This window comes from Dendropsophus ebraccatus, chromosome 12 (genome assembly GCF_027789765.1).
Source record: "Dendropsophus ebraccatus isolate aDenEbr1 chromosome 12, aDenEbr1.pat, whole genome shotgun sequence".
In the NCBI taxonomy this organism is placed as follows: Eukaryota; Metazoa; Chordata; class Amphibia; order Anura; family Hylidae; genus Dendropsophus; species Dendropsophus ebraccatus.
The window spans coordinates 54523983-54596071 of NC_091465.1; positions in this window are offsets into that span (position 1 = coordinate 54523983).

The window sequence follows — 72089 nt, forward strand, 5'->3', positions numbered from 1 at the left end:
TTCCTTTGATATGTAACTGTATTGTTATAGATAAAATTTGAAAAATCTAATAAAAATATTTGGAAAAAAAAAATAACATGAACCTGATTATAATTGTGGTCACGTGTTCACAATTGGCATCTGTGTATTTCAGGACACTTTTGTTGTCGTCATGAACATATGATTATTGATATTACTATACTTCACACTATTTTGCACTATATACATCTTTTTTACACTCACACTTTTGCTTATACATTGCAATACATATTCTGGGTATGTTCAGACTATGTAACTGTGCGGCTGTATAATTTTTTTGTCCGTACATGTCCGGGTGCTCTTGCGTCCGTGTTTGAAAAGCACTTACGGTCTCATCGTAAGAGCACGTCCGTAGTGTTATGAGGCTTCCTGGCTTGGTTCGACCCGGCCGGAAGCATGTAATTTATTCATGAATCTGTCCGAGACAGCACCAATCACAGCCGTGCCCGGGCATCACCTGCCCGTGGATCCGGCCCCCAGATCGCCCGTGATTGGCCGGTAACCACCAGCCGGCCATTCATGGGCTATCTTTACTACTACGCCCATCATCTCCTTCTCTGCTTGCCGGAATCGGCGAGCTGAGAAGGAGATGATGGGAGCAGCGTGCAGTGAGCCCGGCGCCCGGTGCGTACCTGGTGGGTGCCTCCTCCCCCGTGCTGCCTCCTCCTCCTCCGCCGCCGCCACCGCCGCCGCCGATCTCCGTCTGCAATGCAGGGAGATCAGCTAGCAGTTCCCTGCTGCTAGCTGATCTCGCTGTGTTGTGTCTCCTCCTCCCCCAGGCCCCCTTTCCACCCTGACACCCTCCCTCCCTGCTGACACCCTCCCTCCCTCCCTGCTGACACCCTCCCTCCCTCCCTCCCTGCTGACACCCTCCCTCCCTCCCTCCCTGCTGACATCCTCCCTCCCTGCTGACACCCTCCCTCCCTCCCTCCCTGCTGACACCCTCCCTCCCTCCCTCCCTGCTGACACCCTCCCTCCCTCCCTGCTGACACCCTCCCTCCCCTGCTGACACCCTCCCTCCCTGCTTACACCCTCCCTCCCTCCCTCCCTGCTGACACCCTCCCTCCCACCCTGCTGACACCCTCCCTCCCTGCTGACACCCTCCCTCCCTCCCACCCTGCTGACACCCTCCCTCCCTCCCACCCTGCTGACACCCTCCCTCCCTCCCACCCTGCTGACACCCTCCCTCCCTCCTACCCTGCTGACACCCTTCCACCCTCCCTCCCTGCTGACACCCTCCCACCCTGCTGACACCCTTCCACCCTCCCTCCCTGCTGACACCCTCCCTCCCTGCTGACTACCTCCCACCTTCCCTCCCTGCTGCCACCCTCCCTGCTGATGGCACCCACCCTGCTGCCACCCACCGTCTCCTTATTGCCACACACCGTCCCTGCTGCCACCCACCCTCTCCTGATTGCCACCCACCCTCTCCTGATTGCCACCCTCCCTCTCCTGACTGACACCCACCCTCCCTGCTGCCACCGCCTGTCCTGCCACCCTCTCCACTGCCACCCTCTCCACTGCCACCCTCTCTTCTCTTACCCTCTCCCCTCCATCCTGCCGCCACTCTCCTACTACCCAACCGCTCTGCTGTCAACCACCCTCTCCCCTCTCCGCTGCCACCTTCTCTTCTCTTACCCTCTCTCGTCTCCTCTTACCCTCTCCTGCCACCCTTTCCTTTTTCCTGCCACCCTCACCCCTGGATCGGTGGTGAATAGTGTCCCCTGCCTCTGCCCTCTTCTGTTTCTTTTTTTTTTTTTAGAGTAAATTTTCTTTTCTTTTTCCCTCGGTGTACCCCAAAAGAAAAAAAAAGTTAATAACTCACACAAATAAAATGTAAAAACAGTGCATAAAACACGCACACTAACACTTTCACGTGTAAAAGCATAACACTTACACACCCCTCTAAGGGTACCTTCACACACACACACGATCCGCAGCGGAGTGCATCCCTATGAGAATACATACACGCAGTGGGATTGACATCCCGCTGCGTGTATGTAAATTAACCCCCCGGCGGCCGGAGCATATATCACCTCCTCCTCCTCGGCAGGACTTCTGGCTCAGCCAATCAGTGGCAGACACCGGGATCCCCAAAACAAGCCAGAGCGGGGAGGAGGTGATGTATGCTCCGGCCGTCGGGGGGTTAACTTACATACACACAGTGGGATGTCAATCCCGCTGCATGTATGTATTCTCATAGGGATGCACTGACACTGGATCCCAGCTTCCAAAATCCAAATTGCGCTCCTTCCATTTGGAGGCTTTCCATGCGCTGGCTTTGCACTTTGTGTCCACATGTGGGGTATTCCTATAATCGGGTGAAATTGCTCTACATTATTAGTGATTTATTTTTTCTTTTAACCCCTTGTGAACATGGAAAAATTCAAAGTTATGCCAACATTTTAGTGTAAAAAATTAAATTTTTCATTTTCACGGCACATTGTGCTTGTCACCAGTGGGGTCCATATGCACACTATACCCCTTGTTAGATTCCTTAAGGGGTGTAGTTTCCATAATGGGGTCACTTTTGGGGGGTTTACAATGTTTTGGCAGCACGGGGGCTCTGCGAACCAGACAGGGCCTTAGTCCTCCATTCTGGTCAAATCCAGCTTTCAAAATCCAAATTGCGCTCCTTCCCTTTGGAGGCTTTCCATGCGCCGCCTTTGCACTTTGTGTCCACATGTGGGGTATTCCTGTAATCGGGGGAAAATTGCTGTACATGATAAGTGGTTTATTTTTTCTTTTAACCCCTTGTGAACATGAAAAATTTCAAGTTACACCAACGTTTTAGTGTAAAAAATAAAATTTTTCATTTTCACGGCACATTGTTCCACATCTGTGTCTGTCACCAGTGGGGTCCATATGCCCACTATACCCCTTGTTACATTCCTTGAGGGGTGTAGTTTCCATAATGGGGTTACTTGTGGGGTGTTTCCACTGTTATGACAGTACGATGGCTCTGTAAACCCAACATGGCCTCTGTCCTCCATTCTGGCCAAATGGTGCTCCTTCCTTTTGGAGGCCTGTCCTGCGCCCGCATGATATATTATGTCCCCATGTGGGGTATTTTTGTACTCGGGGGAAATTTCTCTACAAGTTGTATGGTTTTTTTTTCCTTTTAACCCCTTGTGAACCTGAAAAATTTAAGGCTAGACCAAGTTTTAGTGTAAAAAATGGCCAAATGTAAGGAGGCTTCAAAATTCACTAGGCGCTCCCTTATATCTGAGGCTTGTGGTTGCGTCAAATAGCGCATTAGGGCCACATATCGTATATTTTTATAAACTGCAGAAGCGAGGCAATAAAGATTGGGGTGCATTTCTCTGGAAATAGGTTTTCTATTATGAGACATATTGGATCACAATATAATTTCTACAAAGAAAATTGAAATTTTCAATTTTCTCACACTCTTAGCTTTTATTTCTGTGACTCACCTAAAGGGTTAAAAAAACTTTCTGGAATTGATTTTGAACAGTTTGGGGGGTGCAGTTTCTGAAATGGGGTGCTTTGTGGGGCTTCATAATATGCAGCCCCCTCAAATACACTTCAAACATGAACTGGTCCCTTGAAAAATCAGATTTTGAAATTCTTATGAAAATTTGAAAAAATGCGGCTAAACTTTGAAGCTTTCTATTGTCTTAAACAATTGAACGAAAGTTTAATAAATGCCGCCAACATAAAGTAGACATATTGCTAATTCTATTTCATATATAATTTATGTGGCATAACCATTTTCTGTATAAGCACAACATTTCAAAGTTAGAAAAATGCAATTTTTCTAAATTTTTCACGTTATTTTGGGGTTTTTCATAAAGATAGGGTGTAAGTATCGACTCAATTTTTCCAGAAATATAAAGTATAACATGTCACGAAAAAACTATCTCAGAATCAGCCGCATAGGTAAAAGCATCCCGAAGTTATTAATGGATAAAGTGATACAGGTCATATTCCTGAAATTTGCTCCGGTCCTTAAGGTCATTTTGGGCTCTGTCCTTAAGGGGTTAGAATCAGTAAACATTGCTTTAATGTATTGTTTCTGCAAGCTCCCTTAAGTACTGTTGACAAAAGGTCCTTAAATGCAACAGTTGAATAGCTTTCAGACTAATTTACATGTGTTAAAAAATAAAAACAATCTTTTTATGTTATCAGAGGCGCCAAAACGAACTGCAGCGCCGTCATGTTGGGCGGCGCTATTGGGTGCACCCTATAAACCTGAGGAGGGAGACCCGTGGCCACATCGGTTGCCTCTATGACAATCTGACGATCTGATTTTGTTTAATATTTTAATCGATTTGTTTTTAATTTACTTTACTATAAAAAAAATTTGGACCAAATGTCCATTATGTGCATTATGTCCATTAGGTTATTTTTAGCCTTACAAGCTTTTTTCAACATTTCTGCATTTGTTTCCCTCTCACACCTTCCTATGATCTGTGTTTGTGTGTAATTTTTCTGAGAAATATATTTCTACATTTGTTGCAGACATCCGGAGAAATTCCAGGCGTTCGTCAGGCTGCCTATCGAGGCATTTGATAATTTACTTTCACTTTTGAGCCCACATCTCCAGAGACAGGACACCCACCTGCGGAAATCCATCCCTCCTGGGGCCCGTCTGCTCATAACGTTGAGGTGAAGAGCCTTTGTTTTATGTATGAGTATTTTTTCATGTATTCATTTTAATTAAATTTTTCAGGAAAAAATGTATCTTGAAATATTTTATTAATTTGAATATTTCTCTTTTTTATTCCAGATTCTTGGCGACAGGGGAGAGTTATGCATCGTTGCACCTCCAATTCCGGATTGGTAAGTCTACCATCTCTGGAATTGTGAGGTGCACGTGCGGCGTGATCTGGGAGCATTTGCAGCCCATTGTGATGACCAGTCCGACCCGGGAGATTTGGTTGCAGTCAGCAGCAGGCTTTCAGTCTGTTGCCAATTTCCCCAACTGTATAGGGGCGGTTGATGGTAAGCACATACGTGTGAAGCAACCACCGCGATCAGGATCACAGTATTTTGTAACTACAATGACGGACAAGGCACTACCCCACACAATGTGATGTAATAAATAAATAGGTACACTGTAAACTAGTTAGGGTGCTCAAACCGAATAGGCATGAATTACCTAGATTCAAACCTTACAAACAAAAAGCATGCCAAATAGTATCGGTGGCACATCCAAAGTCAAATATCAACTAAATGAATGCATTATAGTATGACAAGAATAAATTTTATTGGTACAAAACAACAAATGGGACATACAAATTAAAAACACTTAAAAATGTACAACAAATCGAACATTGTGCCATGTATAATAAACAGGCACAAGGACAAGCTGATAATTACAAGTAAACAAGATCCCCACTGATGTTGGTAATGTATAGTGCAATAGACACAAGTACAAGAAGAAGATGCAGAGTAAATAGAAAGGGGCCAAAGCCCATCAAGAGTATATCACCAGACCAGAGGATCTGTATCAGCGTCCACAGAACCCCACGCGTTCCGTCCCCGCTTGGGACTTTCTCAAGGATCACAGTATTTCAATTATAAGAAATACTTTTCTGTGGTCCTGATCGCGGTTGTTGATTCCACGTATCATTTCCTTGCCATCGACGTCGGCTCCTATGGCAGTACTGGGGACTCCCGGGCGCTACTGAGATCAGAGTTTGGGAGGCGAATACTGTTAGATCACGTGACTCTACCTCCTCCCACTCCTCTTCCGGGTACCACGCATCCCGCTCCATTCGTCATGACTAGTCAGTGGAGAGTCTTTACCACTGCCCTGCAGTTGAACTTGGGCACGGTTGCCATGGTCATTAAAGCTGCCTGTGTTCTCCACAACTACCTTCGGGACTATGCCTCCCCAGATGTGGACGTGGAGACACTGGCAGCTTTTAGTGACCGTGTCAACTTTGGCCAAGGGAGACAACCCAACCGCGGGATAGTGGTCAGGAACATCTTTGCTGACTACTTCATGACTCCTGAAGGCGCCGTGCCCCTTTCACAGCCTCTGTTATGAGCCACGGCCACAGGACTGATGGATTTCTGCATCTGTGTCACCTGTCTCTGGGATGTGTCAGCTCTTTTATTTTGTGTTATTTTTGTTTTTGTATATATTTTATTTAATATATATATTTTATTTTTACTATAACGAAAAAACGTTTATAAATTATTTTCAACTAAACAATGTGTCTGGCCTTTCAATGTATGTCAACCATGTAGTGCCTGCCCACATTGTTGTTGTGTGCTAAAATACACATAAGCTCACTAGATCTACTAATGTGCAGTAATTAGCGAGCAAGGGCAGATCCTGCTAATGTTCCAATTGGATAGTCCTTTGAAACTAGTGTGCAGAAACAGTGATGTGACCCAAACATGTGTTTTTCCTATGGAGTGACCAGCAGGGTGCGCACTATATGTAGAACTTTATAGTCTTGGTGGATATGTAACAGGATCTGATTTGTTCTAGGGACACAGGCCATCTCACTTTTTACCAATCACCATTAACACACCACACACATCCCTCCAGCCATCACCCAGGTGCGGCAGGTGGATGGAGGGATGGATGTGGTCTACTTATGTAGCTGGTTAGGTGTACGTTTATCAATTCTCAACTTTTCTAGGTAATTAGCAGATGCTGGATGTCCTGCAAGAGGCTATTTCTAATAATCTCTGACACATTGCTCTCTGTTGAAATTTGTGTGGCATGATCATAAAGATTAATTTAGTCAACTAATATTGGCCATCCCAACCCTCTCCTGCTCTGGCCACTTCCTGCCTTGGCCACAGATGTCAGCAGAGAGCAGTGTCAGACTTAAAAAACACATAATAGCTAAATTCACAACATCTTATTATGCAAACAAAGTAGCAAATTAATTCTTAATAGTATTTTTTGGGTTCCTTACTGGCACTCAGTAAATACTACTTTGCTTTGAATGGTTCACCACAGAAAACAACATAACAAAAATACCACAATTACGCAAACAACCATATATCTCTAAATGGATTTATTAAATGTAAAACAAAAATAAACATCACATGATAGTGGTTCTGGGGGGATGGAGCAGAGGGTGTGTGACCACTACTTTTTAAGATCTTGACAAGAGGTTGAATAGTGTGCAGAGGCAGTAGTCTGGGCATTATGTGAAGGCCACAGCCAGGCTGACTGTAGGCTGCCAACACAACCATAAAAGGGACATCCCCATCCCCCCAAGCTCTTTCTGCCATCCGTTGCTAATGGGATGCCAGACCTTGTAAAGAGTCTGGGGTTGATGTGGGCCGGGTGCGCAGAAGTTTGATGAAAAGATGAATTCTAGTAATTCTACGTTGGCACAAGGGCCCTACAGTCTAGCAGACAAGGGGTGGTGTTGGTGGAGGTGAGGAGAGGGAGTGCGGGCCGCCCACAAATGTTGTTTGACGGTCAAGCCAGATGTTGGACTCCCTCGCCAGGCTCCACAGGGCCCTCTTGCCATCTTGGTGGTGGAGTTATGGGCAGTGCCTCTGGCAGATGAGGTCTTTCATTCTCTTCATCCGATGAGGCTTCTGCTGGTTGTAGAACTAGTTCTGCTCTGATGAGAAAATAACACTGGTCACAATCTGTGATTACAAATAGGTTTTCAACATTGTTGGAAGTTGCAAGAACCAATATGCATCCAATGGAGTATGTTAGTCTGGCTGGTTTGGGAATATTTTCTGCAATATGTCCAATGTGTCACACTTGAACTTTGCTCTCAAGCTACAGTATTGGATCTACATTCACACACTGGTCCCCAAAAATGCTGGTCTTCACAAACCGACCGTAGTGGAACATTGTTAGGTCCTATGGACAGATTAGGTCCAATATTTCACCATTATTACTACAGTCCATGCTATTGGCCAAAATGCTACTTACAGTTATGTCTTCTCTCATGGAATGATCAAAATCAGTTCCAAAGCCGGTTATGCCAGGCTGCATTTGTTAATTATCTTGTGTTCAGCAGGGGGCGCATGATCTTAGCAAAGTATATATTAGTAAAGTGTTACATAAATATAGTGCTCCCCCTGCAGGACCCTCAATGTATATAATCTGTCAATGTAACACATGTCTATGTTTGCACACATAAGATACTGACCTACTACTCTCATCATCTGATCCTAGCATAAACACATTCAATTAAGACACACACTTACTGTTGCCGTCTACTGGAATTAAAAAAGAAACGCAGCATTGGTGCAAAACGCAAAGAGCCAAGTTCTTCTTGTGAGGCCCCACGCCTCATCAGCTGCCGTCACTCCCTGATGAATCTGTTACTCACACTGGACCACCTGGTCTCCACATGTTTGGCTGAAAGCAAAAAACGTACAGACATTAGTAATATATGAGCGTCAGGTGACCATAACAGTACAGTTTCTTGTTTGACATAGTGGGTAAATAACTTACCAATGATCAACTTCTGTAATCTACTATGCTTGTCTCAACCTGGGTACACAATCCGGGCAACCTCCCTCCATGCGGCACTCCGCCTTAGCCGGCTTGTATACCCAGGCGCAGGGCCGTCCCATAGCAATGGCCGAGCATGGACCTTAATAAAAAAAAAGATAACAGTAAGCTCTTGGAAACAATGCTCGATGAAGGTAATAGCTAGTCGAGGAATTTTCCTTGCTACACGCCATGTTGATGACTAAATAGTACGTCACTTATGTGGGTGGGTTCTCGAGCTTCCCATGCAGCTAACTCACTCCCTCCCTCCTCCCTCCCTCCTCCCTCCATGATGTCTGCTGCCGGCACATATCATATACACAGTACACTACTACTCCCATCATGTGTTGATAGTATAAGGCTAAAATAGATCTGCTTTGTACTAGGGAATGGCACCCCACAATCCGGCGCGGGGCGCTGGTATCGGATAGCGACACAGGGGGGACACGCCTCCTCTCTGTAGGATCAGCACGTCAGCACTGGGCGTAGCAGGGGGGGGGGCAATTGTGTGTCCTGTGATAGGCTAATGGCTATGTGAGACGATGTTACGCTGGTCAGCTTTGCCATTTTTCCGCCCTTGTCACGTCGGAAGCAGCTGCACTACAAGTGCCATAATGGCCGTCCACGGCGCTTAGAACGTGGCTGCTGCGTATTGTGTGTGCTTCCGACGTTACAACGGCTGAGAAAGTAGAAAGCAGAGCAGCACTAAAAGCATAAGAGAACTTGTTATGATGACACTATCAGCACATGATGGCAGGATTTGTACTGTGTATCTGCTATGTGCCGCTAGCAACCATGATGGAGGGAGTGGGGAGGGAGTTAGGTGCACGGCCAGCTCGCTAACACACCACATAAGTCACGCCCTTGTTTCCCAGCAACATGTGCTCTTACAAGGACAATTCCTCGACTAGGCATTACTTAGAAATAGCGCGGAAAACATTATGTGCGTGACATAGTGAAAAATTGCTAATACATTGCCTTATTTTTAAGACAGACACATAGCCAAAGACAAATCCATTCATTGATCGATTTCAAGCGCCCCCTGATGGCAAACCCATAGGAATTACACACAATCGTAGTTACATTAACTACTATGAGCGATGTCTGGTGCCACAAATTCACACTGGACAATCGGTCTGATTAAAAATCATGAAAATACTATATTGTCGTCAGAAACTGAGATAAGTAATAATTTTTTTTTCTTTCTATATTAAACAGCCTGTAATAACATATCTTCTATTTAGACATTAAATCAACCGGGATCAAATCGAATGATTATAGCTAACATGCATGTAAATGTTATTGACACAACAACTCTAAGAAATACATCAAGTCACAGGCACACACATCGCTTCTCATCCTCCAAAGGAGACAATAAATATGTGCAGATTGAAGAGCTTACCTATCTACAACGGACTCACAACACGTGATAAACTACTTACTTCTAATATTAGCTTGATGATGTCTATTAGAGACCTATCAATAACCATCTCTGGGTCCATCTATCAGCCTTTACTGTAAAACAACCTAATTCACTCAACTCGTTTTTTACTCTGCAGATGTGCAAATCAAGAAAAATCCTAAATAACCTTGGCTTCTACCCATAGGAACCCAAAATGATACATATTTTATCTACATCCAGTCACACAACGGCCTAGCTGAAGCCTGGGCACAAAGGCCTCTTACATTCATCCCTGAACTTTCTGCAATGTTTGAAAGGAAACACAAATCATAAAAAAAGATAAGCAGAACGTGACTAATGTTTCAGAAACAGCATTTCTATAATGTAGCACCTTATAAAAGCCAAATGTTTTAGGCTATGAGGTTATAAATTCGAAGTGCCGATCCTGCTCTCATCATACAAGTGCAACTATATAAAGTGTAGGGTGGCACACAGCAAACTGCACTACGATGCGGGTAAGCACTAGCCCACTCCTATAAGAAATGGGCCCCCAACACACAGCATTCCATTCCCTTCCAGGCTGAAAGGCACCTGCAAAGGTCCAGGACACATGTCCACTCTCAGACAAGCCTGAGAGCAGACCAGTACCAATAATACCTCATACCCAACCCTCAGGCCAGGCACTCACTGGTCATCAATTACTATACAACAAAGCTGTTATATCCAACAGGAGACAATCGGTGTGCAGGGATGAAATTACCACAGAACAATATGTTGTTATTCCTAAAATCATTCCTTAGACCTCTTTATTTGCACCATGTTGTAGCTGGTTGCAGCTTAGGCCCCACTATTTCACTGATCCTTTCTATATTGAAGCAACAGAACCTGTAAATCAGGCCAGCCACTATGACCATATGTGAGCGAGCACAATGATTTACATATGCAAATACCAAGGCCTTTGCGCCAAAGAGCAATGTTGGTTGGAAATCTAAGCTTGCTTTCTGCTTTGTTACTGCAAGGGTCACCAAATTTGGGATTAGCATATGAAATTAATGCTTTGTATTCACTAATAAAAAGCTTATAAATCTGATGACACGGATAATAGTGATGTCGCATTAATGCTAAAGATAAAGCTAAACAAACTGCAGAACCAGCTAAGGTTTTTAAAGGACATGTGAAAACATGAGACATTACAGAGAAATATCCATGTAATAGTATTCCTAAACATTGTCAGACTTGTCAAGCAATCTGATCTCACAACAGTAAAATACAAAAATTTTTTTTACAGAGGGGGAAGTGCGCAGGAAGCTCCAGCTTACTGCACACAGATCATTGGATTCTGCTGCAGTCCCACAAAGCCCAATCTCGTGGTACAGTCTTGGAGCAGACAATTTATCATATATTCCTCCACTACACACCACAAAAAAAGCCTTGGTCACGGATTAGCTTTGTGGCAGAAGATGCTTGGAAAAGCCTGACACTATTGGCATCAAAATGTGACATAAACATCGTGAATACACATCCATCAATCAACTGCACTATGCGTCAAGCCAAACAATCATCAGCATAACAATCCAATAACAAATGTGACGTCTCTTACCACATGTGAACATATCCTTCATGTATAATTGTAAAGGCTTTAGGCATGTCCATATTGGCAATGGCCACTTTAGTGCATAGCCAACATGGAGTCTGATCGATTTTAGTTATGCGTTGGGGAAATGCACTACATTCCACAACCCAATAGAGAGACAATAACGCTGATGTGTGTTGAAGAATGTAAATTATTCCAAAATCATAGACAATGTATCAGTGTTTTTTCTGACAAAAAGATACAAGCGATTTTCTTCAGGATTATGAATGTAGTAATGATGTGCTGAAAAATAGAAGTGAGATAGATAAATAGTTACAATAAATATATCATGTTCTCCATCAAATCTCAGCTGCTAGGGATTACAGTACAGAATACACAAAAATTATGGCCCTTTTACAAATAAACATTAGGTGACAGATTATCTGTCAAAGATCTAAATCCAAAGCCAGGAATGGATTAGAAAAGAGGAGACATCTCAGGCTTTCATTTATGACCTGATCTCTGTTTTTAGAGTCCATTTCTGGCCTTGGCAGAAAAACTTTGTCAGATAATGTTTCAGTGCAAAAGGTCCCTTACACACCAGAAACAGGCGCCATGGAGATATTAGAAGGCAAGATTTATGATTGTACATCTTTCTAACTTTGTTTGTAAAATGAGGATCTTAGCAAACTGTTTGATGAAACAGAGTGTACCATGTCACCACGGTAAGGTGTCCTCAGGGACATGGACCCTACTCTAACCTAACAGAAAATTACCTCTCTGGGCCTGAAGAAGCCGACCACTTGGCTTCAAAAAAATAAAGTAAATTATGGATAACATAAAAAATATGATGTATTGCCTCATACATCAAATACTAGAAATCATAAACGGGGTAGCTGACGTGAAGCCCGAGAGCGCCGTCCACGCCGTGGCTGGCGCCTAAGAACGGCCCTAGTACCCTCAGATGGAGGTGGAATGGCACCAGGTGGCTCTGGGGAAACTGCTGGGGGACAGGTGGGGACACAGGTGGGGGCACAGGTGGGGGCACAGTGGTCTGAGGGAAAAGGTTTATCTCCTTCGGAATACGAGGCCTCGGTAAGTGTAAACCATACACAGTCTGTATGAGGTGGCCCACGTAGGAAGGGTCGGGGAGAGTCTCTGGGCCAAGCTGCTCGTGGCACGTCATGACGAAGTCCATGATGATCCTCGCACTCCGTGCCACAATATTAGGGAGATCCCGTAAACGGGTTCCCAGATAGTGGCAGAAGAAGTAATTCTGGTCATCATCCCCATCAAAACGCCTCACAAACTGGATGACAGAATGATCAACCTCAGTCAATGCTGATTGAGGATCTTCTAGGTCCCGGTGCCGCCTGGTGGTGGTGGTGGACCGCGTTAGTGGCTGATGTGGCCTAGCTGCCAGGGGCACACCACTGGGAGCTGCACCCGATGTGGACGGTGCTGCAGCCTCCTCCTCTTTGGGCATGGAAGTAGAGCCAGAAGGTCCTGGCATCTGCCCTCAGAAAGAGTCGGGCTGCCTGGCTCCTGTGATGGCGGTGGCGTGGCACTCTCCTCCTCCTGCTGGGGTGCTTCAATTGCAGCACCACCAGCATCCTCTCCTCCAGCTGGCTCGGAAAAATTGCCACTGGTTCTGTGGAGAGACAGAAAGGTTAGAGAATCGACACATTCACAAAGTCACATTTGTAAGTAATTTTTGTGTTTCATAAATTTGCTAACATACAGTATGGTTAAATTTGCTATTTGTTAACAGGAATACATTATGTAGTGCTATCAGCATCCTAGGGCAGGACATACAACTGTTTATTCCTAGTCTTTCAGATTAGTGTTTTAGAAGATAAACTAAGCCACAGATTCGTGGAATATTTGCCCTTTTCTCACTGTGCCAACAATGCTCTCATCTTCATGGCATGTGGTGGCCATGGAAGCATTCTTGTGACCACACAATAACAAATGTATTCTCATGTCGCCCATCATGAAGAGGGGCTTCAGTCAGTCATGTCAGCAGATACACAAGCGTCCAGTAACAGGGTTCTGTACTTGTCATTGATCCCCGCAGGGCACACTGACAGTGACAGAGCAGGAGGCCGCACAGCATTGAGTATTCAGGAAGTGACTAGTGTGGGGCGATCAACAGCTCTCTGACTGGTTTGGACAGTAGGAGACATAAGATTGAACATTATCCGCTGGATGGAAAAGGGCATTTCATTCACCATGCTTACTGGCTCTGCCACCTACAGCACACGCTGAACAACTGAGGGAGTGACCGTGATCTGAGAAATTCACAATAATTGGATATTTTGGTGTAGCTCCATGACAGAAAGTCATATATTTTACATTCATTAGAGGATGGTGAAGCATAAGTGAGAGTGGTGTGTAAGCATTTGGTTGACTGTGAGCAAAGGGGCCAATTGGGATTGATCAGGATAGATTAACCCTCTCTGTACAGTCACATACACCATCATGAAGGCTAAAAAACATTACACAACTAGGGCCTTAGAAAGAATGGCAATTGTGTATGTTTAGAAAAAATAGACATTTCTGATATAGTATTGTCATTCATAGAAAATCAAAACATTAAGCAGAATGTGATGGGGAGTGCATGATATCAGCTGCCACAGAGTATGGAGCAGGCTCAGCTCAAGATCCCAAGCCAGACTTTGGAGAGAATAGGGACATCAAATATTTTCTATCATCAATGAGATATTGGAGACTATATGATACTATATACATTAGCAAATAAGACAAAGATCCTTACAGCCGTTGACTCCGGCTAGGGAGAAAATCAAACAGGAGCGCATAGCGCATAGAGGTCGGCTCCCCACCCCTCTCCTCCGTGCGCACCGCCCGTTGGTACTGGTCCCTCACACTTGACCAGCAGGTCTCCACTGCTCGGACTGACAAAAGAGAATAAAAAAGGACAAGGTTAAACAAAAAATATATATTCACAAAAATTCTAAGGCTTATTCTGAATATCGTGCATTCTTCGAAAGATTTTCATTCATACATGATGTGACAATAAGACATACCCATCCGCATCTGCTCCGAGTCCGTCACCTCTCCCCACTGTGGGACTACCAGAGCCGCTATAGTGTCCCACGTCTGTCGACGCAGAACGCGGTCGTGGTAGCCACGCACAGTCAAATCCCACAAATGGGGACGTGACCGTACCTGAAATAAAAATATATCAACACATAAATCAATACACATCTCCATCTGAATTCACCTCTCTGTGTGTCTAGATCTATTTGAAGAATAACAACACGAAAAACATGTTTTCCATAAGGAAAATACATAGAGTCGTGTTGGGATTCCAACAGACCACCTGTGTAATCTAATGCACACAGCCTAACCACTGAGCCAAGACGCACAACACAAAGGAATGCTGGAACTCTTGGAAGAGACTTATGGTGCGTTTACACAGACAGATTTATCTGACAGATCTTAAAAGCCAAAGACAGGAATGAACTATAAACATGGAACAGGTCATAAAGGAAAACTGAAATCTCTCCTCTTTTCAAACCCATTCCTGGCTTTGGTATCAAAAATCTGTCAGATAAATCTTTCTGTCTAAACGCACCATGGGGCTATGTTCAGACTATGTAAGTGTGCGGCTGTATAATTTTTTTGTCCGTACATGTCCGGGTGCTCTTGCGTCCGTGTTTGAAAAGCACTTACGGTCTCATCGTAAGAGCACGTCCGTAGTGTTATGAGGCTTCCTGGCTTGGTTCGACCCGGCCGAAAGCATGTAATTTATTCATGAATCTGCCCCCGGGCCAAATAAGCACACCCACATCCCTATAAAATCTACACCCACTCGCGAAGTGCGCCCATATGCTTTTTGGTGTGCAAAAAAAGTGAGACTTAAAAGCATGTCTGGAAGTAATGCTCCCCAGCGTCCTGCCCGAAGAATGAGGCTTCTCCGCAAGCACCAGCCCCTGGTGCTTGGTGTCTTGTGGAACCTACGCCATTATTATCTGTGATTGTGTGTAAGTTTTTTTTTTTTTTATGTCAAGCTTTATACAAATGTTTTTTAAATAGCGTTACTAAATGTTTAGGATTAGAATCAGTAAACATTGCTTTAATGTATTGTTTCTGCAAGCTCCCTTAAGTACTGTTGACAAAAGGTCCTTAAATGCAACAGTCGAATACCTTTCAGACTAATTAACATGTGTAAAAAAAAAAATATCTTTTTATCTTATCAGAGGCGAAAAAACGAACTGCAGCGCCGTCAGGTTGGGCGGCGCTATTGGGTGCACCCCATAAGCCTGCGGAGGGAGACCCGTGGCCACATCGGTTGCCTGTATGAGGATCTGCGCCGGTAGGTTTTTTTAAAAAATGTTGTTTAACCCCTTGCCTCCGCAGTCTGTTTTGGCCTTAATGACCAGGTTAATTTTTCAAAATCTGACCTGTCTCACTTTATGCGCTTATAGCTCAGTGATGCTTTAACGTATGCTAGCGATTCTGAGATAGTCACATATGGCACTTTATATTAGTGGCAAAATTTGGTCATTACTTTGTGTGTTTTTTGTGAAAAACATCAAAATATCATGAAAAATTAGAAAATTTTGCATTTTATGAACTTATGAAATTCTCTGCTTCTAAAAAAGGAAGTCATAGCACATAAATTAGTTACTAAATCACATTACCAATATGTCCTCTTTATTCTGTCATAATTTGGGAAACATATTTTACTTTTTTAGGCTGTTATGGGGCTTAGAAATTTATTAGCAAATTATCACATTTTGTGAAAGTTTCCAAAACTGATTTTTTTTTAGGGACCAGTTCTATTTTTAAGTTGATTTAGGAGGCTTGTATACTGGAAACCCCCATAAGTGACCGCATTTTGGAAACTAGACACCTTAAAGAATTAATCTAGGGGTATAATGAGCATTTTAACCCTACAGGGGCTGGAGGAAAGTATTCACAATTAGGCCTTAAAAAAATCGAAAATTTTAATTTTCCAATAATATATATGTTTAGATTAAAGTTTCTCCTTTCCAAAAGGAACATGAGAGAATATGCACCCCAAAATTTGTAACGCAGGTTCTCTTGAGTACAACGGTACCCCATATGTGGGCGTAAACCACTGTATGGGCACACAGCCGGGCTCAGAAGGGAAGGAGCGCCAATTAGCTTTTTTAAAAAGTTTGAGTGCCAGGTGCGTTTGCAGTGCCCCTGTAGTGTCAGCAGAATAGAATCCCCCCAAAAGTCACTCCATTTTCGAAAGTACACCCCTCAAAGAATTCATCTTGGGGTAGGATGAGCATTTTGACCCCACAGGTATTAGAGGAAAGTATTCAAAATTAGACAGTAAAAATGAAAAACTCGAATTTTTCCAATAATATGTTCGTTTAGTTTAAAATTTCTCAATTTCACAAGGAACATGAGAGAATCCGCACCCCAAAATTTGTAATGCAGGTTCTCCTGAGTACAACGGTACCCCATATGGGGGCATAAACCACTGTATGGGCACACAGGAGGGCTCAGAAGGAAGGGAGCGCCAATTAGTATTTTCAGTTCAGATTTTGCTGAAGAAGTTTCTGAGCGCCAGGTGCGTTTGAAGAGCCCCTGTAGTGTCCGCAGAAGAGAACCCCCCTAAAAGTCACCCCATTTTGGAAAGTGCACCCCTCAAAGAATTCATCTTGGGTTGTGGTGACCATTTTGACCCCACAGGTATTAGAGGAAAGTATTCAACATAAGACAGTAAAATTGAAAAACTTGAATTTTTCCAATAATATGTTTGTTTAGTTTGAAATTTCTCAATTTCACGAGGAACAGGAGAGAAGCTGCATGCCCAAATCTGTAACGCAGGTTCCCCTGAGTAGAACGGTACCCCATATGTGGGCATAAACCACTGTATGGGCACCCAGCCGGGCTCAGAAGGGAAGGAGCGCCAATTAGCATTTTCAGTGCAGATTTTTCCGAAGAAGTTTCTGAGCGCCAGGTGCGTTTGCAGTGCCCCTGTAGTGTCAGCAGAAGAGAACCCCCCCAAAAGTCACCCCATTTAGGAAAGTACACCCCTCAAAGAATTCATCTTGGGGTGCAGGGAGCGGTTTGACCCCACAGGCATTAGAGGAAAGTATTCAAAATAAGACAGTAAAAATGAAAAACTCGAATTTTTCCAATATATGTTCGTTTAGTTTAAAATTTCTCAATTTCACAAGGAATGGGAGAAAAAATGTACCCCAAAATCTGTAACGCAGGTTCTCCTGAGTACATCGGTACCCCATATGTGGGCATAAACCACTGTATGGGCACACAGCAGGGCTCAGAAGGAAGGGAGCGCCAATGGCTAGTAAAGAGCTAGTAATGGTTATTAGAATAGTGCAGTTACTAAAATACAATAAAAAAAATGAGATTACAGGTAATGTGGGGTGGTTACGGATAATCTGGGGTGGTTATGGGCAACCTGCGGTGGTTACAGGCAACCTGCGGTGGTTACGGGCAACGTGGGGTGGTAACGGGCAACGTGGGGTGGTAACGGGCAACGTGGGGTGGTTACAGGCAACGTGGGGTGGTTACGGATAAACTGAAGTGCTTATAGGTAATCTGGGATGGGAACCTGTAACGTGCGGTGGTCGGGGGCAACGTGCGGTGGTCGGGGGCAACGTGCGGTGGTTGGGGGCAACGTGCGGTGGTCAGAGGCAACGTGCGGTGGTCAGAGGCAACGTGCTGTGGTTAGAGGCAATCTGGGGGGAATTACATGTGATTAGGGGCAACATGGGGTGGTTACAGACAATCTGCGGTGGTTACGGGCAACATGGGGTGGTTACAGACAATCTGGGGTGGTTACGGATAAACGGAAGTGCTTATAGGTAATCAGGGGTGGGTACATGTAATTTTGGGTGGTTACGGCAATCTGGAGGGGGTCACTGGCAATGTGTGTGAGTTAGAGGCAACGTGCAGTGGTTAGAGGCAACGTGCGGTGGTTAGAGGCAATCTGGTGGGAATTACATGTGATTAGGGGCAACCTGGGGGGGTTACAGACAATCTGCGGTGGTTACGGGCAACATGGGGTGGTTACAGACAATCTGCGGTGGTTATGGGCAAAATGGGGTGGTTACAGACAATCTGGGGTGGTTATGGATAAACTGAAGTGCTTATAGGTAATCAGGGGTGGGTACATGTAATTTTGGGTGGTTACGGCAATCTGGTGTGGTTACGGGCAATCTGGAGGGGGTCACTGGCAACGTGTGTGAGTTAGAGGCAACGTGCAGTGGTTACGTGCAATATGGGGGGGTTACGGGCAATCGGGGCTGATTACGGACCATCTGGAGGGGCTCACTGGCAATTTGGGGTGGTTACAGGCAACGTGCGGTGGTTAAGGGCAACGTGCGGTTGTTATGGGCAATGTGTGGTGGTTATAGGCAATGTGTGGTGGTTATAGGCAACGTGCGGTGGTTATGGGCAACGTGCGGTGGTTAGTGGCAACGTGCGGTGGTTAGTGGCAACGTGCGGTGGTTATGGGCAGTGTGCGGTGGTTATGGGCAACGTGTGGTGGTTAGTGGCAACGTGCGGTGGTTATGGGCAATGTGCGGTGATTACGTGCAATCTGGGGCAGATACGGGCAATCTGGGGCGGATATGGGCAACCTGCGGTGGTTACGGGTACTTTGGGGGGGCTAGGGGTAATCTGGGAGTAAAGTGCAATTACTACTATAATAAAAAGTATGTGTTTTATTTTTTTGTATGTTTTTCACTTTTTGTACTTTATACATTAATTTTCACTGTATTACTATGATTACTGTAATATTTTCTATCACAGTAATCATAGTTCAGTGACAGAGACCAAATTGGTCTCTGTCACTTTAAATTTTCTGAGATAACTGATTCTGGAGCGCATGCGCACTTCAGAATCAGCCTGGACGTCGAGGAGGACGGAGCTCCGTGGATCAGGTAACGTATGTGGGGAAGGGGGGTGACTGGGGGACGGGGGTGACTGGGGGGGGTGGGGGGCGACTTGGGGGGGGCACGGTGACACTTTTTATCCCCTGTCACCAATGATTTATGGTGACAGGGGATAAAAAGTGCTGATCAGCACTGGGAACAGGCGATCGGCGGTATATAGTATATACCGCCGATCGCCTGCTCCGGGACCACACGGGGGGGTCCCCGATCACTGCCCCATGCTCTCCGCTACCTCCGGTGGCGGAGAGCATGGGGCTTTGATCAGTAATTAATTTCCATCCCTGCGAACAAACATCGTTTGTTCGCAGGGATGGGGGCGGCCATCTTGGATCTGATGGCCGTCCGGGTAGGGTGATCGGGGGGCTGATCTGGGGTCTGAGGGGGACATTTTTCATCTCCCCCCATGGATTCACGGTGGGGGGAGATGAAAGCTATCGGCGGCGCCTGTAATGCCTGGTACCGGCGGATCGCCGCTAAAACGGTAGTAGCGGCGATCCGCCGGTATCGGGGGACGAGGGGAGGGGGCCAGGGGACACAGATTGAGTGGCGGTGGGGGGAGGCAGCGTTCTGCAGCCTCCCCCCGCCGCCCGATCGGCAGGGGACACTGAATCTCCCCATAGACGCTGCGGTCGCATTGATCGCGGCGTTTATGGGGTTAACTGCCCGGGGGGAGCGCGGCTCCCCTCCGGGCAGTGGCAGCAGGAGGAGGCTGTGTGACACAGCCTCCTCCTGCTGCCCGATCTCACCTAGGGACAGAGGGGGGAGGCAGGGAAAGCATGACGTCCAGGGACGTCATGATGCATTCTGCCACTGCTTTTCATGACGTCCCTGGACGTCATATTGGGGGAAGGGGTTAATATTTTAATAGAATATTTTTTTTTTTACTTTACTCTTAAAAATTTTTTTTAACAAAAGTCCATAATGTGCATTATGTCCATTAGGTTATTTTTAGCCTTACAAGCTTGTATCAAAATTTCAGCATTTGTTTCCCTCTCACACCTTAGTATGATCTGTGTTTGTGTGTAATATTTCTGAGAAATATATTTCTACATTTGTTGCAGACATCCTGATATATTTCAGGCCTTCGTCCGGCTGCCTATGGAGGCCTTTGATAATTTACTTTCAGTTTTGAGCCCACATCTCCAGAGACAGGACACCCACCTGCGGAAATCCATCCCTCCTGTGTCCCGTCTGCTCATAACGTTAAGGTGAAGAGCCTTTTTTTTATGTCTGAGTATTTTTTCATGTATTAATTTTAAGTTAATTTTTCTGGAAAAAAATCTATATAGAAATCTTTTATTAATTTCAATATTTTTCTTTTTTATTCCAGATTCTTGGCGACAGGGGAGAGTTATGCATCGTTGCACCTCCAATTCCGGGTTGGTAAGTCGACCATCTCTGGAATTGTGAGGTGCACGTGCGGCGTGATCTGGGAGCATTTGCAGCCCATCGTGATGCCCAGTCCGACCCGGGAGATTTGGTTGCAGTCAGCAGCAGGCTTTCAGTCTGTGGCCAATTTCCCCAACTGTATAGGGGCGGTTGATGGTAAGCACATACGTGTGAAGCAACCACCGCGATCAGGATCACAGTATTTCAATTCTAAGAAATTATTTTCTGTGGTCCTGATCGCGGTTGTTGATTCCACGTATCGTTTCCTTGCCATCGACGTGGGCTCCTATGGCAGTACTGGGGACTCCCGGGCGCTACTGAGATCAGAGTTTGGCAGGCGAGTCCATTTCTGGCTTTGGCAGAAAAACTTTGTCAGATAATGTTTCAGTGCAAAAGGTCCCTTACACACCAGAAACAGGCGCCATGGAGATATTAGAAGGCAAGATTTATGATTGTACATCTTTCTAACTTTGTTTGTAAAATGAGGATCTTAGCAAACTGTTTGATGAAACAGAGTGTACCATGTCACCACGGTAAAGTGTCCTCAGGGACATGGACCCTACTCTAACCTAACAGAAAATTACCTCTCTGGGCCTGAAGAAGCCGACCACTTGGCTTCAAAAAAATAAAGTAAATTATGGATAACATAAAAAATATGAGGTATTGCCTCATACATCAAATACTAGAAATCATAAACGGGGTAGGTGACGTGAAGCCCGAGAGCGCCGTCCACGCCGTGGCTGGTGCCTAAGAACGGCCCTAGTACCCTCAGATGGAGGTGGAATGGCACCAGGTGGCTCTGGGGAAACTGCTGGGGGACAGGTGGGGACACAGGTGGGGGCACAGGTGGGGGCACAGTGGTCTGAGGGAAAAGGTTTATCTCCTTTGGGATACGTGGCCTCGGTAAGTGTAAACCATACACAGTCTGTATGAGGTGGCCCACGTAGGAAGGGTCGGGGAGAGTCTCCGGGTCAAGCTGCTCGTGGCACGTCATGACGAAGTCCATGACGATCCTCGCACTCCGTGCCACAATATTAGGGAGATCCCGTAAATGGGTTCCCAGATAGTGGCAGAAGAAGTAATTCTGGTCATCATCCCCATCAAAACGCCTCACAAACTGGATGACAGAATGATCAACCTCAGTCAATGCTGATTGAGGATCTTCTAGGTCCCGGTGCCGCCTGGTGGTGGTGGTGGACCGCGTCAGTGGCTGACGTGGCCTAGCTGCCAGGGGCACACCACTGGGAGCTGCACCCGATGTGGACGGTGCTGCAGCCTCCTCCTCTTCGGGCATGGAAGTAGAGCCAGAAGGTCCTGGCATCTGCCCTCAGAAAGAGTCGGGCTGCCTGGCTCCTGTGATGGCGGTGGCGTGGCACTCTCCTCCTCCTGCTGGGGTGCTTCAATTGCAGCACCACCAGCATCCTCTCCTCCAGCTGGCTCGGAAAAATTGCCACTGGTTCTGTGGAGAGACAGAAAGGTTAGAGAATCGACACATTCACAAAGTCACATTTGTAAGTAATTTTTGTGTTTCATAAATTTGCTAACATACAGTATGGTTAAATTTGCTATTTGTTAACAGGAATACATTATGTAGTGCTATTAGCATCCTAGGGCAGGACATACAACTGTTTATTCCTAGTCTTTCAGATTAGTGTTTTAGAAGATAAACTAAGCCACAGATTCGTGGAATATTTGCCCCTTTCTCACTGTACCAACAATGCTCTCATCTTCATGGCATGTGGTGGCCATGGAAGCATTCTTGTGACCACACAATAACAAATGTATTCTCATGTCGCCCATCATGAAGAGGGGCTTCAGTCAGTCATGTCAGCAGATACACAAGCGTCCAGTAACAGGGTTCTGTACTTGTTATTGATCCCCGCAGAGCACACTGACAGTGACAGAGCAGGAGGCCGCACAGCATTGAGTATTCAGGAAGTGACTAGTGTGGGGCGATCAACAGCTCTCTGACTGGTTTGGACAGTAGGAGACATAAGATTGAACATTATCCGCTGGATGGAAAAGGGCATTTCATTCACCATGCTTACTGGCTCTGCCACCTACAGCACACGCTGAACAACTGAGGGAGTGACCGTGATCTGAGAAATTCACAATAATTGGATATTTTGGTGTAGCTCCATGACAGAAAGTCATATATTTTACATTCATTAGAGGATGGTGAAGCATGAGTGAGAGTGGTGTGTAAGCATTTGGTTGACTGTGAGCAAAGGGGCCAATTGGGATTGATCAGGATAGATTAACCCTCTCTGTACAGTCACATACACCATCATGAAGGCTAAAAAACATTACACAACTAGGGCCTTAGAAAGAATGGCAATTGTGTATGTTTAGAAAAAATAGACATTTCTGATATAGTATTGTCATTCATAGAAAATCAAAACATTAAGCAGAATGTGATGGGGAATGCATGATATCAGCTGCCACAGAGTATGGAGCAGGCTCAGCTCAAGATCCCAAGCCAGACTTTGGAGAGAATAGGTATAGGAGAAAACCACGGCACTCGATATTGCAAGAATAAGTGAAAAGTTTATTTTTTAGCAAAATGATATACGGTATTTTACTCCGACCATACATAGAAAATATGAGAGCTGAGACCAGGTGCAATGTTTCGGTCCGCTATGGACCTTCCTCAAGCAATAGGGTCTCTAAAAAAAAGGACAGATGCGCGGTAAATCAGTACAGTAAGTATATAATAATACTGTGGGGTAAAGATACAGTAATCATGGTGTAAGACATATAATAGAAACAAAAAATTACATATCCACTAAGTAAACTAAAAGACTATATACATAAATACATATATACATATATACATATGCAGACGAGGGGAGGCTAGAGACTATGCACGGGACAGCTAGGTATAGGATTAATAGGCTGACTCCACATGATGGTTATATGGTGCCATCTAGTGGCCAAATCTAGGACATGCAGTCTATAGAGAGAAGTAGAGGCATATGAGTATGAAAGGGGAAAGAAAGCCACGGAGGAGAGGGAGAGGGGGAGGGAAGTACCGGGGGGGTAGTGGGGTGGAGAAAGGGAAAGAGAGGAGGCATCAGGGAGAGAGCAGGGTACTCTGGGGGAGAAAGGAGCAAGAACATGAGGTCATGTTGGGAGAAGTGATGACTGGAGTGCAGGGGCATCGTTCTTACCTGAATGCTGCATGTAGGGAGAGAGGTCGGTGGAGTGTGTGAGGGAGGCCCCGCCGGGCAGGCTATATGGAGGCAGGCCGGATCACGTGACCGCGTTAGGGCGTGTCACGTGACGTGTGCGTCATGAGCGGGGCAGAACCAGTGCGGTCACGTGACGCGGAAAAGTCCAGTCAGATGACGCGCCGTCATACAGCGTAATGGCAAGGGTTGGAGAGAAGTATCGTCATCCGGCCGAAGAGGCCGGTCACATGACTCACAGGATCGCGTCATGACGCGCATGCGCGTTAGCGTCCTGAGATCTAGTGTGGGCAAAGAGCAAGGGCAAACTGATGGGGATACTGTAGGGATGTGGGGACATATCCTATGCCCATTACAGGCAGTGAAGGGAAATGTCTACAGGAGAAGGGATGCAGATAGGATGAAAAAGAGATAAACAATGAAGAGATTAAAGCAACTAGGTGGAAAAGGGGATAAGGGGAGGGAAAAGGAGGAAGGGAAAGAGCAAAAAGGAGGGAGGGGGTGGAGGCTGAGAATAGGCATACTGGGATGGGACGGGAGGGTGAAAGATGGGGAGAGGACTTCCGGCTGAGCTCCCGGGACCGCGCAGCACCTGACCCTCGCATAACCGCCACAGCGGTGACCGACCAGCGGGGAAGGCACAGCGAGGACCGGAGGTACCGGAGGTCTGCTTCATGGACCGTTACGTCCTCCGCAGCACCACAAAACAGCCCCTAGCCGACGGCACAGTAGATCCGGGCTCCGCAGCGGCTCCCAAGATGGCGCCGGAGGACGGCGCGCAGCTCTCTCAGGACACACAGAGGGAGCTGGAGCTCACTGACTCAGAGGTACTGGGGAACGGAGGAGAAGCGCAGCCTGCATGTGCAGGGGCAGTAGCCCCAACAGCCCCAATAGACTTTAAACACATGGCTGCAGAAGTCACTAAGCTTATTGTGCCAAACTTTCAAAGACTCCTAGAGGAAGCCCTCAGGACCTCTCTAACACAGGTCCACAAGGACATCTCTGATCATGCTAACAGACTGTCTGCTGTAGAACACAGGGTGGCGGCATTAGAGGATGAAAATGATTTTCTGCGATCTAAAATGCGCCAAATGGCGGGAGAGTGTGATCTCTTTGCTGACAAGCTGGATGACCTGGAAAATCGATCCAGAAGGAATAACTTGCGAATAGTGGGGGTCAAGGAGAGTGTGCTACCAGTTGATTTGCAACCTTTCTGTGAGAGAGACATCCCCAAAGCATTGGGACTGCCGCATGCATGTCGGATGGAGAGGGTACACCGTTTGGGCCCTAGCCCTGTGATCAGAGGAGAACAATCAAATAATCTTAGCCCACGCCCGAGGCAGGTGATCCTCAGATTCCTGGACTTTAACGATAAAACGGCCATCTTGAGGGCGTATAGAAAGAGAGCGCAACCCCTGGAAGTGAGGGGAATGAAATTACTGCTCTTTGAGGATTTCTCGGCCGAAGTCACTAAACGGAGAAGAGCTTTCAGTGCAGTTTGCTCGGCCCTGTACAAAGCCAAGAAAAAATTTCAACTACAATATCCAGCCCTCTTATGGGTCTTCCACACAGACGGCTCTGTATTTACATATACCTCTCCCCGCAAAGCTGAGGATGCCCTACGTTCACTACGCACACCATCCCCAGAGACATCAGCTACGCCCAGACGCTCCAGAACGTCTCCACAGCGGAGCCAAAGACAACAGTCACAGAGAGATGACCATGAGATTCCCCAATCACAATGGCGCAGGGATGCCTCACCGCTACAGCAGCGCAGCAGGAAACGCCGCCCGAGGCAGGGAGAGAGAAGGTCACGCTCGCTGACACTGGACTGAGCCCTCTTCATCTGCTCTTCTAGCAGCTTTGTCCCAGTTGGGACGTCGAGATTTATCTCTGAAAGGTTTTTCCTTGAGGGGAACCCCAGGGGAACCCCCTCCCCCCCCTCCCCCCCCCCCTTTTTTTTTTTTCTTTTTTTCCAGATTCGGGATGGGTGGGGGACAGAATTGAATGTACCATGTTACTGTTGACTTTAGGGAATCCCCCCACAGTTTCTGCCTTCCTGAGGTTTTATTGCATGCTCAATGTTTCCTTCCTCCACTAGGTGGAGCACACCGTTGCTCAGGTCTTATAATTAGAGGTGCACCCGAGGAGCCATCCATATGGCTGAAAAAAGGGAAGTCTATATTTCTGATATGGGGGTTTGGACTCTAGATCTTGCCAACCTCTATGAAAATGGGAGTTTTTGTTTCTATGTTCGTATTGCTGTTTTATGTTTTTATGGGTTATGCCGTTCATTGGTAACTGCTAACGTGTCTTGTTGTTCTCTCTTAGACGTCTGCCTCCAATTAGTATCTCTGGTCTCGCTGCCCTGGGGTTGGGGATCCGAGTGCCCAGCCTCTCTACCCCTTGTGAGTCTGCATTATTTCCCTACAGGGTGTCAAGGTAGAGTGTCACACCACCCACTACATATTCTCTACTTCTCAACTGAGCCACTATGGCGACCATAATCACATGGAATGTCAAGGGGTTGAAGTCCCCGCACAAGCGCGTTCAAGTCCTCCGTTTCCTAAAGCGTTTCCGCCCAGATATTGTCCTGTTGCAGGAAACTCACCTGGCGGCTGAGGACTTAGTGAGAATGCAGCGCATGTGGGTGGGTACGGTGCTTGGATCACCCGCTGTAGAGGGAAAAGCAGGGGTGGTTACTTTAATTAACAAATCCTTCCAGTTCTCCCTGACCTCGCATGCTCATGACACAGAGGGTCGTCTCTCCCATATTCTCTTGGACCACCAAGGGGAGGCCTTTAGCATCTATAACATCTATGCGCCCAATGGGGAAAATCGGTCCTTCTTTACTGCAGTAGCCTCTAGGTTAGGGAACGACCCGTCTCCTTGGAAGTTAATGGGGGGGGACTTCAACACCGTAGCTAACCCGGTAGAAGATAGGAGAGGGGAGTATCATAGCCTACCACCACCCAGGGCCAGGGACAGGATCTTGCCTGGGTTTCTGGAACAGGTGGGATTGGAAGATGTGTGGCGTCTAACACACCCGGCAGAGAGGGACTTTACCCATTTCTCCCACTCCCACCAATCGTGGTCCAGGATAGACTATGTTCTTACGAGCCCTATGGTCAGCAGGAGAATACACCTGATAGAGCATAGGGACCTAGTCATCTCAGACCATGCCCGGTTCTAGTCAAATTGTTCCCTACTAGCCCGCAGGGAAATGAATACATATGGAGGTTTCCATCGTTCTTAACACGTGATGAGTCCTTTAGGGAGCTTTTACAGGCCTGGTGGGTGGAATACGATTACTATAATAATGAACACAAGGCGGACCCGCAGTTGTTTTGGGAAGCTGGTAAAACTGTTATGAGGGGGAAAATACTGGCCCATGTGACCAGCTTAAAAAAACGCACCTCCCAATATTTTAAAGCCTCTAGTGAGGCTCTAAGGTCAGCCTACACGACCTTTGTGCACTGCTCTTCAGAGGAAAATGGGGCCAAGTGGCGAAAAGCAAGGGGAGATTTCGAGTTATGGCTAGATAGAAGGGATAGATTATACAGCTCCCACCAAGGAGCAGACTTTTTCCGCTTTGGGAATAAGGCTGGGAAGTTGCTAGCTAGATTGGCGCGAGGCAAACGTCCCCCCTCTCATGTACTGGCCTTAAAAGACCAACACGGCGCCATACACACTGACCCACGAATCATCAACAAATTGCTCAGTGACTATTACGGGGACTTGTATGCTCCCCTGCCCTCGGATCCGGGCCCCTTGTCTGATTTCTTGCGAGATCTCCGCTTGCCTTCCCTGTCAGGGGAGCAACAGGAGATGCTTAATGCAGAGATCACGGAAGAGGAGGTACGCTCGGTAATCAAAGCCACCCACAACGGCAAGGCGCCTGGACCGGACGGTTTCAGTGGGGAATTCTATAAGTCCCTTATTGACCAAATTGCCCCCACCCTGGTCAGTCATTTCGATGGCATGTTTGATACAGGGAACATTCCGGCGGGCGCTAAGCTCGCTTATATTAAAGTCCTGCCTAAAGCGGGCAAGGACCCCCTGCATCCGGGATCCTACCGTCCTATTTCCCTGATCAATCAGGACATTGAGATGCTGACCAAGATTCTAGCAGACAGACTCTCGACATATTTGCCAGACATCATAAAAGATAACCAGGTGGGTTTTGTTAAGAACAGAGCAGCAGTCACCAACATACGAAGGGTTCTGGCGGTCTTGGACAGGGTCCGGCACCGCCCACAGCCAGGAGAGGCCCCAGCTCTACTAACTCTGGACGCCGAAAAAGCTTTCGACAGCGTGAGATGGGACTGGCTGTGGGCGGTGCTAGATAAATTTGGGATCTTGGGCAGATGGCAGATTTTCCTACGGAGCCTGTATAGAGACCGTGTTGCAAGAGTCCACACACCGGGGCTGCTATCTGATCCCATCCGGTTGTTCAGAGGCACCTGTCAAGGGTGCCCACTTTCACCCCTCCTTTTCGATCTGGTGATCGAGCCCCTGGCCAGACACCTAGATGAATCAACATTATACGAAGGCATAAAGGTGGGAGAGCAAGAAATGCGCTTAACGCTTTTTGCGGACGATGTTTTGTTATTTGTAAACAATCCCCAGTGTGGGGTCCCTAAGATCTTATCCTTTCTGGAAGATTATGGCAAACTCACGGGCTATAAGATTAACTCGGGAAAGAGTGAAATAATACCGGTGGGTTTGGCAGCCCCTAACTGGCCGAGATCTATGGCTCCCCTGGAGGTTAAAGTGACCACTAACCATGTCACATACCTGGGCATAAAAGTGGGTAGAACACCTGACACCCTTTACTCTCTAAATTACCCTCCCCTTATAGACAAAATTGTGACAGAACTAAGGAGGTGGGCGCAATTGCCTCTGGCATTTTTGGGCAGATGTCACCTAGTCAAAATGGTTAGTTTCTCCAGACTGCTCTATCCACTGCAAACGTTACCCCTACTGTTAAAGCATGCGGATGTCAACAAATTACGGCAGGCATTCTCAAAATTCATCTGGGTGGGTAAACGCCCTAGGATAGCTTTGTCCAAGCTATCCTTATGTAAACAGGAGGGGGGATTAAACTTCCCTAACATCAGGGGGTACAATGTAGTCTGTCTATTTAGGCATGTCATAGATTGGATCCACGGGTCATCCTTCCACTCGAACATAGCTTTGGAAAGTGCCTTTGCCCACCCCTGGGACCTCACCGCCCTACTGCATTCTTCCTTGGCCCGCCTGCCGTCCTTTGTTAAAAGCTCCGTCCTGCTGCGGGACACCATCATGGCCTGGAGGGAGACGCGCAAGCTTTTTCATTTACCCTTTTTACTGTCAAAGCGCATGCCTCTGTTTGGCAATCCAGACACGCCATGGGGGTGTCACCCTCCCTGGGAATCACTATGGGTTAGCAGGGGTCTGACTACGGTGGAACCTCTCATGAACGCGGGGACAAAAAAAGTGGCTCTCGCCACAAGATATTATGAGTACCTTTTCTCTTCCCCCCTCACATTTTCTGTTTACTCAGCAGGTTTATTCTTTTTGCTCCACCAGGCTACGAAACCTGGATTCTGAGGCACCATCCCATACATTGGATGGCATCTATTTCAGACCTGTATAATGCCCTAAGGAATGTATTCCTGAAAATAGACCCTACCTCCATCTTCCCTACTTGGATTCGATGGACAGGTGATCCTCAGATACAGGAATGCATCCTTAAGGGATGGACAAGGGTGCGTGCTTGCATCATCAACGAGAGGTGGAGGGAAACTTACTTCAAATTAGCCCATTGTGCCCTTTATGGGTTTAACATTCGCCCCTCTCCAAATTTCCCTGACAGAATTGTAGCCTGTCCAAAGTGCAAAGAGCCTCTCACTAATTTGTGGCACGGGGTATGGGAGTGCCAGTATTCCAAGGCTTATTGGAGGTCGGTGGCCTCGTATATTCATGCTCACTGGAGGCTCCAGATCCCAGAGACCCCTCAAGCTTTTCTCTTTCATCAGTTGAGGCCACCTGAGGAAGAGTCCCCTGTGAACACTATCCCCGAAATAGTACATGTTGTATTGCATGTGGCACTTAGGTGTTTGTTTCACGAGTGGCTGGCGGAGAAGGTTCCAGAGGTACCCATGATAGTGTCGCAGCTCAAGCTGCTTTTTGGTGTGGATCGGATTTATGCCGAAAAACACAAGCAGTCGGGCACTAAAAAATTCTTTAAGAGATGGCAATCCTTCCTGGAATCTCACTATCAGCCGCAGGAGCTAAGAGAAATAGTTTTCCCATTCAGATGTACCGACTGGTATTGCAAAAGCGATTTGGCTGGTACCTTGGGTTCTCTCCGCCTTCCCCCGCCGGCCACTGGGAGACATCGTAGTGATACCGGGGATTGAGGTGCCGTGTGGGAATCATCTTCCCGACTGGGGATCGACATACGGGTAGTGGGTTTGCATCGGAGGGCGGGGGAGGGAGGGGGTAGCTGGTATATATGTCCCGCTAAGGGAATTCCGTAAGAATGGAGGCAGATGTCTAAGAACTTATGTCTAAGAACTTATGGCACATTGCTGTTGTTTGTTTGGTTTGTTTATTGATTCGGTTTGTTGTTTTTCACCTTATGTACCTTTTTATGTTTTTTTTTTTTTTTTTTCTATTGTACTTCATTAGGTCCAATGTGTGGACCGCAGTTTAGACTTTTTGTCACATTAACTCTGTAAGTCATTATCTGATGGAGAAAAACGAAATCAAAAAACTCTTTCAATAAATATATATTTAAAAAAAAAAAAAAAAGATGGGGAGAGGATAAGAAAACGGATGAGGAAAACAGCATGACATGCATGATGCAGATTACCATAGTTACCATGGTGGCTCCAAGGTGTAGCTTAGCCCTGAGGGGAAAAATCATAGAATGAGAAAGTTGCATGGAATAGACAAAAAACGCACATGTATAAGGCATATGTGGGGCTAATACCGTCTGGGGAGCAAACGTAATGTAAGATCTGGAGACATACACTTCTGTCACTGGGCTGAGTAACAATGGAGTTCTGCATCAATGAAGCTGTGATGTACCTCGAGGGTAGTTATGTGTTATAAGTCCTGTCGTACGCTCTGTTGAGGCCTTGAGGTTCTATTGTTTGTAATGTGTGGATCCAGTAAGATTCCCTTCTCTTTAGGAGTTCCACCCTATTACCCCCTCTCCTAAGTTGTTTGATTTGTTCTAATACCTGAAACCGGAGTTGTGCAATGGTGTGGCCCATGTTATGGAAGTGGGCTGGGATGGGGAGCAGTAGGTTCTTACACCTGATAGTGGATTTGTGTTTGGAGATCCGGTCTCGGATACGTTGGGTGGTCTCACCGACGTACCTGAGACCGCATGGACATTTAATGAGGTATACCACGAAGTTGGAGTCTCATGTGTGATATTCGGTAATAGGGAAGCTTTTGCCTGATTGTGGATGGGTGAAGTATTCTCCTTTAGTGATGGAGGAGCATTGTCCACATCTGAGACAAGGGAAGGTACCCTTCTTAGGGGGACCTAAGAAGCGTTGACGTGTTCTGGCGAGGCTCCCTATGTCTGCTCGGACCAGGTGATCCCTCAAATGTTTTTCCCGCTTGTAGCATGTCATGGGTGGTGTCTGAAACTCCGCCACCTCAGGGAAGGAACGTCTGAGAATAGGCCAGTGTTTTTGTATGATGTTGGTAATACTCTTACTGCTAGGGTGGTATTTGTGTACAAATGGTATGCGTGGGGGAGAGGCTGTACGGGCTCTTGCGGTGCTGGGTGGAGGTGTCAGAACTCTTTCTGGATAGCCCCGATGTTTAAATTTGTTGGTCATTTCTAGTAGGCGTGCCTGGCGTGTAGTGGGGTCACTTACTATGCGGTTAACCCGGCTAAACTGAGAAATGGGAAGAGATTTCTTGACATTGGGTGGGTGATTGCTGGAAAAATAGAGCAAGTTGTTTCTGTCGGTGGGTTTGCGGTATAGGTCAATACTGAGGGTACCCAGATTATCTTTATGGATTGTGGTGTCTAAAAAGTGCATACTGGATGGGTCGTAGTGGATGGTGAATTGTAGTTCGGGTAGAATGGAATTGATGTATGCATGAAATGCAAGTAAGGAGTCTGTGTTGCCCCGCCATATGCAAAAGATGTCATCGATGTAACGGTACCAAATGTGGGCATGTTCGGTGAACAGAGAGGAATTGTAGATATGATCGTTTTTGAATCGGTCCATGAAGATGTTTGCATATGGCGGGGCAACATTAGACCCCATGGCCGTGCCTTGGATCTGTAGGTATAATTGGTCGCCAAAGAGAAAAAAGTTGTTGTATAAGACAGTGTGTAAGAGGTCCAGGCAGTACTCTTGCTGAGTAGGTGTGAAGTTGTGTTCCTGCAGGCACTGCGCCACGGCTGTGATGCCTTTTTCGTGTTGGATGGAGGTGTATAGACTAGTCACATCCCATGTTACCAAGATGCCATCGGCTGGAATGGGAGAAATGCTTCTAATGTTAGATAGAAACTGTGAAGTATCGAGGAGAAAAGAGCGGGTCTCTCTGACTAGGGGGGTCAGGATTTTCTCCAGTGTGATGGAGAGTGGGGCCAAAATAGAATCTGTGGATGCCACAATGGGTCTGCCAGGTGGGTGATCTAGACGTTTGTGTATTTTGGGCAGGATATAAAAGACCGGGGTAATGGGGTGTGAGTTGGTCAGGTATTCACATGTCTTAGAGTCTATAATGCCAAGTGAGGAGTACTTGTCACATAGAGCACTGATGTGGTTCCTAAGTGTGGGGGTGGGATCCCTATCTAAAGGTTGGTATGTCTGGTAGTCTTGTAGCTGCCGGTTGATCTCGGCGATATAATCCGATTTGTCCATGATCACCAAGGCTCCGCCCTTGTCAGCGGGCTTGATGATCAAGTCCTTTTTACCTTCCAAATGACGTAGGGCTTCGCGCTCAGACCCATCTGATTGGTGGTGCTGAGAAAGTTCTTAATATCTCTTTCGACGAGTTCCACAAACGTTTCAACCGGGTGTTCTGATCGTGGGGGATGATATCTGCTTTTGTTGCGAAGACCGAGGTTGCTAATAGAGAAGATGGGGACGGGATCTCTCGTGTCTCGAGACGAAGCAGGGTGTGTAGCAAAATGTGCCTTAAGCCTGATTTGGCGAAAGAACCTATATAGGTCCTCTTCCAAGGCAAAAGTGTCCAAAATTCTTGTGGGAATGAACGAGAGTCCTTTTCCCAGAAGAGACATCTCTGACGGGGCAAGGTTGTGTGATGATATATTGATAACTAAGCTGGACTGACCTGTGTCTGTGTCCCCGGTTGCGTTGTTTCGGTGCTTGGACCTCCTGCCCCGCCTCGTCCGTATCCTCTTCCTCTTTGCCGGCTTTGGTGGAAGGTCTTGCCTCTCCCTAAAAAACGACCCCTCTGATCGCATGGGCGTCCTTCACTGGAGCTTGTAGTGGGTTCTCTTGATCGTTGGTCGTTAGGGTGGTAGAGTTGGTCCTGCCACTTGTACACACGGTCAAACAGATAATCTTCTGTATCTCTGATGAACTTGTTGCGTTTCACGCTCTCAGTACTGGTGCGGAACTCGTCTATGGACTTGTTTGTCTTATCCCGGAGAGTCTCCCACTCAGTGGATGGAAGCTGATCGGTGAGTTGAGATTCAATTGATTCAATTCCCTTAGTGGTTTCGTCTATTTTGTTCTGTAGAGTTTGGATCGTCAGAAGGATTATGTCATAGGAACATTTGTTCAGGATGTTCTCGAATTTCTGGCAGTACTCCTTGTCCTCCTTAAAGAGAGTGGGGCGTAGTTTACTGCATAAGCCCCTCGGGATTCTCTCCACCTTATAATACTCTGTAAGGGTGGCAATGTGTAATTCAAAGGCTGTCAGCTTTCTGCGTTCCCGTTCGTAGTCTCTTGTTCTGAGAACGGTCGTGGGGATCTGTAGGAAGTCCCTGGTCGCTCGAACAGTGGAGATGATGTGTGCAGCCTCGTCTGCATTGAAGGACAGGGTCTGGGACGTCACGAAGGTCTTTTGAGGGTGCTCGCTCCAGTAGTAGATTCAGCTAAATAGGGTCAGTGCTGCACACATCTGCCTTAAAATGTGGAAGCCGGTGCTCAGTGGTAACTGGGTTCTTCACCCATAAATCATGTATAGGAGAAAACCACGGCACTCGATATTGCAAGAATAAGTGAAAAGTTTATTTTTTAGCAAAATGATATACGGTATTTTACTCCGACCATACATAGAAAATATGAGAGCTGAGACCAGGTGCAACGTTTCGGTCCGCTATGGACCTTCCTCAGGCAATAGGGTCTCTAAAAAAAGGACAGATGCGCGGTAAATCAGTACAGTAAGTATATAATAATACTGTGGGGTAAAGATACAGTAATCATGGTGTAAGACATATAATAGAAACAAAAAATTACATATCCACTAAGTAAACTAAAAGACTATATACATAAATACATATATACATATATACATATGCAGACGAGGGGAGGCTAGAGACTATGCACGGGACAGCTAGGTATAGGATTAATAGGCTGACTCCACATGATGGTTATATGGTGCCATCTAGTGGCCAAATCTAGGACATGCAGTCTATAGAGAGAAGTAGAGGCATATGAGTATGAAAGGGGAAAGAAAGCCACGGAGGAGAGGGAGAGGGGGAGGGAAGTACCGGGGGGTAGTGGGGTGGAGAAAGGGAAAGAGATGAGGCATCAGGGAGAGAGCAGGGTACTCTGGGGGAGAAAGGAGCAAGAACATGAGGTCATGTTGGGAGAAGTGATGACTGGAGTGCAGGGGCATCGTTCTTACCTGAATGCTGCATGTAGGGAGAGAGGTCGGTGGAGTGTGTGAGGGAAGCCCCGCCGGGCAGGCTATATGGAGGCAGGCCGGATCACGTGACCGCGTTAGGGCGTGTCACGTGACGTGTGCGTCATGAGCGGGGCGGAACCAGTGCGGTCACGTGACGCGGAAAAGTCCGGTCACATGACGCGCCGTCATACAGCGTCATGGCAAGGGGTGGAGAGAAGTATCGTCATCCGGCCGAAGAGGCCGGTCACATGACTCACAGGATCGCGTCATGACGCGCATGCGCGTTAGCGTCCTGAGATCTAGTGTGGGCAAAGAGCAAGGGCAAACTGATGGGGATACTGTAGGGATGTGGGGACATATCCTATGCCCATTACAGGCAGTGAAGGGAAATGTCTACAGGAGAAGGGATGCAGATAGGATGAAAAAGAGATAAACAATGAAGAGATTAACCCCTTAAGGACCGCGCCTGAAATGGCCTTAAGGACCGGAGCAAATTTTATGAATTTGACCAGTGTCACTTTATTCATTAATAACTTCGGGATGCTTTTACCTATCCGGCTGATTCTGAGATTGTTTTCTCGTGACATATTGTACTTCACATTTCTTGTAAATTGGAGTCGATATTTATAACGAATCTTTATGAAAAAAAACAAAATAGCGTGAAAAATTGTGAAAAAATGCATTTTTCCAACTTTAAAACTTTTCTGCTTATACAGAAAGTGGTTATACCACATAAATTATATATTAAATAGCATTAGCAACATGTCTACTTTATGTTGGCGGCATTTATTAAACTATATTTCATTTTTTTTAGACAATAGGAAGCTTAAAACATTAGCAGCAAATTTCCAAATTTTCTGTAAAATTTCAAAATCAGATATTTTTAGGGAACTGTTCAGGTTTAAAGTGTATTTGAGGGGACTGTGTGTTAGAAAGCCCCACGAAGCACCCCATTTCAGAAACTGCACCCCCTAAACTCTGCAAAAGCACATCCAGAAAGTTTTTTAACCCTTTAGGGGAGTCACAGAAATAAAAGCTAAGTGTGTAAGAAATTTGAAAATTTTAATTTTCTGTGCAGAGATTTTATTGTAATCCAATATTTTTCATAATTATAAACCTATTACCAGAGAAATGCACCCCAATATTGATTGCCCCGTTTCTGCAGTTTATAGAAATACCCCATATGTGGCCCTATTGCGCTATTTGACGCAACCACAAGCCTCAGATATAAGGGAGCGCCTAGTGAATTTCAATGGCTCCGTTATTTTTGGTCATTTTTGACTGTACCACTTCAGGTTGGCAGAGGCTCTGGGGTGCCAAAACCTAAAAAACACCCCTAAAGGGACACCATTTAGAAAACTACACCCCTCAAGGAATGTAACAAGGGGTGCGGTGAGCATCTGGACCCCACAGGTGCTTCACAGATTTTCCAAACAATATGGCTTGAAAAAAGACTAAAGTATTTTTTACACTAAAATGTTGTTCTAGCCTTCAATTTTTCATTTTCACAAAGGGATAAAAGGAAAAAAAAAACACAAAACATGTAGCGCAGTTTCTCCCGAGTACGGAAATACCCCACATGTGGACATAAAGTGCCAAGCGGGCGCAGGACGAACCTCCAAAGGGAAGGAGCGCCAATTGGCTTTTGGAAGCTGGATTTCACTGGAATGGATTTCAAGGGCCATGTCGCATTTACAGAGCCCTCGTGCTGCCAAGACACTGGAAACCCCCCACAAGTGACCCCATTCTGGAAACTACACCCCTCAAGGAATCTAACAAGGGGTGCAGTGAGCATATGGACCCCACTGGTGACGGGCACAAATGTGGAAAAATGTGACGTGAAAGTGAAAATTTTCATTTTTTCACTTTCATGGCACAAATGTGCCCGTCATCCAGGGGTCCATATCTTCACTGCACCCCTTGTTAGATTCCTTGAGGGGTGTAGTTTCCAGAATGGGGTCACTTGTGGGGGGTTTACAGTGTTTTGGCAGCACAAGGGCTCTGTAAATGCGACATGGCGTTCATCATCCATTCTAGCCAAATCCAACCTCTAAAATCCAAATGGCGCTCCTTTCCTTCAGAGGCTTGCCCTGCGCCCACATGGCGCTTTATGTCCACATGTGGGGTATTTACGGACTCGGGGGAAATTGCTCTACACATTTTGTGTTTTTTTTTTCTCTTTTAACCCCTTGTGAAAATGATAAATTCAAGGCTAGACCAACATTATAGTGTAAAAATGTAATATTTCATTTTCACGCCACATTGTTCCACATTTGTGCCCGTCACCAGTGGGGTCCATATGCTGACTACACCCCTTGTTACATTCCTTGAGGGGTGTAGTTTCCATAATAGGGTCACTTGTGGGGGGTTTAACTGTCTTGGCAACACAGGGGCCTTTTGAATGCAACATGGCCCCTCGAAATCCATTCCATCCAAATCCAGCCTTCAAAAACCAAATGGCGCACCTTCCCTTTGGAGGCTTACCCTGCACCCGCATGGCGCTTTATGTCCACATGTGGGGTATTTCCGTACTCAGGGGAAATTGCTCTACACATTGTGTTTTTTTTTTATCTTTTAACCCCTTGTGAAAATGAAAAAATCAAGACAAGATCAATGATTTAGAGTAAAAATTAAAAAAAAATTACACTAAATGTTGGTCTAGCCTTGATTTTTTTCCATTTGCACAAGGGGTTAAAAAAGAAAATGAACACAAAACGTGTAGGGTAGTTTCCCCTGAGTACGAAAATACCCCACATGTGGACATAATTTGCCATATGGGCACAGGGCAAGTCACCAAAAGGACAGAGCGCCATTTAGAGGCTGGAATGGGGGATGGAGGCCATGTCGCAATTACAAAGCTCCTGTGCTGCCAGAACAGTAGAAACCCCCCACAAGTGACCCAATTCTGGAAACTACACCCCATAAGGAATCTAACAAGGGGTGCAGTGAGCATATGGACCCCACTAGTGATGGGCACATGTGTAGAACATGTGCCGTGAAAATAAAAAATACCATTTTTTTCATTTTCACGTCCCAAATGTGGCCGTCACCAGGGGGCCATATACCCGCTGCCCCACTTGTTAGATTCCTTATGGGGTGTAGTTTCCAGAATGGGGTCACTTGTGTGGGGTTTCTACTGTCCTGGCCGCACAGAGGCTTTGTAATTGCATCATGGCATCCTCTAATGGGAATGGCGGCCATACCTACTTAGCTGTGGAAAAGGGACAATTCTAATTTATTTGGGGGTATTAGGCCAATTATTAGTTTATAAGGTTGAAAATGACAGGTGTCCATCAAATTCAACCTGTGTTGATCCAGAGGAAGGCAAAAACCCCTCGTGAGGCAGACGACAGTAGCCTCATCACAGGGGGAAAATTCCTTCCCGAATCCATAATGGCGATCAGAATAATCCCTGGATCAACGTGACCCCTGAAATAGGAATAAGGGACAGAATTTAGATAATGTAGAACCCCAGTGATGTGTGGTGCGCCTTGGAGCGATCCAGTATGCAGAGGCCGGGGGGATCAGGACAGATGTCACACTGGAAAATGTTGTCCTTCCTGATCCCCCTGTTACCCCACACTCTGCACTTCTTCTGGGGTCTCCCTTTCTCCAGTGTGGGGGACGTCACCTGGAAAATGTTGTCCTGGTGCGATACGGGGTCCTTCATATCCAGAAGCGCTGGGTCCGCTCCATGGCTGCTAAATATTAGGGCTTTATTACTACTTCTGATATGTTCGGATCGTGCCGCAAGCTACAGTAGCTCAGGCAGCGAGGGACCAGAAGAGGGGGTGCTGGTATAAAAGTTATCCCCGTACAGGTGGTAACCTTTATCCAGCAGTGGGAAGATCAGTTCCTGGACGATCTCCCCACTAACTCCGAGGATGGGGGGGGGGAGTGGGCATCTGGGGGCTGGATTCGAGTGTCCCTTCCTTCATACACTCTAAGGGTACGTGCACACTGCGGAATGGCGAAGGATAACCCTTTGTGCATTCCGCAGTTGGCACCCGCCGGCGGACTGATGCAGGCGCACGTCTCCGTCCGTGTCGTAGACTCCATTCTATGCACGGGCGGATTCCGCTCTCCGTCCAACGTGTTGATGGAATGACGGATGATGGAATCCGCTCATGCATAGGATAGAGTCTATGACACGGGCGGAGACGCGCCCCTGCATCAGTCCGCCGGTGGGTGCCAGCTGCGGAATGCACGAAGGGTTATCCTTCGCCATTCCGCAGTGTGCACGTACCCTAAATCTGTAAGTGTACCCTGAGGTACTCTCACAGAGTTTGTAGAATTTCACACCATACCGTCATCTCTTATTGGGACGGTACTGGCAGAAAAGACGTGTCTGGGGGGCAGCGTACGCTACGCTACTCCCAGACACGTCACTGGATGATGAGGAGGATGAGGATGAATGGAGGAACAAAGGACCCCCCATTCATCCTCACTGGCTGTTTCGGTGTCGGAGGCAATAATAACGTATGCGTCCGATACCGAAAACACCCTGGGGGCCATCTTTATATGGGGATTGGTATATAGGGTATGTAGTGGTGTAGTGTAAAACTTTATTCAATGTAGTGTGGTGTAATGTAGTGTTTTTTTACGTGTTTTTTACAGTAAGTATACAAAAAAAACCTACGCCAAAAATGGTGTTGCTGATAAATGCCGCACTTATGTTCGGCACTTATCAGCAGACCGTGGCAGTAGAATATAGAAAAAAAACACCCTACGCCAAAAAGGAGGAGTTGCTGATTAGCAGCGCACTTTCGTGCGATGCTGATCAACACTCAGCAGCGATAGGGTGCGGAAAATAGAAAAAAAAAATTGGGAAAAATTTTTTTTTTTTTTACTACATTCTGAACATCCCTGTAGTGGCTGATACGTGTATTACACTTATCAGCCGCTAGGGGGCAGCAGAGCGCAAGATCCGAAAATAGACGACGCTGGAGCCGGAAAAATACTTGTGGGGACTTTGATCGCCGTGAACGGCCGGCCGGCTGGCCGGCCGTTCACGGCGATCGGGACGGTGGTACCGTGACCACCATTACTTTTTACAGTAATGGCGGTCGGTGCCGTCCTCGGACAGCACCGACCGCCATTTTTTTCCGGGTCATCGGGCCACCGATGGCCCGGAAAGGTTCCGATCGCCGCTATGGGCTTATCAGCCAATAGCGGCGATCGTCGGCATGGGGGGGGTTAACAACCCTCCATGCCGACAGGGAGAGATGGCCTGCTATGTATTATAGCAGGCTATCTCCCCCTATCGGGACCCGGCCGGCCGCGGCGCCCGTTTAAAGGGCGGACGTACCGGTACGTCATGGGTCCTTAAGTGACAGTGATCCATGACGTGCCGGTACGTGATGGGTCCTTAAGAGGTTAAAGCAACTAGGTGGTGTAGGGATCTTCCCGGGGGATGGTGTGTGTGGACACAGTTCACATCAGGCTTTGAGTTATAAAAGGTCAACTTGGCGTTTATTAGCGGCATAAACAATCCATTAAACGTAAATAGAGCAATACCATGCTTGAAAACAGAACAAACAAAAAAAGGTCTTGCCCGTCTGGGCACTTACTAACACAGGTCACCTATCTGACACTTCCAGAGGCGGTATCGCAGGGTGTGAATAGACCCCAGCAGTGTTAGTACTCCTTGCTCCCAGGAAACACAGCATGCAGGCTGTTCACCCTGGCTGAGAGCAATCCCCTGTAGCTCTGTGGAGCTTTTGACTTGTTGCAGGCTAATCAGGGCACACCTGACTGCAACAACCGAACTGGATCGGGGGGAAGGGAATGGCAGGTCCCACTACCAACCTACCCACCATTCCAGTAAATCCGGCCCGGAAAATGTAAAGAACAACTCAGCAGCATAATACTGCTGAGTAAGAGATCTTTCCCGGATTTACCACCTCACCATGTGCCGAAGCCTGGGTGAGATGTACCTCCCCTCGAACACCTTTCCTGTGACATGTCCACATATCCCCCCCCTCTTTTTCAGACCGGAGGGCTGAGCATTTTGTCCCCACAGACAGTGTACCCTTGATAGGGCGTCAGCATTTGCCTGTAACTTTCCTGGCCTGTGTTCCACGGTAAAATTAAAGTTTTGGAGGGACAGAAACCATCTAGTCACCCTCGCATTTTTCTCCTTGTTGAGCTTCATCCATGTTAGGGGGGCATGGTCTGTCACTAACTTGAATTTTCTGCCTAGCAAGTAGTACCTCAGGGATTCTAGGGCCCATTTCACTGCCAGACATTCTCGCTCAACAATGGCGTAGTTTTTTTCGGCCGGGGATAGTTTTCTGCTTAAGTACATCACCGGGTGCTCCTCGCCATTCACGACCTGTGAGAGAACGGCGCCTAACCCTGTATTAGAGGCATCTGTCTGGACAAGAAACTCTTGCCTAAAGTCAGGGGTAACTAGTACAGGTTGTTGACACAAAGCAGATTTAAGGCTTTGAAAAGCCTTCTCGGCCTCTGGAGTCCATGTCACCATTGCTGACTTACCTCCCTTTGTCAGGTCAGTTAGCGGGGCTGCAACTGTGGCAAAGTTTGGCACAAACCTACGGTAATAGCCCGTAATACCCAGGAAAGCTCTGACCTGTTTCTTTGTGAGGGGTTTAGGCCAATTCTGTATTGCCTCGATTTTATTTAGTTGTGGTTTCACTAACCCCCTCCCAATAATGTAGCCCAAGTATTTGGCCTCCTCTAAGGCTAGTGCACACTTCTCTGCATTGATGGTTAACCCCGCATCGCTTATGGCTTCTAACACCGCCTGGACCTTACAGAGGTGACTTTCCCAATCAGGGCTAAAAATGACCACATCATCGAGGTAGGCAGCGGAGTAATCTCGATGTGGCCGCAGAATCAAGTCCATCAACCTCTGAAAAGTGGCAGGGGCTCCATGTAACCCGAATGGCATCACTACATATTGGAAGAGCCCATCAGGGGTGGAGAATGCAGTCTTCTCTTTAGCCTCTGGAGTGAGGGGGATCTGCCAGTAGCCTTTTGTGAGATCGAGGGTGGTTATGTACCTGGCATTACCCATTCTTTCAATCAACTCATCTACCCTGGGCATGGGGTAGGCATCGAACTTGGAGATCTCATTTAACTTTCTAAAGTCATTACAGAACCTCCAAGTTCCATTGGGCTTTGGGATTAACACAATCGGGCTGGACCATTCGCTCTGGGACACCTCAATGACTCCTAGGTCAAGCATACGTTGTACCTCGGCTGACACCGCCTCCCTCCGTGCTTCTGGTATTCTATAGGGCTTAAGGTTTACCCTGCTTCTAGGCTCAGTTTCAATGTGATGGTGAATGAGATGCGTACGCCCTGGTAGGTCAGAAAACTTGTCTTTATTTTTCTGCAAAAATTCTTTAGTCTCCTGCTTCTGTGACACTGATAGAGTATCACCAATCTTGACCGGAGGGATTGGTTGTGACAAATGATTAACAGAGTTTGTCGCCACCAAGGATTCCCTGTCTTTCCAGGGCTTGATCAAGTTTATGTGATAAACTTGGAAAGGCTTCCTTCTACCTGGTTGGTGTATTTTGTAGTTGACCTCACTGATCTTCTCTACAATTTCATAGGGACCTTGCCACTTGGCTAAGAATTTACTTTCTACAGTGGGAACAAGAATGAGTACCCGGTCACCTGGGCTAAATGTCCTGATTCTCGCAGAACGATTGTAAATTCTGCTTTGGCTCTCTTGCGCCCTCTGGAGGTGTTCCCTTACTAGGGGCATTACAGAGGCTATACGGTCCTGCATTTGTGCTACATGCTCAATAACACTCTTATATGGGGTGGACTCGCTTTCCCAGGTCTCTTTTGCAATATCCAACAAACCCCTAGGGTGACGACCATAGACCAACTCGAAGGGAGAGAACCCTGTGGATGCTTGGGGCACTTCCCTAATAGCAAACATCAGGTAAGGAAGTAAGTGATCCCAATCCCGACCATCTTTTTCCACCACTTTCTTTAACATATGTTTTAGGGTTTTATTAAACCTCTCCACTAATCCATCTGTTTGGGGATGATATACAGAGGTACGTATGTGTGAGATTTTAAACAGTTTGCATACATCCTTCATCACCTTTGACATAAACGGGGTACCTTGGTCGGTCAAGATCTCCTTGGGGATCCCCACCCTGGAAAACATATAAAACAATTCACGCGCAATTGTTTTAGATGCAGTGTTTCTTAAGGGGACAGCCTCAGGATAGCGGGTTGCGTAGTCTAAGACCACCAAAATGTACTGGTGTCCCCTTGCCGACTTTACAATGGGACCCACCAAGTCCATTGCGATCCGGTCAAAAGGTACCTCTATGATGGGGAGCGAAACCAACGGGCTGCGGAAATGCGACACTGGGGTGCTAAGCTGACATGTGGGGCACGACTCACAGTATTTTTTTATGTCAGCATAAATCGCAGGCCAATAAAACCTCTGGAGGACTCTCTCCTGCGTTTTATCTGTCCCCAAGTGGCCCCCAAGGACATGATTATGGGCCATGTCGAGTACCTGACGCCGGTACGACTTAGGCACCAGAAGCTGTTCCACCACCTCATCATTAATTTTAGTGACTCTATAGTAGAGATCGTTAGTCACAGAAAAATGTGGAAACTTTTTCTCAGCTTCTGGTTCCTGAGGTACCCCATTCATAACAGTGACCTGCTCTCTCGCATTTTTGAGAGTGGGGTCCTGCAACTGTGCAGTCCCAAAATTATCTCTAGACACCTCTAAGTCTGGAACATTCTGGTCAGTGGGAGGAGCCTCTTCCTCACCAGCCAGGACCTGCAAAGGGAAAGCATCATTTTCATCCTGTACATTCTTATCATTTACCGTGGGTAATGCAATAGACTTAGGGGTATCCTCACTCCTTTCAGGGGATTGTTGTTTTCCCCATAAAGCCCAGAACAATGGAAAATCACGCCCCAATATCACATTATGCATAAGGTTTTTAACCACACCCACTTCATATTGTACAGTGCCTAGTTCAGTCCCGACATTAGCCAGTACTATAGGGTAAACCTTTGTATCACCATGTATGCACACCACGCTCATATGTCTTTTTGGCACATAGTCCTCAGTCACCAGACTGGCATGCACCAAGGTGACAAGGCTTCCTGAGTCCAGCAACGCCTTAACAGGGAAGTCATTGACCGTAATGTTGCAGACTTGTGGTTCAGTCTCTAGTCCCGTGACTGCAACAAAAGACGGCTCTGCAAATAGCGACTGACGCCGGCTAGCGTCACACTCCATGGGCTCAGTGGTAAGAGGGCAATGGGCAGACATATGTCCCGTCTCATGGCATCTCCAGCACTGGATAGGGCCTGGTCTCCTTGGCAGGGAGTCCTTTTTAGGGCCACTTAGCCACCTGGGACCACCACCAGTCTTTTGCCCTTGAGACACCTCCTGAGCGCTCTTCCCTCTATCAGCACCCCTCCACACTCCCCCAATAGATGGAAGTCTCTTACCAGCTGACGGCACAGATCTGGCACTCCGGGGAGGTGATGGTGCTGCAGGAACATCACGGAGGTAGTCCTCGGTCGCCTGAAACCTCTCGACAAGGTTGACAAGTTCGTCGGCACTCCTAGGGTCACCTTGTCCCACCCAGCGTTGCAGATCAGCAGGGAGTGCTCGTAGGTAGCGATCCATCACGACCCTCTCTAGGATCTGGGCAGGAGTAGAGGTGTCTGGCTCCAACCACTTTCGTGCCAAATGGATCAGGTCGTACATCTGGGACCTCGCTGACTTGTCCAGACTGTAGCTCCAGTTGCGGACCCTCCGGGCACGGACAGCAGCAGTAACTCCTAGTCGGGCGAGTATCTCTGCTCTTAGCCGAGGATAGTCCTTGACCTCTTGCTCACTGAGGTCATAGTAGGCCTTTTGAGGTTCGCCTGTTAAATAGGGCGCAATCACTTCTGCCCACTCAGTGGAGGGTAACTTCTCTCGCTCAGCCACCCGCTCAAAGACCGTTAAGTAGGCCTCAGTATCATCATCAGCAGTCATCTTTTGCAGCGCTCGCTGCACGGCTCTTCTCACAGACACAGTCTCTGGAGCGGCTGCTGCCACCAGCTGGGGATTAGCACCTGCAGACGCCTCTTGCTTCGCTATCAGGTGCTCAATAAGTCTCTGTTGCTGAGCCATCGCTTGCTGATGTGCAGCCATTGCCTGTTCATGGCGAAGGTTAGCGGCCGCCTGGTCCTGCTTAGCGGCTGCCTGAGCCTGTTGTTGTGCGACCAACGCCTGTTGTTGTTGCAAACTCACTTGCATTAACTGCTTCATCATCTCCTCCATGTTGCTTGTCTGTTTTTGGAGTGAAGCAGCAGCCTTCACCCAGGACATACGCAGCTGTAGCCAAGTTGATGCACACCGTTGCCCCTAGCAACAGTTTTGCCCGCATCCTCCACCAATTGTAGGGATCTTCCCGGGGGATGGTGTGTGTGGACACAGTTCACATCAGGCTTTGAGTTATAAAAGGTCAACTTGGCGTTTATTAGCGGCATAAACAATCCATTAAACGTAAATAGAGCAATACCATGCTTGAAAACAGAACAAACAAAAAAAGGTCTTGCCCGTCTGGGCACTTACTAACACAGGTCACCTATCTGACACTTCCAGAGGCGGTATCGCAGGGTGTGAATAGACCCCAGCAGTGTTAGTACTCCTTGCTCCCAGGAAACACAGCATGCAGGCTGTTCACCCTGGCTGAGAGCAATCCCCTGTAGCTCTGTGGAGCTTTTGACTTGTTGCAGGCTAATCAGGGCACACCTGACTGCAACAACCGAACTGGATCGGGGGGAAGGGAATGGCAGGTCCCACTACCAACCTACCCACCATTCCAGTAAATCCGGCCCGGAAAATGTAAAGAACAACTCAGCAGCATAATACTGCTGAGTAAGAGATCTTTCCCGGATTTACCACCTCACCATGTGCCGAAGCCTGGGTGAGATGTACCTCCCCTCGAACACCTTTCCTGTGACATGTCCACAGTGGAAAAGGGGATAAGGGGAGGGAAAAGGAGGAAGGGAAAGAGCAAAAAGGAGGGAGGGGGTGGAGGCTGAGAATAGGCATACTGGGATGGGACGGGAGGGTGAAAGATGGGGAGAGGATAAGAAAATGGATGAGGAAAACAGCATGACATGCATGATGCAGATTACCATAGTTACCATGGTGGCTCCAAGGTGTAGCTTAGCCCTGAGGGGAAAAATCATAGAATGAGAAAGTCGCATGGAATAGACAAAAAACGCACATGTACAAGGCATATGTGGGGCTAATACCGTCTGGGGAGCAAACGTAATGTAAGATCTGGAGACATACACTTCTGTCACTGGGCTGAGTAACAATGGAGTTCTTCATCAATGAAGCTGTGATGTACCTCGAGGGTAGTTATGTGTTATAAGTCCTGTCGTACGCTCTGTTGAGGCCTTGAGGTTCTATTGTTTGTAATGTGTGGATCCAGTAAGATTCCCTTCTCTTTAGGAGTTCCACCCTATTACCCCCTCTCCTAGGTTGTTTGATTTGTTCTAATACCTGAAACCGGAGTTGTGCAATGGTGTGGCCCATGTTATGGAAGTGGGCTGGGATGGGGAGCAGTAGGTTCTTACACCTGATAGTGGATTTGTGTTTGGAGATTCGGTCTCGGATACGTTGGGTGGTCTCACCGACGTACCCGAGACCGCATGGACATTTAATGAGGTATACCACGAAGTTGGAGTCGCATGTGTGATATTTGGTAATAGGGAAGCGTTTGCCTGATTGTGGATGGGTGAAGTATTCTCCTTTAGTGATGGAGGAGCATTGTCCACATCTGAGACAAGGGAAGGTACCCTTCTTAGGGGGACCTAAGAAGCGTTGACGTGTTCTGGCGAGGCTCCCTATGTCTGCTCGGACCAGGTGATCCCTCAAATTTTTTTCCCGCTTGTCATGGGTGGTGTCTGAAACTCCGCCACCTCAGGGAAGGAACGTCTGAGAATAGGCCAGTGTTTTTGTATGATGTTGGTAATACTCTTACTGCTAGGGTGGTATTTGTGTACAAATGGTATGCGTGGGGGAGGGGCTGTACGGGCTCTTGCGGTGCTGGGTGGAGGTGTCAGAACTCTTTCTGGATAGCCCCGATGTTTAAATTTGTTGGTCATTTCTTTTTTTTTATCAATTCTTTATTTTCCAGTTTCGTTTTACAGTTAACAGGGTATAACATTCAGATACAAAGTAAGATAAAGCACGTTGCACATCAATGGTCTATTTGCATCACAGTGAGGATGTCAGGGGAGAGATCACGACATCTATAGGTATCGGGAGGAGTTACAGCAGTCGCATAAGGCAATGGGTGGTAAATTCAAGACTTCAGTAAGACTGTGCTTCCCCAATTTCGTTACAACGTGTTTATCTATAAACTAAGGTAATATAGGTACCATATTTTGTGAGAAGGCATATAAATCACATATAACATATAACATGTAGGACTGGGATACACAGGGACCAGACAAGACCCAGTAGGGAGGGGGGGGGGGGAGGGGAGGGTCCTAGAGAGAAATATGCATGTGAGAAAACGGTATGTGATATCATAGTCTTTTTAAATATTGCATCAAATGTCATATCCAATGTAAGTGTCTCTATATAACAGTTGACTATCCAGGTCTAGTGCGATATTCGCTGGGGGATAAGTCCACGGCTGCTGCTCCATTTACGATCCGGGTGTCTTAGGGTGGAGGCAGTTTCGAGTCTCTGTAGGAGATCCAAGGTTTCCATGTGGATTGAAAGTCTTTTTGTGTGCAAGAGATGATGCAGGTTAATTCTTCCAATCTACTTATTTGGTTCACTTTTTCATGCCATTGTTTTATCGTGGGTACTGTCTGACTCAGCCAGTGGAGTGGTATTAATAGTTTTGCTGCAGAGATTAAATGTGCAAATAAGGAGTAGTTGGACATATTAATGTGTTTAGGAGACCCATTCGGGCGTAATCCCAAAGCTATGGTTTCTAAAGTGAGTGTTATATTTGATGCGCAGATCGTGTTTATTTCATTTGCTATTCCTGCCCAATATGTAGCAATTTGTGGGCATGACCACCATATATGAGCTATTGACCCCACTTCTTTTTGGCACCTCCAACAGGCGTTAGAGTCAGACAGTCCCATACGATATAGGTGTTCAGGTGTCTTATACCAGCGAGTTAACAATTTAAAGTGATTTTCCTTTATCTTTATACATCTAGAGAAACCATGTGCATTACACAAAATCTGTTTCTTTTCTTTATCTGAGAATTTCCTTTTTAAATCACTTTCCCATGACATAAGGTAAATAGGATATCCGCTGATTTTGTTTCGTAACAGTTGATTAGTATAGGCAGCCAATTTGTGTTTTGTTTTGGGTCTGGTGACGAAGAGCCGCTCAAGCCATGTTAGTTCTCTCCATTTGCTAGTTTTGCGTATGAACTTGTCACATGTTTGTTGGATCGAATGTAAATGTAAAAAGTGTAGTGTGTTGTTAGGTGTCAAGGTCTGTATAGTGGAGGCTTCTGGTGTTTGCATGTTTGGAAATAGGTCTATTAGGGGTATTTTATTTAGGGAGGACCAGATTGGGTTCACGTACTGTGTGTGGGGGTCAAGGGCATATGGGAGGACAGAGCTTGGTGCTATGTATGCCACAGAATCGGGTGTTTTTAAGTCTTTATAGTGTCCAAGGACTGTTCTCAACATGCCCTTTAGGAGTGGGTTTTTAGTGTTGGTTATGTCTAGCTTAGTTACGTGCCACAACGTATTGATACCTTTAGTCCCTAATTGTTTTAATTCTAGTTCCTGTCCTGCTAGCAAACTTGTCCCGGACGTTACCTCGACCCATCTCTGAAGTTGTATCGCTTTATAATAAAGTGTTATGTCGGGGAGGCCAAGTCCACCGTCCCGTTTCTTCTGGATAAGAAGATTGTATGAGAGTCTAGGTCGTCTCTGAGCCCAAAGGAAGCTAGAGAATAGTTTTTTCCAATTCATGAGATATGGTCCAGGTAAGTCCATCGGGAGCATTTGCATCATATATAGGATAGACGGTACTATATACGTTTGAAGTAGGTTTTTCCTGCCCATCCACGAGAGGAATGGGATTTTATATGTGGATAGTTGTGTTTTTAGTTTGTTATAGAGGGTTAGGTAGTTAAGTTCGAATAACCGTTTTAAATTTTTGGGTAAGTTAATTCCTAAGTATTTTATGTGACTTCCCTGCCAGTGGAAAGGGGATGTAGCCTGGAGAAGGGTCGCTAGTGAAGTCGGGACAGAAACGTTCAGTATTTCGGATTTGCTATAATTCACCTTGAAATTGGAAAGGGAGCCGAAGTGGTCTAAGATCTGTTGTACGCGGGGGAGTGCTTGTGCTGGGTTTGTGATCATGAGAAGCAGATCATCCGCAAATGCCGCCGCGAGGTGTGTGTGCCCTTCTACGGTTAGCCCATGGATCTCACTATCCTGCCTCAACGCCTGCAGAAGTGTTTCCATGACCAGTATGTATAGTGTGGGGGAGAGAGGGCAGCCTTGTCTGGTGCCATTAGTAATACAGAAGGGTGGCGAAAGGACTCCATTGACCCGCACCTTTGCACTAGGCGCTGTATAGAGTGATAGAACAGCCTGTACAAATTGGGTTGGAAAGCCAAACTTGAGAAGAGTGCGGGACATGAAATCCCACGCCACCCTATCAAAAGCTTTTTCAGCATCTGTTCCCAGCAGTAGTAGGGGGATGTTGTTAGATTTTGCATAATGCATGGCTTGGATGACTCTAATGGCGTTGTGTTTGCCCTCTCTCCCCTTCACAAACCCCGTTTGGTCTGTGTGTATTATGTCTGGAAGGAGAGTTCCCATTCTTTTAGCTAGGAGTTTTGCCCAGATTTTCAGATCTAAGTTTAGTAGTGATATTGGTCTGTAACTTGAACAGAGTAGGGGGTTTTTCCCTTCTTTAGGGAGTATAGTGATATGGGCTTCTAGGGATTGAGGCGGGAGGTGAGATCCATTTAGCAGAGAGTTACATAATTTCGTGAGGTGTGGTATGAGGATGGTGTGAAATTTCTTATAATATACTAGTGAGAACCCGTCTGGGCCTGGGCTTTTCCCGGGAGGGAATGAGAGTAAGACCTCTCTCACCTCCTCTTCAGTGAAGGGAGAGGTGAGGGCCTGCCTATTTTCTTCTGTCAGATTGGGTAGGTGTAATTTTTGTAGGAATTCATCTATGCGTTGTTCTCTGTTGTCTGTTTGTGTGGGGATCAAATTATAAAGGGACTCATAAAATGTACTAAATGTTGAGGCTATTTCTTTTGTGGTGTTCACTGTAGTGTCTGATAGGTTGTTAATTTTATGGATATACGCTTTCTCTTTTCTCTTTTTGATCATTGCTGACATCAGCTTCCCTCCTTTGTCCCCATGTGCATATAGGCGCTGCTTAAAAAACAACGACTTAGCCGCTGTCTGTCTATTTAGAACATCCTTGAGACCTTCCCTCGCAGCAGACAACTGATCCCATGTCTCCTGTAGACCGTCCCTTTTATGTTTATGTTCCAGGGACGTTATCAGTTGTAAGTGTGTGGAGATATCTTTTCTGGCATCAGCCTTAGTTTTAGAGCCTAGTGCGATTAGGAGGCCCCTAATGTATGCTTTGTGTGTCTCCCAGGTTGTTGCTATGGCAACATCTGGGGTTGAGTTAATCTGGAAAAATTCAGAAAGCTTTTCAGACAGAGCGTCAACGTTCACTTGTTTGCTGAGCAGCGACTCGTTTAACCTCCAAGTCCAGTCCCTTTTAGGGAGACAGTCCAAGGATAGAGAGATATGGATTGGGGAGTGGTCTGAAACTGTAGTAGGTGCAATATTTGCTGAGGTAAGAGAGGGCAAGAGGCTATCGTGTATAAATAAGTAGTCGAGTCTTTGATATGATTTGTGCGGGACTGAGTAAAATGTATAGTCTCTTGTCGTGGGATGTAGTAGTCGCCATGCGTCAACCAATTGCAGGAGCTCCAATTTGTTGTGCAGTCTACGAAGCGCTTTATCTGAGGTACATGAGCGCTTGGTAGAGGCGTCCATTATTGGGTGCAATGCAATGTTGAGGTCTGTGCCTAGTATGATTGGGCCTTCAGCGAAGGCAGCCAGTTCTTCCAGTGTTTGTAGAAGCCAAGTGACTTGGCGTGTGTTGGGGGTGTAGATGTTTGCCAGTGTACATGTGGTGTGTCCTATTTTACCTTTCAAGAACAAGGCTCTACCGTCACCAGAGTCAAAGCGGGAGATGAGCGTGAAGGGAAGATCCTTCTGGATTGCGATAGTCACTCCTTTGGATGCAGAGTTGTTACTACAGCTGTGAAACCAATGGGAGAAAGAGGTATTAGGTAATTTAGGTACTCGGTCTTGTTTGAAATGAGTTTCCTGCATAAATGCAATAGAAACTCTGTCTCTTTTCATTAGGGTAAACACATGGTTTCTCTTGTTGGGAGATCCTAGGCCTTTCACATTATAAGAAGAAATCAGAACTTCAGCCATGGATGTGTGTCCATTTTGAGCCAAAGGTCTATTCTTCTCACATACGGACCCCAGAACCAAGAAGGGGGTATATAGGTGCTAGAGAGAGGAAAAACATGGGGGGGAGTGACACAAGGGGGGTATTGGGTGTGACAAGACAAAGACACAGACAGAAACTTAAACAGACTGAGCAAGAACCATTTGCTAGGTGCTATGTATAACCTAAAGCTCAATAGAGCGTCGAGGAAGAAGGTGCTCAGGAAGAGGGGGGGATAAATCATCCTGAGCCGAGTGCGGCGGCAACGTCCACCTATAACTATGATGTACTGTAAGTTGCGAGTAACTTAGGCATTCACTTTTATAGATATCTGTATAATAAGAACAGAGAGCAGAGAGCAGAAAGAGGAAGGGGGGGGTAGATCAGGAGTGAGAGGGGGGGGGGGGAGGGGGAGAGGACGGGAAGGAGAGGGGGGGGGGAAGGGGGGGGAGGGGAGAGGGGGGGGGAGGGGAGAGGGGGGGGGAGGGGAGAGGGGGGGAGGGAGGGGAGAGGGGGGGAGGGAGGGGGGGGAGGGGAGGAAGGAAGGGGGGGGGAAGGAGTGGGGGGGGGAAAGGGGGGGGAGGAGAGGGGGGGGGGAGGGGGGATTGAAAGAAGGCAATATCAAAAATGCTGCAATATATCACAAAACTTTAGTGGGTTAGTTTAACCGAGAACCTTAAAACTTGGGTGGTAAAAGGATCTATGAAAAATCAGATGTTTCTATGCATTTAGGAACATGTAAGTAATGCATTAGTTCGGAGCTGCCACATATTGTCTACGGCGAAATGCCGGTATCCAGATACTTCTCCATTTGTAGCATTGTTCAAGCAGGGTCTTCTGGCATGGGGTCAGCTGGAAGGAGCTGTGCCTTTCTTGCTTTGGGTGACTTCTGCTTGTCTACTTTGGTCCACGGGATCATTTTTGGTATTTGAGGCAGGTCTTGGCACAGCTGCACGGGTAGCCAGGAGGGTATGTCTATAGGTGGTATGTCCAGCTTGAGCCAGGCCTCAGGTAGGTCAGCGGGAGATCTTATGATAATGCGCCTGTTGTCTTTCTGGATTGAGAGCCCAAACGGGTATATCCAGGAATATATGATCTTTTTCTCTCTAAGTTTCTGGAGCAGAGGTTGGAGTATTCGCCTCTTGGCCAGAGTAGATGCAGCGATGTCTTGAAATAAGTGTACAGTATGTGACTCAAATTGCACCTCACCTTCTTCTCTGCTAGCTCTCAGTATCGCCGCCGCGTCCACGAATCTCAGCAGACCACATATAATATCACAGGGCGGTTCGTTAGGTTTCGGCAGAGGTCTCAAGGCCCTATGCACTCTTTCCACTGTTATTTCCCGGGCCCTGTCAGCGCCAAGCAGGTTGGTGAATAGCTGCGCCATTACTGCGGGTAGTGCTTCCGGTGCATAGGTTTCGGGCAGGCCCTTGAGTCTAATATTCTTTCTCCTGCTCCTGTTTTCCTGATCCTCTATCAATAAAAAGGATTTGTTGAGCTGGTCTTCTTGTTGTTGCAAGGTGTGTGCAACCGAGTCACAGAAAGTCACAGTCTCTGTCAGCACAGTTTCAGCCTGTTCTGTCCTCTGGCCAATATGGCGTATATCAGATTTTATTTCAGCTAGTTCCTGTAATATCGGGGACATAGCGTCTTGCATGGACGTCTGTATGGCCCTCTGCACAATCTTTCTCATCATAGCTTTGGTAAGAGATGGAGTATCACTCACGCTTTGGCCTCCCGCTTCAGAGCCGCTTTCTGACTCCTCATGTTCGCTGGCGGCTGCCGGCGCCATTTTGAGCTTATATGCTGGGCTGCGTCCGGTCTTCTTTTTTAGGAATTTATCCATGTCCGCTTGTCCTTTTCCGACTCTGGGGGTGCTCGGTGTGTCTCTGGACTTGTCTCTGCTCTCCCTTCTCATTTTGAGGTGCTTGGAATGCCGTTAGAAGTGGTGTAGTGTCGCCGCTGTGGAGAGCTAAGCAATCACGCCGCCATCCAGCTCAGCGGTCAGGCTCCGCCTTTGTTGGTCATTTCTAGTAGGCGTGCCTGGCGTGTAGTGGGGTCACTTACTATGCGGTTAACCCGGCTAAACTGAGAAATGGGAAGAGATTTCTTGACATTGGGTGGGTGATTGCTGGAAAAATAGAGCAAGTTGTTTCTGTCGGTGGGTTTGCGGTATAGGTCAATACTGAGGGTACCCAGATTATCTTTATGGATTGTGGTGTCTAAAAAGTGCATACTGGATGAGAATAGGGACATCAAATATTTTCTATCATCAATGAGATATTGGAGACTATATGATACTATATACATTAGCAAATAAGACAAAGATCCTTACAGCCGTTGACCCGGCTAGGGAGAAAATCAAACAGGGGCGCATAGCGCATAGAGGTCGGCTCCCCACCCCTCTCCTCCGTGGGCACCGCCCGTTGGTACTGGTCCCTCACACTTGACCAGCAGGTCTCCACTGCTCGGACTGACAAAAGAGAACAAAAAAGGACAAGGTTAAACAAAAAATATATATTCACAAAAATTCTAAGGCTTATTCTGAATATCGTGCATTCTTCGAAAGATTTTCATTCATACATGATGTGACAATAAGACATACCCATCCACATCTGCTCCGAGTCCGTCACCTCTCCCCACTGTGGAACTACCAGAGCCGCTATAGTGTCCCACGTCTGTCGACGCAGAACGCGGTCGTGGTAGCCACGCACAGTCAAATCCCACAAATGGGGACGTGACCGTACCTGAAATAAAAATATATCAACACATAAATCAATACACATCTCCATCTGAATTCACCTCTCTGTGTGTCTAGATCTATTTGAAGAATAACAACACGAAAAACATGTTTTCCATAAGGAAAATACATAGAGTCGTGTTGGGATTCCAACAGACCACCTGTGTAATCTAATGCACACAGCCTAACCACTGAGCCAAGACGCACAACACAAAGGAATGCTGGAACTCTTGGAAGAGACTTATGGTGCGTTTACACAGACAGATTTATCTGACAGATCTTAAAAGCCAAAGACAGGAATGAACTATAAACATGGAACAGGTCATAAAGGAAAACTGAAATCTCTCCTCTTTTCAAACCCATTCCTGGCTTTGGTATCAAAAATCTGTCAGATAAATCTTTCTGTCTAAACGCACCATGGGGCTATGTTCAGACTATGTAAGTGTGCGGCTGTATAATTTTTTTGTCCGTACATGTCCGGGTGCTCTTGCGTCCGTGTTTGAAAAGCACTTACGGTCTCATCGTAAGAGCACGTCCGTAGTGTTATGAGGCTTCCTGGCTTGGTTCGACCCGGCCGAAAGCATGTAATTTATTCATGAATCTGCCCCCGGGCCAAATAAGCACACCCACATCCCTATAAAATCTACACCCTATCGCGAAGTGCGCCCATATGCTTTTTGGTGTGCAAAAAAAGTGAGACTTAAAAGCATGTCTGGAAGTAATGCTCCCCAGCGTCCTGCCCGAAGAATGAGGCTTCTCCGCAAGCACCAGCCCCTGGTGCTTGGTGTCTTGTGGAACCTACGCCATTATTATCTGCGATTGTGTGTAAGTTTTTTTTTTTTTTATGTCAAGCTTTATACAAATGTTTTTTAAATAGCGTTACTAAATGTTTAGGATTAGAATCAGTAAACATTGCTTTAATGTATTGTTTCTGCAAGCTCCCTTAAGTACTGTTGACAAAAGGTCCTTAAATGCAACAGTCAAATACCTTTCAGACTAATTAACATATGTAAAAAAAAAAAAATCTTTTTATCTTATCAGAGGCGAAAAAACGAACTGCAGCGCCGTCAGGTTGGGCGGCGCTATTGGGTGCACCCCATAAACCTGCGGAGGGAGACCCGTGGCCACATCGGTTGCCTGTATGAGGATCTGCGCCGGTAGGTTTTTAAAAAAAATGTTGTTTAATATTTTAATAAAATTTTTTTTTTTTTACTTTACTCTTAAAAATTTTTTTTAACAAAAGTCCATAATGTGCATTATGTCCATTAGGTTATTTTTAGCCTTACAAGCTTGTATCAAAATTTCAGCATTTGTTTCCCTCTTACACCTTAGTATGATCTGTGTTTATGTGTAATATTTCTGAGAAATATATTTCTACATTTGTTGCAGACATCCTGATATATTTCAGGCCTTCGTCCGGCTGCCTATGGAGGCCTTTGATAATTTACTTTCAGTTTTGAGCCCACATCTCCAGAGACAGGACACCCACCTGCGGAAATCCATCCCTCCTGTGGCCCGTCTGCTTATAACGTTAAGGTGAAGAGCCTTTTTTTTATGTCTGAGTATTTTTTTCATGTATTAATTTTAAGTTAATTTTTCTGGAAAAAATTCTATATAGAAATCTTTTATTAATTTCAATATTTTTCTTTTTTATTCCAGATTCTTGGAGACAGGGGAGAGTTATGCATCGTTGTACCTCCAATTCCGGGTTGGTAAGTCGACCATCTCTGGAATTGTGAGGTGCACGTGCGGCGTGATCTGGGAGCATTTGCAGCCCATCGTGATGCCCAGTCCGACCCGGGAGATTTGGTTGCAGTCAGCAGCAGGCTTTCAGTCTGTGGCCAATTTCCCCAACTGTATAGGGGCGGTTGATGGTAAGCACATACGTGTGAAGCAACCACCGCGATCAGGATCACAGTATTTCAATTCTAAGAAATTATTTTCTGTGGTCCTGATCGCGTTTGTTGATTCCACGTATCATTTCCTTGCCATCGACGTCGGCTCCTATGGCAGTACTGGGGACTCCCGGGCGCTACTGAGATCAGAGTTTGGGAGGCGAATACTGTTAGATCGCGTGACTCTACCTCCTCCCACTCCTCTTCCGGGTACCACGCATCCCGCTCCATTCGTCATGGTAGGGGATCAAGCCTTCCCTTTAATGACCAACCTGCTGCGCCCTTACCCACGGAGAGGGCTGGATGAACGGGGGAGAGTATTTAACCAGAGGCTGAGCCGGGCACGTAACTTCGTGGAGTGCGCCTTCGGAATCATGACTAGTCAGTGGAGAGTATTTACCACTGTCCTGCAGTTGAACTTGACAACAGTTGACATGGTCATTAAAGCTGCCTGTGTTCTCCACAACTACCTTCGGGACTATGCCCCCCCCCCCCCGGATGTGGACGTGGAGACACTGCCAGCTTTTAGTGCCCCTGTCAACTAACTCAACCGCGGGATAGTGGTCAGGAACCTCTTTGCTGACTACTTCATGACTCCTGAAGGCGCCGTGCCCGTGCCCCTTTCACAGCCTCCGTTATGAGCCACGGCCACAGGACTGATGTTTTTCCGCATGTGTGTCACCTGTCTCTGGGATGTGTAAGCTCTCTTATTTTGTGTTTTTTTTTGTTGTTTTTTTTATATATTTTATTTACTGTATATTTATTTTTATCTAACAATAAAAAAAAAAAAAATTATTTTCAACTAAACAATGTGTCTGGCCTTTCAATGTATGTCAACCATGTAGTGCCTGGCCACATAGTTGTAGTGTGCTAAAATACACTTCCCTATCGTCCCATTGGCATCACAACAGAATGGGGTATATTCGCCCCTGCGAGCCCCTGGGACGAAGGAATCTTTTTAATGAAACAATTAATCAATTATTTTAATCCCCTCCCACGGAAGTATAAGTGGGCCCCCCCCCTCACCTAGTCAGTCTTTTTTTGCTTCGCCTGTTAAAGCCCCAAGGGACCTTGCCCCTCCTGCTTAACTTCTATGTTTCTCTTTCAGGTACCTTAAGACACAGGCTGTGTCTGTGTTGTGGCGGCGCCATTGTTTTGTTCGCCGCTCGTGGACCGCGGGGCTTAGGCCTTGCGTTCCATGAAGTTCCTCCTCCTGGAGGCCGGACGGCGTCATGACGTCAGACGCCGGCGTCGCTTCGTCATGACGCCGACGCCGCTCGTGACGTCACTAGCGCCCGCCGTAGCTCCTCGCTTCATATGGCGGCGGGGAGCTAGACAAGCCGGGTTTACAGTCTTGGTGCTCCTAGTGAGATTGACCTTTACTGGGGTCCTCTGCTAAGTTCATTACTGAACCTCTTCTGCTGTGATCTTCTGCTGTTCCTGCATCACCTGTGTGCTGATTCTGCTCCTCCAGCAAAGTAAGTGGAGATAGTCTCCTAATACTAGGCTGCCATCTAGTGGATAAGAAAGGATATTACAAGCTAGGCTTGTATTACTTCACCACTACTTATAAATATTGAAATATGCATCTTTATTTCAGATGTCAGCTATGGAAACCAGTCCCTCTGGAAAAAGAGGTTCTAAACGCAAACATTTTATGTGTGCTGACTGTGAGACACCATTGCCAGATGGATATGAATACCGTACGGAGACATTCTTCTGTCAACTTTCAGGTTCCTCATGTGTATATTACGTATTAGTTACGTGGTTATATATGTATTTTCAGTCCGTTGTACTTCCTGTCGGCCTAAGCCTAATGAAGAACCCGATGTACAAGATGTTGTTGTATGGGTAAAGGATTACGTTGAAAAGTCACTGAATAACAAAGAATGTCGCCATTCTTGCCATAAAAAGAGATCAAAACGTAGCATATCTCCTTCGGTATCCCAGCCTGTAAGTACAGTCTTTATAGGCCTGGAGTTCTCTTTTTTCCTCCTCCGGCTAAGTACTGTGTTTTTTTTTTTGCCTTAGGGGTCTATTGTAAAGGTAATTGATGAAGATAAATCATCATCATCGTCAGAATCTTCTTCTCCCTCTGAAGATGACTATGAGACCTTCAAGGGATATTTTCCTATGGACAGTATATACAAGTTGCGTAGAGCTGTCCAGGAGGAGATTCATCCAGAGGAACGAGAAGACGGGGGTTCTCACGCCAGAAAGCCTAGGGCTTTTTTGGTTGGAGAGACATCTTTGTCCATGATGCAAAATGAGTGGAAAAAACCCGGAAAAAGCTCCAGTTTTAAGTAAAAAGTTTAAGACCTTATATGTCCTCAAGGAGGAACATTGTAAGGATTGGAATGAGCCTCCTAAAGTGGATACAGCTATTGCTAAGTTATCCAAAAATACGGTCTTACCATCTGAGGATGGCTCTAACCTAAAAGATCCTATGGACAGAAGAGTAGAGGTGGCATTTAAAAGATCATACAATGCTGCTACAGCTCAAGGAGCTGTGTCTATTTCCTCCTTTGAGGTCTCTAGGAGCCTCAGAAGGTGGCTTGCTAAAGTCCAAGAGGATCTTGAAGGTGGGGTGAACAGGGACAAGGTCCTTCGTTCATTCAAAAAAGTTAACATGGCTATAGATTTCCTATGCGATGCCGCCTCGCAAGGAACCAGATTAGCCGCAGAATCTATGGCCCTTTCTACAGCCGGACGCAGAGCCCTTTGGTTAAAACCATGGGCTGGTGATGCCAATTCAAAATTCCAGCTATGTAACTTAGAATACCAACCTGGCAGATTATTTGGCCCTGAATTAGATAAAATTATGGAGGAAATGTCCGATAAAAAGGGTAAATCCCTTCCACTGACCTCCTCGAGCGGATCATACAAAAATCGTAGTTCCTTTCGTAGGAACAGATCCCCTCAGAGAGGAAAAGCTCGCTACCAATCCAGGGGGAAAGGTAGATATTACAATAAAAGAGGTGGAGATAACCAGCAGAAAAAGGAGTCCACAAAGAAACCGGACTTCTGACGCCAGAAGCATACCTGTGGGGGGGGCGTCTAGTTCATTTTCTTCATGCTTGGGAAGCATTAATAAAGGATCCTTGGATCGTAAGCATTATCAGACAGGGTTATGTGCTTCCTTTATCAAGTACCCCCCCCCCCCAAGGTTTCTTACCTCCCGTTATCTAGGTCCAATAAAACATCCGGTGCTGGAAGAAGAAGTTCTCCACCTCCTAGCGGTCGAAGCCCTAGAAGATGTCCCTCAGGCGGACATCGGTCTAGGTGTATATTCTCCAGTGTTTCTCGTGCCGAAGCCATCCGGAAAGTGGAGGCTTATTATAGATCTAAGGTATCTAAATTGGTTCATGGAAAAGAAAAAATTCCGCATGGAGAATATAAGGACCCTAAAAACCCTCCTCCAGGAGGGGGATTTTATGGTATCAATAGATCTCCAGGATGCCTACCTCCACATACCTATCTTGCCTGCCCACAGGAAATTCCTACGAATAGCGATTCAACTCCAAGGGAGAATAAGACATCTGCAATTCAAGGTACTTCCATTTGGAATAACCTCAGCTCCCTTCATTTTTACAAAGGTGATAGCGGTGATCATGGTCAACTTCATGTTACAAGGAATAAAGATTATACCTTACCTTGACGACTGGTTGATTATGGCTCAGACTCAGACTCTTCTGAGTACTCAACTGGAATATGTCATGGACATTTTACTCCAGTTGGGATGGCTAGTCAACCAGGAGAAATCAGACCTGATCCCGTCCACAACGAAGTCATTCCTAGGATTCATCATAGACTCCAGACAGATGAAATTATTTCTTTCTCCTCCCAGAGTGATTCGGATCCAGAGAGGCGCACAGTTTCTCATTCCTCCTCGACAGGTCTCACTCCGGACCCTAATGAGATTCCTGGGACTGCTCTCCTCTGCTGCGGAGGCAGTTCCATGGGCGCTCTGGCATATGAGGTGTCTCCAGAAAGAAGTTCTGTCTACATGGAATCGGAGACTAGAAGACCTAGACGCTCTGCCTGTCCTGTCAACGGAGACAAGACAGTCACTAACTTGGTGGAGGCAGGTAACACATGGAGTTTCGATAGCCGAACCACAGTGGACCACGATTACGACGGACGCCTCAGGCTCAGGTTGGGGTGCACATCTGGACGAGAAGATGATTTCGGGAGTATGGAGCAGACAGGAATCCTCCCTTCCATCCAATGTTCGAGAGCTCAGAGCAATCTACCTAGCTCTGTCACACTTCTCCCCAATATTAACACAGAAGGCTGTCCGGATCAGAACAGACAACATAGCTTGTGTGGCGTATATCAACAAGCAAGGAGGTACCAGATCATCTCTACTTCTCAGAGAAGTAGAGTGTATCTTCAGATGGGCAGAGCCCAGGATAGCCAGGCTATCTGCTCTACACATCAGGGGCATCCACAACACCTTGGCGGATCGATTGAGTCGAGGGTTAACGGTTCCGGGAGAATGGTCTCTTTCCAGGAAAGTGTTCATTCAGTTAACCCGGAGATGGGGTCTTCCAGAAATAGACCTCATGGCATCAGCAGAGAATGCCAAACTGAAGAACTTTTGTTCCCTCTACTCAGTAGACAATCCGTCGATAGTGGACGCCATGTCCATTTGATGGACCTTCCAGTTGGCATACATATTTCCTCCAATCTCTATGATACCGAGGGTACTCATAAAGATCAGGATGGATCAGGCGTCAGTGATCATAATCACTCCTTTTTGGCCCAAGAGGTCATGGTTCACCCTCCTCATGAATATGAGCAGGGGGGAGTTTTGGAAACTTCCTTTAATACCAGACCTGATATCGCAGAGACATCATCTATGCCAGGACCTTCAAAGCCTCAGTCTTACGGCATGGAGACTGAGGGGGCCATATTAAATGCCAGAGGTTTGTCTGAGAGGGTACTCTCTACCTTATCTCATGCTCGTAGTGCTTCTACGAATAGGTCTTATTCCCGGATATGGAAGATCTTTCAGGCTTGGTGCCTTTCAAAACAGATCAACCCTTCCAAACCTAACACTCCTCAATTGCTAGAATTCTTTCAAGAAGGGTTTGATAAAGGGTTAACGCTGGGCTCCATTAAGGTTCAGATAGCGGCAATTTCTGCCCATCTGAATTATAAATTGTTCCAGATTTTGGATATCAAGAATTTTGTCAAGGGCATAACAAGATTGAGACCTAGAGTCACCAAACATGTGGACTCCTGGGATTTGTCTTTTGTCCTCAGAAGTCTTTGCCTTCCTCCTTTTGAACCTCTGAACGAGGTTGACTTAAAGTTTCTTACATTTAAGTGTACCCTACTGTTGGCAGTAACATCTGTTAAACGGGTAGGAGAGCTTCAAGCCCTAGGATCTACGCCTCCATATGTCATCTTCGCTGAAGATAAGGTGACACTTAGATTTCTACCAGGCTTCCTACCAAAAGTTCCGACATTTGCCAATATCAATGAACCGGTTATTCTTCCAGTTTTTTCCCCCATGACCCAACCTCAGAGTCAAGTTGATCTCTCCTTGTTGGACGTTTCTAGAGCTCTAAGAATTTACTTATCCAGAGTGGATTCGTTTAGGAAAGAGGAAAACTTACTAATCCTGTTTTCAGGGAAAAATAAGGGAAAAAAAGCATCCAAACCCTCCATCTCCCGATGGATTTGTGATTCTATTGGGTTATGTTATTCTTCCGCAGGAAGACCTCCACCGGAGTTTACAAGAGCCCATTCCACTAGATCAGTGGCTTCGTCTTGGGCAGAAAGGGCAGCAGTGCCATTGCAGGACATCTGTCAAGCTGCCTCATGGTCATCATTGTCTACCTTTGTCAGGCACTATAGGATTGAGGAAAAGCTTTCATCAAGAACGGCCTTTGCCAGGGCTGTTCTTAACGCTGCCTCTACAGATGACCCACCCTAGGGGAATTTACTTGCTAGTTCCCCATTCTGTTGTGATGCCAATGGGACGATAGGGAAGCAAAAATTATAAGGTTAATTTGTTTTCCCTGAGACCCATTGGCATCACAGGACTCCCTCCCTGTTATGTTTCGTGCTATGAGACTGACTAGGTGAGGGGGGGGGGCCCACTTATACTTCCGTGGGAGGGGATTAAAATAATTGATTAATTGTTTCATTAAAAAGATTCCTTCGTCCCAGGGGCTCGCAGGGGCGAATATACCCCATTCTGTTGTGATGCCAATGGGTCTCAGGGAAAACAAATTAACATTATAATTTTTGCATAACCTCACTAGATCTACTAATGGGCAGGAATTAGCGAGCAAGGGCAGATCCTGCTAATGTTCAAATTGGATAGTCCTTTGAAACTAGTGTGCAGAAACAGTGATGTGACCCAAACATGTGTCTTTCCTATGGAGTGACCAGCAGGGTGCGCACTATATGTAGAACTTTATAGTCTTGGATATGTAACAGGATCTGATTTCTTCTAGGGACACAGCCCATCTCACTTGTTACCAATCACCATTAACACACCACATATATCCCTCCAGCCATCACCCAGGTGCGGCAGGTGGATGGAGGGATGGATGTGGTCTACTTATGTAGTTGGTTAGGTGTACGTTTATCTATTCTCAACGTTTGTTGCTAATTAGCAGATGCTGGATGTCCTGCAGGAGGCTATTTCTAATAATCTCTGACACATTGCTCTATGTAGAAATTTGTGTGGCCTGATCATAAAGATTAATTTAGTAAACTAATATTGGTCATCCCAAACCTCTCCTGCTCTGGCCACTTCCTGCCTTGCCCACAGATGTCAGCAGAGAGCAGTGTCAGACTTAAAAAACACATAATAGCAACATTCACTACATCTTCGTATGCAAACAAAGTATTAAATGTATTGTTTATACTATTTTTGGGTTCCTTACTGGCACTCAGTAATTAGTACTTTGTTTGTAATGCTTCACCACAGAAACAAAAAATACAAAAATACCACAATTACGCAAACAACCATATATCTCAAAATGGATTTATTAAATGTAAAACAAAAATAAACATCACATGATAGTGGTTCTGGGGGGATGGGGCAGAGGGTGTGTGAGCACTACTTTTTTACATATTGACAGGAGGTGGAATAGTGGGCAGAGGCAGTAGTCTGGGCATTATGTGACGGCCACAGCCAGGCTGACTGTAGGCTGCCAACACAACCATAAAAGGGACATCCACACCCCCCCAAGCTCTTTCTGTCATCCTTAGCTAATGGGATGCCAGACCTTGTAAAGAGTCTGGGGTTGATGTGGGCCTGGTGCGCAGAAGTTTGATGAAAAGATGAATGCTAGTAATCCTACGTTTCCACAAGGGCCCTACAGTCTAGCAGACAAGGGGTGATGTTGGTGGAGGTGAGGAGAGGGAGTGCGGGCCGCACACAAATGTTGTTGGACGGTCAAGCCAGATGTTGGACTCCCTCGCCAGGCTCCACAGGGCCCTCTTGCCATCTTGGTGGTGGAGTCATGGGCAGTGCCTCTGGCAGATGAGGTTCTTCATTCTCTTCATCCGATGAGGCCTCTGCTGGTTGCTGAACTAGTTCTTTTCTGAGGAGAAAAGAACACTGGTCACAATCTGTGATTACAAATAGGTTTTCAACATTGGTGGAAGTACCAATAACCAATATGTATCCAATGCAGTATGTTAGTCTGGCTGGTTTGGGAATATTTTCTGCAATATGTTAAATGTGTCACACTTGAACTTTGCCCACTACATTCACACACTGCTCCCCAAAAATGCTGCTCTTCACAAACCGACCGTTGTGGAACATTGTTACGTCCTATGGACACATTAGGTCCAATGTTTCACCATTATTACTACAGTCCATGCTATTGGGCAAAATCCTACTTACAGTTATGTCTTCTATCATGGACTGATCAAAAGCAGTTCCAAAGGCGTTTATGCCACGCTGCATTTGTTAATTATCTTGTGTCCAGCAGGGGGCGCATGATCTTACCAAAGTATATATGACTAAAGTGTTACATAAATATAGTGCTCCCCCTGCAGGACGCTCAATGTATATAATCTCAGTAAATGTAACACATGTCTATGTCTGCACACATAAGACACTGACCTACTACTGTCATCATCTGATCCTAGCATGGACAGATGCAATTAAGACACACACTTACTGGCGCCGTCTACTGGAATTCAAAATGAAACGCAGCATTGGGGCAAAACGCAAAGAGCCGAGTTCTTCTTGTGAGGCCCCACGCCTCATCAGCTGCCGTCGCTCCCTGATGAATCTGTCCCTCACACTGGACCACCTGGTCTCCACATGTTTGTCTGAAAGCAAAAAACGTACAGACATTAGGAATATATGAGCGTCAGGTGACCATAACAGTAGAGTTTCTTGTTTGACATAGTGGCTAAAGAACTTACCAATTATCAACTTCTGTAATCTACTATGCTTGTCCCAATCTGGGTACACAATCCGGGCAACCTCCCTCCATGCGGCACTCCGCCTTAGCCGGCTTGTGTACCCAGGCGCAGGCCCGTCCCATAGCAGTGGCCGAGCATGGACCTTAAGAAAAAAAAAAATAACAGTAAGGTCTTGGAAACACTGATCGATTAAGGTAATAGCTAGTCGAGGATTTGTCCATGCTACACGCCATGTTGCAGACAAAATAGTACGTCACTTATGTGGGTGGGTTCTCGAGCTTCCCGTGCAGCTAACTCCCTCCCTCCCTCCTCCCTCCATGATGTCTGCTGCAGGCACATATCATATACACAGTACCCTACTACTCCCATCATGTGTTCATAGTATAAGGCTAAAATACATCAGCTTAGTCCTAGGGAATGGCACCCCACAATACGGCGCGGGGGATGGTATCGGATAGCGACACAGGGGGGACACGCCTTCTCTCTGTAGGATCAGGCCGTCAGCACTGGGCGTAGCGGGGGGGGGGGGGACAATTGTGTGTCCTGTGCTAGGCTAATGGCTATGTGAGACCATGTTACGCTGGTCAGCTTTGCCATTTTTCCGCCCTTGTCACGTCGGAAGCAGGTGCACTACAAGTGCCATAATGGCCGTCTACGGCGCTTAGAACGTGGCTGCTGCGTATTGTGTGTGCTTCCGACGTTACAACGGATGACAAAGTAGAAAGCAGAGCAGCGATAAAAGCATAAGTAGCCATTAGCCTAGCACTGAACACAATTAGCAGAGCACAGAAAAACCTCAGGTTAAACCACACCCCCCCCCCGCTACGCACAGTGATGAGGTGCATATACTACAGAGAGGAGGCGTGTCCACGCTGTGTCGCTAGCCTATACCATCACCTCGCGCCGGATGGTGTGCTTGATTTGGCTGCTATTAAAGCGAACTCGTTATGATTACACTATCAGCACATGATGGCAGGATTTGTACTGTGGATTTGCTATGTTCCGCCAGCAACCATGATGGAGGGAGGGGGGAGGGATTTCAGTGCACGCCCATCTCGCTAACACAACACATAAGTCACGCCCTCGTTTCACAGCAACATGTGCTCTTACAAGGACAATTCCTCGACTAGGCATTACTTAGAAATAGCGCGGAAAACATTATGTGCGTGACATCGGCCAAAATTGCTAATCCATTGCCTTATTTTTTAGACACACACAGCCAAAGACAAATCCATTACATGATCGATTTCAAGCGCCCCCTGATGGCAAACCCATAGGAATTAAACACAATCGTACTTACATTAACTACTATGAGCGATGTCTCGTGCCACAAAATCACAATGGACAATCGGTCAGATTAAAAAAATATTAGATACTATCTTGTCGTCAGAAAATTAGATAAGTAATACTTTTTTTTTTAATTATTTTCTCGAAACAACAGCCTGTAATAACATATCTTAGATTTTGACATAAAATAACCCGAGATAAAATCTAATCATTCTAGCTAACATGCATGTAAATGTTAGTGACACAACTACTCTAAGAAATACATCAAGTCACACGCACACACATCGATTCTCAGCCTCCAAAGGAGACAATAAATATGTGTAGATCGAAGAGCTTACCTATCTACAACGGACTCACAACACGTCATAAAATACTTCCAATATTAGCTTGACCACGTCTATTATAGACCGATCAATAACCATCTCTGGGTCCATCTATCAGCCTTTACTGTAAAAGAAACAAATTCAAGCAGGTCGTGTTTCAATGTACAGATGTGCAAATCCAGACAAATCCTAAATAACCTTGGCTTCTACCCATAGGAACCAAAAATGATACATTTTTTATCTCCATCCAGTCACACCACGGCCTAGCTGAAGGCTGCTCACAAAGGCCTCTTAAATTCATCCCTGTACTTTTTGCAATGTTTGAAAATAAACAAAGGCCAAAAAAGATAAGCAGACCGTCAGTAAGCTTTCCGAAACCGCATTTCTATAATGTAGCACCTTATAAAGGCAAAATTTTTATTCTATGAGGCTATGTAAATGCAAAGTGCCAATTCTGCTCTCATCACATAGGTGCAACTACCTAAAGTGCAGGGTGGCACACAGCAAACTGCACTACCAATGCTATATAGCAGTAGCCCACTCCTACAAGAAATGTGCCACCAACACACAGCATTCCATTCCCTTCTGGACCAAAAGGCACCTACATAGATCCAGGACACATGTCCACTCTCAGATAAGGCTGAATGCAGACTAGTACCAATGATACCTCATATCAAGCCTTCATGCTAGGCTCTCACTGGTCATCAATTATTATACAACAAAGGTGTTATCTCCAGAAGGAGAAAACTGGTGTGCAGGGATGAAATTACCACAGAACGACATGTTTATTATTCCTAAATTCATTTCTTATACCCCTTTGTTTGCATCATGTCCTAGCTGGTTGCGGCTTAGGCCCCACTATTTCACTGATCCTTTCTATATTGAAGCAACAGAACCTGTGGATCAGCCGAGCCACTATGACCATATGTGAGCGAGCACAATGATTTACATATGCAAATACCAAGGCCTTTGCTTGTGGCAATGTTGCTTGGAAATCTAAGGTAGCTTTCAGCTTTGTTACTGCCAGGGTTAACACATTTGTGATTAGCATATGAAATTGCTGGTTTGTATTCACTCATAAAAAGCTTATAAATCTGGAGACACGGAGAATAGTGATGTTGCATTAATGGTAAAGATTAAACTAAACAAACTGCAGAACCAGCTAAGGTTTTTAGAGGACATGTGAAAACATGAGACATTACATAGAAATATCCATGGAATAGTATTCCTAAACATTGTCAGACTTGTCAAGCAATCTGATCTCACAACAGTAAACTAGAAGTAACATTTTGACAGAGGGGTAAGGGTGCAGGAAGCTCCAGCTTACTGCATACAGATCATTGGATTCTGCTGCAGTCTCACAAAGCCCAATCTCGTAGTCCAGTCTCGGAGCAGACTATCATATATTCCTCCAATACACACCACCAAAAAAGCCTTGCTCACGGATTAGCGTAGTGCCAGAAGATGCTTAGAAAAGCCTGACACTATTGGGAAATGTGACATATACATCGTGAACACACATCCATCAACTACACTATGCGCCAAGCCAAACAATCATCAGCATAACAATCCAAGAAAAAATTTTACGTCTCTTAACACATGTGAACATATCCTTGATGTATAATTGTAAAGGCTTTAGGCATGTCCATATTGCCAATGGCCACTTTATTGCATAGCCAACATGGAGTCTGGTCGATTTAATTTGTGCGTTGAGGAAAAGCGTTACATTCCACAACCCAATCGAGAGACAATAACGCTGATGTGTGTTGAAGATTTTAAATTATTCAAAAGTCATTGACAATGTATTAGTGTTTTTTCATACAAAAATATACTAGCGATTTTCTTGGTGATTATGAAGGTAGTTATGATGTGCTGAAAAATAGAAGTGAGATAGAAAATTATTTACAATAAATATATCATGTTCTCAATCAAATATCAGCTGCAAGGGATTACAGTAGAGACTACACAAAAATTATGGGCATTTTACACACAAAGATTAGGTGTAAGATTATCTGTCAAAGATATAAATCCAAAGCCAGGAATGGATTTTAAAAGAGGAGACATCTCCGGCTTTCATTTATGAGTCCATTTCTGGCCTTGGCAGCAAAAATTTGTCAGATAGTGTTTCAGGTCAAAAGGTCCCCTACACACAAGAAACAGGCGCCCTGGAGATATGAAAAGGCAATATTTAGGATTGTACATCTTTCTAACTTTGTTTGTTCACACCTACAGGATCTGCAGCAGATCTGCAGCAGATTTGATGCTGTGTTCAGTTATTTAAATGAAATCTGCTGCAGAAAATCAGCTGCAGATCCTGTAGGTGTGAACACACCATAAATGAGGATCTTAGCAAACTGTTTTATAAAACAGAGTGTACCATGTCACCACGGTAAGGTGTCCTCAGGGACATGGACCCTACTCTAACCTAACACAAAATGACCTCTCTGGGCCAGAAGAAGCAGACCACTTGCCATAAAAAAAAAAAAATTAATAAGGATAAAATAACAAAGATGATGTATTGCCTCATACATCAAATACTAGAAATCATAAACGTGGTAGGTGACGAGAAGCCCGAGAGCGCCGTCCACGTCGTGGCTGGCGCCTAAGAACGGCCCTAGTACCCTCAGATGGAGGTGGCATGGCACCAGGTGGCTCTGGGGAAACTGCTGGGGGGACAGGGGGGACATAGGTGGGTGCTCAGTGGTCTCAGGGAAAAGGTTCACCTCCTCCGGGATACGTGGCCTCCGTAAGTGTAAACCATACACAGTTTGTAGAAGGTGGCCCACGTAGGAAGGGTCAGGGAGAGTATCCGGGTCAATCTGCTCGTGGCACGTCATGACGAAGTCCATTACGAGCCTCGCACTCCGTGCCACAATATTAGGGAGATCCCGTAAACGGGTTCCCAGATAGTGGCAGAAGAAGTCATTCTGGTCATCACCCCATCAAACCGCCTCACAAACTGGATGACAGAATGATCAACCTCAGTCAATGCTGACAGTGGTGGTGGACCGTGTCAGTGGCTGACGTGGCCTAGCTGCCAGGGGCACACCACTGGGAGCTGCACCCGATGTGGACGGTGCTGCAGCCTCCTCCTCTTCGGGCATGGAAGTAGAGCCAGAAGGTCCTGGCATCTGCTCCGTGCCCTCAGAAAGAGTCGGGCTGGCTGGCTCCTGTGATGGCGGTGGCGTGGCACTCTCCCCCTCCTGCTGGGGTGCTTCAACGTCAGCACCACCAGCATCCTCTTCACCAGCTGGCTCCGAAAAATTGCCACTGGTTCTGTGGAGAGTCAGAAAGGTTAGAGAATCGAGACACATTCCCAAAGTCACATTTGTTATAATTTTTTGGTTTTCAGCTATTTGCTAACATACAGTATGGTTAAATTTGCTATTTGGTAACAGGAATACATTATGTAGTGCTATCAGCATCCTAGGCCAGGACATACAACAGTTTATTCCTAGTCTTTCAGATTAGTGTGTTCTAAAATAAAATAAGCCGCATATTGTTTGAATAATTGCCCCTTTCTCACTGTGTCAACAATGCTGTCATCTTCATGGCATGTTGTGGCCAGGGAAGCATTCTTGTGACCACACAATAACAAGTGTATTCTCATGTCGGACATCATGGAGAGGGGCGTCAGTCAGTCATGTCACCAGATACACAAGCGTCCAGTAACAGGGCTCTGTACCTGTCATTGATCCCAGCAGGGCACACTGACAGTGACAGAGCATGAGGCCGCCCAGCATTGAGTATTCAGGAAGTGAATAGTGTGGGCCGACCAACAGCTCTCTGACTGGTTTGTACAGTAGGACACAAAAGATTGAACATTATCCGCTGCATGGAAAAGGGCATTTCATTCACCATGCTTACTGGCTCTGCCACCTACAGCACTCGCTGAACAACTGAGGGAGTGACCGTGCTCTGAAAAATGCACAAGAATTGGATATTTTGGTGTAGCTCCATGACAGAAAGTCATATATTTTACTTTCATTAGAGGATGGTGAAGCATGAGTGAGAGTGGTGTGTAAGCATTTGGTTGACTGTGAGCAAAGGGGCCAATTGGGATTAATCAGGATAGATTAGCCCTCTCTGTACAGTAACATACACCATCATGAAGGCTAATAAACATTACTCAACTAGGGCCTTAGAAAGAATGGCAATAGTGTATGTTTCAAAAATAATATCTAGAAATTTCGGAGAATAGTATTGTCATTCATAGAAAATCTAAACCTAAAGCAGATTGGGATGGGGAGTGCATGATATCAGCTGCCACTGAGTATCGAGCAGGCTCAGCTCAAGATCCCAGCCAGACTTTGGAGAGAATAGGGACATCTAAGATTTTCGATCATCAATTAGATATTGGACACTATATGATACATTAGCAAATAAGCCAAATATCCTTACAGCCGTTGACTCCGGCTCGGGAGAAAATCCAACAGGGGCGCATAGCGCATAGAGGTCGGCTCCCCACCCCTCTCCTCCGTGCGTATTGCCTGTTGGTACTGGTCCCTCACACTTGACCAGCGGGTCTCCACTGCTCGGACTGACAAAAGACACCAAAAAAGGACAAGCTTAAAAAAAAAATATTTTTTCATAACATTTCTAAGGCTTATTATGAATATCGTACATTCTTCGAAAGATTAGCATTCATACATGATGTGACAATACGACATACCCACCCACATCTGCTCCGAGTCCGTCACCTTTCCCCACTGTGGGACTACCAAAGCCGCTATAGTGTCCCACGTCTGTCGACGCAGAACGCGGTCGTGGTAGCCACGCACAGTCAAATCCCACAAATGGGGACGTGACCGCACCTGAAAAAAAATATATGAACACATAAATCAATACACATCTCCATCTGACTTCACCTCTCTGTGTGTCGAGATCTATTTGAAGAATAACAACACGAATAACATGTTTTCCATAATGAAATTACATAGAGTGGTGTTGGGATTCCAACAGACCACCTGTGTAATCTAATGCACACAGCCTAATAACCACTGAGCCAAGACGCACAACACAAAGGAATGCTGGAACTCTTTGAAGAGACTTAGGAAAATATCCTAACATTTGTCTTCAATTATTTCATTTAGTAAAGGATTTTTATGTTAACTGGCACTAATTAGTAGTCCACAAGACCAGATCAATGAGAGCTTTGCATTGAGACCTGATGACAAAGGAAATCAACATTGCTTAGAAAAACCATCAACACATGTGCTAACCAGTGAAGCTAACAATGACACTACAGGAAGGGCACGGAGCGGGCGCAGTATAGCGGAGGCCCTGCATGACTGGGTTTAGCTGGGACTGGGAGGGGGTAATGAAAGGGTTAAGTGAGTGGTAGAGGAGAAGGTGTGAGGGGAAGGGGTCAAGCTAAGTTCAGGGATATTAGCAAAGAAGGGGATTGGTTGCAGTCCCTTACCAGAGGAGGAGCCCTGGAGTTCTGAGCAGGAAGAGGAGCCACGTGATCTTCAGTGCACGCCGGACCAGCTTCAGTGAAGAGAGGAGGCTGCGCTGTTCCATGGCTGACCAGGCGATTCTTCGTTCCCTGAGGAGCATGGTGGAGGAGAGAGGGGCTGCGTGGCTGCAGGAGCAGGTTAGGCTTGCCATAGAGCCCCCGCTTTCCCCGCCGCTGATGGCATCGACGTCGGGCCCCTGGGCCCCCCGACTGTCCCGACTGTGCGGCTCAGTCCCTCCCCTGGCCCTAAAAGACAGCGGCGAGCAAGGAGCCCCTCCAGGGACCCTCCGGGCGGCTCTCGCGGGCGGGCTCCGGCCACCGCTGGTGAGCGCGCCGGACGGAATCCATCGGCTCGCGCAGGCCGGGGGTCTGGGTCTGGTGCCGCTCCTCTGCTCCCTGTGTCCTCTCCCGGTAAGGGATGCTGCTCCCCGATCGACGAGGGCGTCCCGTCGCGCCGGGAGCCCCCAAGGGGACCCTCTGGAGGCTGCTGGTGGGCCTGCGGTGGCTACACGTGGTGGCCGGGCCAGGAGGAATCCCTCGGCGTGCTGGGACCGGGGTGAGGGGGAGGAGCTGTCTCTGCTAGCCTCTGCCTCTGCTCCCCCCTCACCCCCGGCTGCACGCAGGACCCGTGCGGCTGCATTGCCTGTCCTCCCCAGCGGCAGTGCAGCCCGGCGT